A 69967-nucleotide genomic window follows, 5' to 3' on the forward strand; every position below is an offset into this window, starting at 1 on the left:
GTTAGGGACATTCTTGGCTCGGGAATGGTCGGCCTGGCGTGGAAAGGAATGAGATCAAAAGGGATCAGTGTTATTTTCAAGGCCTTGTTTCGTGATGCACCGTTCCAAAGAGGCTTTTGGGCTCCAGGTGAACCTTGCTGAGGAGGGTGGAATGGGTTGTTTTTGTTGATGGAGCACAACGGGACAAGAACAGCCTTAAAAAAAAGAATTGTGGTGCATTGTGGCTCTTTATTCCCCGCACATTGTTTTGTTTTCCTCGAGACAGAAGAGCCAAGGGATGGACAGGAATGCATCCTGCTTTTCCAGGCAGGTGCTGGCAGGAATATTGCCAAAAAACATTGTGAGTGCCTGCCTCACAGGAGAGGGGGATTTTTCAGATGGTGCACAGGAATTTGGGATAAAGCTCTGGGAACATGCAAGGATGTGTTTGAAAGCGTGTTGAGGGTGGCAGCCAGAAAAGCAGTTTATAGAATTCAATTGCATGGATGAAAGGAAATGTTCTTGATGGAGCCTTGGAGCCCAGAGCAGCCTTGGTACAATGAAGGGGGTTTGCTTTTGAGACAGCGATGAAGAGCAGTGCTGGGAGCCACCGGCCAGTCCTGCCAGGAGAGCTCCAGTGTCTCCATCGCTTTGTGACAAAAGGAGCAAGGAGAAGCAATCTCCATCCCCTCAGAGTTGTTCCCACAGTGATTTCCTCTCCCAAGGCTGCATCCAGAGGGGCACGGGGAGCGATCTGGGTGAGAAATCGGCGTGCAGTTTGGTGCTGGGGTTTGCAGCGCGTGCATGTTAGTGATGAGGGAGGAATGTGAGACTTTTTCTTGGCCTAATCAGAGAAAAATCTCCCTGAAATCCCCACGGGTGCAGGAACACGCTCCTGTCGAACAGATGAATTCCTCCAGTGGCCCTGACAGTACAGGAGGCAGATAAGCACCAGAGCATCTATTGAGGAGAGGAGATTACGCAGAGCTAATGCTCTAAAAGCGGCTGCAAACAGCAGCAAACTGGAGAATACAGACAGAGCATTCAGCAGCATTTGTGCAGTAAACAAATCACCAGAGCTCTTGGCCATCGGAGGGAGGGGAGCTCAGCCCTGCTCGCTGTGCCAGCACTTGTGTCCTGCACCCTGTGCCAGCCAGGCTCCGAGAGGACGAGCTCCTGACCTGCCAGCCTGACCTCATGTAACCCCAGCTCACCTCCCGTGGTTCTTCCACCCCATCCTGTACTGCGAGACACCCAGAAATGGCATCACTTATCACAGAGCCCCAGAGTGGTTTGGGTTGGAAGGGATCTAAAAGATGATCTCGCCCCAAAATCCCTGCCGTGGGCAGGGACACCCTCCACTAGCCCAGGGAAGTAGAACTCTGATCTTTCTAGTGGGAGTCCAGTGGATTTCTCCAAGGGCTCACAGCTGCCCTCGGGGTGCTGCGCACGTCCCAGCCTCACAGCAATCGAGTGAAGCTATTAAATATCAATCACTTCCCATGAAGCTGACGTTTTTAATCCCCACGCTGCCTTCTCTTTTCACACACCGGTGCCTGGGGCCTTTCCCCACTGTGAGGGCTTTTCCCCCCTCGCCTTATCGCTCCCTCCCACTCGCAGCCGAGAATTAAAAGACATAATAAAGAGCCCTTGAAGCGGGTTCCTTGCTGGAGCCAGGGATTCATCTGCCTCTCCCCGTGGAGACGAAGAGGCCCTTTCACCCCAGCAACCAGGAGGCTGAAGCTGGATATGCGCTCAGCAGCACGGCCGGGGCTGGGAGCTGCCAGGCCGGGCCGTGACGGCGGTGACATTTCTACCTCGAGATTAGAGGGCACGCTGCAAAAACGCATTACAGTTGCTGGGGAGACCGGCCCTTCATCAGGCTGCAGGCTTGGGAGCGAGCTGGGGTAGCTATGAAACGAGGCCCAGCGTGGCTCCTCTCGGCGCATGAAGGTTAATGAGAGCTGCCCAGGCCGCCGTGCCCACCGCGCTGTCCCAGACCGGCCCAGCGCCCCCGCTTTGTTCCGCGCTGCTGCCCGGCGATTTTCATTACAAATATCCTCTTCTGGTGCGCTCACGGAGGGAGAGGGAGGCGGGAGAGGGCCCACACAAAGAGAAAGAAAAGGCTGCTGGCTGGAAAACCAGTAATTACAGGGCTGGGGCTTTCCTGGAGGAGGATTCATAGGGATTCGACATGGTAGCGGTTCACACGTCCGGACCCTCCGGGGGCGAGCTCCTGGTTTGATTTCATTATCAGCAAGCTGGGATGCCCCGAGACTTGTGGCCTGAAATGAGTTCCCAAAAAGGGAAAGGCGCACTGCTTTTATTAGTGGCTTTGAAAGCAGTTTCGCTGCTGCCCGTGGAAGCCTCTGCATTTGCTTGGGCACGGGGTGGGAGAGCACAAGTGCCACGAGTAGGCCTGGCAGCGCCAGTTAGTGTGGGAGAATGTTGCATGTAGGTAAAGCTTTATAGACTAAGGGCCTTGTTGCCCTTAAAAAAAATTTAAAAATAAAAAAAAATTACCCTTGTAAAATCATGGCTCAAGCCTGTCACTTTGGCTAAGTAGAAGAAGACTATGGGAAAGTGATTCAGCTGAATAGGAGGTAGAAAAACAAATTTCATAACCATTACCTGTTCATGTCGTGGGGTACGGTGGTTGGTTGGATTATGTTTGTTATGATGTAAATCTGTGTCACTGATAATGGGCTAACTGCTTAAAAAGGCCTGGTTTGTGCAATAAAGTGTCTCTCCTTTGCACCTGCCTGGGGACTCGGCAGCTCTATGGACCCTCAGCCACAGGAACACTTCTTACAGAGCCCCAGAATGGCTCGGCTTGGAAGGGACCTCAAAGCCCATCCAGTTCCAGCCCCTGCCATGGAACACCTGGAACACCTTCCACTATCCCAGGGTGCTCCAAGCCCTGCCCAGCCTGGCCTTGAACTTCCAGGGATGGGGATCCACATCTCCCTGGTCTATTATTTATATGTGGTCACCATCTATTTTAGCAAAAGCTGGTGGAGTCAACCCTTCAAACATCTCCTAAGCCCAGACACGTAGAGACTCTGCTCTCACAGAGAAGCCAAATCTCTGTCCTTTTACAAGGGAGGTAAAACAGGATCCAGGTGTAAATGGATGCAGGTGAAGTCTCCCAGTTTTGACCTTTATGTGCTCACTTGTCACAGGTATTGTGTGTGATTTCCCCAGCAGCTCAGCACCCGGAGCGTGGCAGTGTTGGGATGTTTGCACAGCTCTGGGTTGGGTAAAAACCCCCATTTTACACCTGGGTGAAACGATGGCACAGATTAACCAGGCCAGGTCATGCAGGAGCTCTGAGAGAACCCAGCCTGTCTGCTCCCTGCTCAGAAAGCGTGTCAGATACCTCTCCCTCCCTAAGGCCTCTCATATACTGGACACAAACGTGAAATGGGGCCTGTTTGGGGTCCCTTTACACCATTTCTCTGGAAAATGCACCTTAGGACCAGATTTTCTCCTTGCTTGGTGCTTTGCCAATAACTTTGGGACTCTTGTAGGACACTGAGCAGTGGCAGGGCTGATGACGAGGCAGAAACCTCGAGGGAAGGTGTTTCTGCCTTTAGAACACACTTTTAGGCAATTTACATCGATGCTTTGTGGTTTTATGAGGTGCACAAGACAAGGAGCAGCTCGTCAATCCACTCTGCATTCCCAGAGGTGAGTTCACTCATTTGATGACAAGCAGTAAGAGACCTGCTGTCATCTGAGAGCCCTCGGGAGCAGAAGTCACTTCATTCCCTGTAAGCTCACAAACAGCATCTACCTCTGTGCTTGTGGGTGTCTGAATCCATTATTCTTGGAACAAATGCAAGCTGAAGTCTGGGTTTTGGGCAGTGCAATCTTCTACTAAAAAAAATATAAATCGCAGAATGGTTTGGGTTGGGAGGAACATTAAAGCTCATCTTGTTCCACCCCCTGCCATGGGCAGAGACACCTCCCACTGTCCCAGGTTGCTCCAAGCCCTGTCCAGCCTGGCCTTGGACACTGCCAGGGATCCAGGGGCAGCCACAGCTTCCCTGGGCACCTTGTGCCAGGGCCTCAGCACCCTCCCAGGGGAGAATTTCCTCCCAATATTTAATCTAATGCTATCCTTCAGCTCAAGGCCATCCCCCCTTATCCTATCCTTACATGTCCTTGTGAAAAGCCCTTCTCCAGCGTTCCTGGAAGCTCCCTTAGGTACTGGGAGGTGAGTTCTGGAAATGAGCCCCAGGTGAATGGTCTGGCCCCTCATGAAGACAGGCTGACTCACAAACTCACACCCCAGCCCCGCATTTGGTTTCCAAACACGCCCAGGGTTGCTTTGGTTCTCTCTCTTAATTCCCGTCGTCTTTTCTTTCTCTCTTTATTTACTTCTTTATTTCCATGGGTCTTAATTTCCTGCACCCCGAGCCCCGCTGAGCCCAGGCAGTGCCTACATGGGATTGCACTCCACAGCCTTTCCCTGCTCAGGGAAAGGTCAGGGATGGAGGTTAGTGTGGCGAGAAGAAAGGCAGCAGCAGACAGACAGAGAGCTCTCATAAAGGTCTGGCTGTGAGCTGCTCTGAGAAAATGTCAGCTCGGGGAGGCTGTAACAGCTTTAATCTGCACTACAAGAGGATTAAAAGACTCGTTCTCACAGGACAAAGGGGAATGGAGGGAGCGGAAGGAGCGGAACAAGGGGAGAATGAAGCCCGCAAGGGGAGGAAGGGAGAAAGTTAAAGAGCTCAACTCTAAAGAGCATCAGGGCTTAAAGAGCTCCGGCTTGGAGTGTAATAAATGTGAAGTAGCCCGCACAGAAAAGGGGCTTTGGCCAATGGCGTGGCTTTGCTTTTTCACACTAAGCACACACACTTGAGGCTGCTTCAGGCACGGCAACTTGTTATGTTTGGCTTTGTTGATTTTCAGGGGCAAAGGAGTAGGAGGGGGAAGCAGAAGGTTAATGAGGCTCTGCCAGATGCGACACTCCAGAGGAGCAGTGGGCACTCTGTGTTTTAAACGGTGGGTTTGGGGCTTTGATCCTCACCCCTGCTGTCCCTCAAACCCTCCTTGTCCTCGAGGGCCGGGGTAGAGTGGAGGGGCCTGGGAACAGGAAGGAAGTTCGTGGAATTGCGGGACGCTGTCCTCAAGTACTGCTTGAGCAACCTTTTCACCCGCTCAGCAAGGCTGGGAGAGGAAGAGCAAGGAAAGAAGGAGACTTTAAATACCTTTAAAAAAAGAGAAAAACCAACTCAATGCGTCGGTTGCAGGAGATGTAAAGGCCAAGGAGCCACCAACACGGACAGGGAGCTGTGCTCCAGCAGGGAAACCAGGAATTCCAAACCAAGGTACTGCAGGAAACGAGGCGCCCACATTTCCTGCAGTATCTGCTCTGCCTCAACAGCAAGGTGCGGACACGGCAAAGATTCTTGAAGGCAGCAGGACTTTTCCCCCATCAAGGACATATTTTAGTCTCCCCAGATCTTTGGAGAAATGACAGGAGAGGAAGGTAGTGCTGAGTTTCTCCCACGAACACTCAGCAGCCTCAGGGACTGGCAGAGGAGAAAAGCAGGTTTCCAGCAGTCACTGTATTAAACAGGGCTCTAACAAGTCCTCTCATCCTCCACGCTGCCCACCTTCCCAGCTCTTACAAACCAGGAGAGATGTGCCAGGAGAGCACCAGGCACAATCAAACGTCTAAGGCAGCTTTTCCCTGTTTTAGCAGCTCAGCACAGTGCAGGGGCCTGGCTGGTGCTCTGTGCACAAATTCTACTGAGAGGGGGAAAAAAAAAAAAAAAAAATCAACCTTGTAACATAATAAGCAAGTTCCAGACAGGAATTAAAGAGTATAACATATCCAGCAGAGACAGGGCCTGCAGTGGCATTAAGGTAGGAAGAATATAATTACCTGACGTGGACTGTGGCCAGGATAATGGCATTCATTTATTTCAACAAAGCTAGAAGTGCCAAAACCTGGATTTTCCATTTAAACCCAGAAGATGGCAAACCGCAGCACCTTGATGGAATTCTTCCAACTTTTGGCTGGACGGGACAGTCCTTCCTGATAAGGGTGAAAAATGAACACCCACCTCACGTGGCAGTGGTGGGAGAGCTCACCCTCAGCTTCACTGGGGAAGCCTGATGGCATCCCAGAGCCATTCCAGGATCCTTGAGGCAATTCCTGCATCTTTCAGAACATCCTCCCGCTGCCCAGGACCGGGCTGCAGGCGGTGAAACCACGCTCAGGCACAAATTCAGCTCCAAGCACAGCCCCGAGTTCGATCTGGTATTAATTATCCTGTTCTGCAGAGATAAATGCTTAATCCTCTGGCTGTTGACACTGGAAATGGCCCAATCTACCCCGGGGTGGATATTATCCCAGGGAACTTGGCTTCAGCCACGATCCCACATCATGTGCTGTACAAATGTTCGCTGGCTTGCAGGGAATGGATTTCATAGGATGCACGGGCTCCTTCCGTGGCACAGCTAATCCAGAAAAACACATGACCCAAGCATTCATTGTATCAGGTTTTTCGTCTTTCCTCCCATTTTTTTTTTCCTTTGACATAATATTACATATTTTATGTGAAATTCCTCATTTTCAGCCATTCCCTATTTCCTTACAGCTTATCAGCTTTCCTGCTCCAGCACTGATAGCAAGGAAATATTGCTGCCCAAGGGAAGTGGAGATGGGTCTGCACAATCCCTGCTTCTAGGGGAGTCTTGCCAGAAGAAAGGCAGATGATCCACATTGCTTCCCTGGCTTTAGACTCCCTGGAGAGCCTAAATCAAGGAGTTTGTGTCGGGGAGAAAGCAGCAATGCTGATGGGGTGGGAAATTGCTCTGACTCCTGGCCAAGCTTTAAGGACTTTGTGCTTTCTCATGTCTGAGCAGTCCCACTTGTGCCAGGAGGGAAAACCTGTCCCACTCCCACCCAGCCTCTTCCCCACTCGTTCCTCTCTTCCCCTTCGAGACCAAAGGCAAATTTTAAACTCTGACAGAGAAGCAGGTTTGAGATAAAGTGTTATTGCACACAAGCACATGGGAATGAAGGTTTGCTCTCCAGTTAACAGTGAAACCGGTTTTCCAGACAGCACAGTTCCACACGGACTCCAACAGCACCACGAAGAGCTGATACAGAGGGTTGAGCACAGGAAACAGAACAGGGAGTCAGTGCATGGTGGGATTTTTTCCCCTAAAAACACAGTTAAACAGTTATTTAGCTTAGAGCGGTGCCCTGCAGCTCTACACCACTGCGCTCACACACAGCAGCAATCCCTGCTTCCAGGAAGCTTCCAGTCAGCTGTGGGAAGGGAAACACTTGACAAAATCAGCGAGTGCTGGGCTGGAGGCAGATCACACCCAGCCAGAAGCACCTGGAGAGGGAGAGCTGAGCACCCACCCGAGGCAGGCACTGCCCTTTACCTGACGTGACACAAGGCTGCAGCTCTTTACTGAGATCAAAGCTGGCTGCTCTCACCTCCCGCCCTTTAGAGAGGTGGCTGGAGCCTTCTGCAAATTCCTTCTACAAATTCCTGCAGGAAAAAAAAAAGGAGTTTGCTGGGAATATGACACACTGAGCGAGCTGGAGTTTTTTTGTCGGCTTTGTTTGTTTTACCAAAGCAGTTTTTCTAGTCTTAGTCCAACGGAAATAAACTTTCAGCCCACCTGAATGGAGACGTTTGTATCTGCCACCATTGTGCTCGATTTAATCCCAAGATCACAGTGAGGAGAGGAACTCACAGTAGAAGAAAAGCTGAGCTTTTTATTGGATTTGTTTTACTCCTTAACAACACGATGCAGAGAGGGGCTGTTTGCTCCTGGGCACTTCACCTCAGCTCCAAGGCTGATCTCCCAAGAAGAGAGTGGGAATTTGAAGCCCAGCCAGTGAGAGCATGAGAAAGGGCTCAAACCCCTCATATCTGAGACCAGAAAGGGGCTTCTGGAGTCAAAACAACCATTTCACAATTCAAACGCCTTAGGTCTGTTCCCAACTCCCACACTGCCTTGAGAGGGCACAAAAGTAAATCTCCTTTCGCTCTCTCTGTCCCTGATCTCTGTATCTTAACACACAGGGGGGCAATGCTGCTGGGACAAGCCCAAATCACTGCTGCACCAGCCCAGCAAAGCACCAGCTCCCAAACTGGCAGAAATCACTAGTTATTTCCAGCTGGAGGACTGAGTGTTCAGTCATTTGCACAATTTCAGAGATGGGGGTTAAAAGCAGGGAGAATTTGGGCTTTCTGGCGAAGGAGAAGTGTCAGCTCATCCTTCCAGTGTGTGTAGAGACTGTCTTAGACTGTCTTAGAGTTCTGCCCTAACCTGGAGCTGGCAGTGGATAATTTGCACTCCATCATCCTCTTCAGCCTTCTTAATATTATCCCTAATCAATGACAGACCACAGTCCTGCAGCTCCAAAGCCTCACAATTAATCAGGAAGCAGCAGCAAACGAGAACAGCAGGAACATCTGGGAAGCCACCAAGCACAACGGGGCTGTGCTGCATCACCTCTGGCTGATGGCGCCGTGTCCCCCTCCTGCCAGCTGGGGTGGTAGGAGCAGGAGGAAAAAGGAGGGAAACAGGAGCCTGGCCCTGAAAGACAAGGTGAAGGAGCTGCTACAAGCAGATATTTAAGGATGTAGCGGAGTCCTGCTTTCCAAACTGCTGCTTGGCCATTTGGGATTATCCCAAAGCATTCTCCACCTCATCTCCTCTTAAACCACAGAACACAAACCTCCCTTCCTCTCCAAGCAGGTGGCCAATGCACCACCTCCAAAGCCTCTCTGCTGAGAACTGGCTCCAACAGTGATGCAGGATTGATTTGCTTCATGACATTGGATTCTGCCCAGTCTTGGGATGTCTTTAGAGCTCCCTAAAAATCTATTTGCTTGCAGCAAAATGACCCCCCCCTGCATTTTCCCACAACAGAAGCACAGAGCAGCTCACACTGTTGTGTACCCACTACGAAGCAGCTCCTTTGGGAGGAGCAGAATGAGCCTGTTGGAGTTACACTGCCTTCTCTCCAAACACGCCATGGAGCATCCTGCTCCAAGAAACTGCAGGCATTCTCTTCCAGCCTGGTATTCCAGAGTTCTGCGAGATGAAACCATCTCCCATCTGGTAACACAGTTCAGACACTGCAGGTGATCCTGCATGTGTGGAGGCTCCTTTGAGCTGCAGGAACACCTTCAGCAGCCAAGCCCAGCACCGGTCAGTCTCTATTCCTGTATTCTGTATTTCTCCCAGAAAATACACCAAAGCAGGTCACCAAACTGTCTCTTGGTGCATGTTCTGGGTCCTTTGTACTCCCAGGAACCTGATTGCTGAGCAACACTGAACACTCACAAAACCACTCAAGTCTTGAACAAGCTGGAGAAGCAGCTCCAAAACCATGTTCCATGACCTGAGCAGTTTTTCCAGAGCTCTGCACAGAGCTGCAGCAGCAGCAGGCACAGCAAAGCAAAGCCCAGTGACACAGCCATGCACAGCAGAGCTCAGGCAGTGCAGACAGGCCCTTTGCTGGGCTCTCACCCACTGGCTGTCCATGACACACATCCAGGATTCCCCTGGGCTCAAGGTACTCACTCCTCTTCCAGAGCTTCCCGTGACAGCCACGTTTGTGTGGGAGCTGATTTACTCGCTGTGTCCCATGTGGCTCAGCTCCTTTTGTCCTGTGACTGTCCCAGGGACTAAAAGGTGACTCAGAAAGCAGAATATAAGCAAATCCTAAAGTCCAGCCAAGCTACCACTCCTCCCCAGCCTGAGGGGAGTCTCTTTCCCAGGATCACAGCCTGCACCCTGCTGTGTGATGGAGAACCAGAGCAGTGGCAGGGAGTAGCAGCTGATCTTTGTCCCTGACGCAGGGCAGCACCTTGGACCCCTGCTCTCCCCTCCCAGGTATTTGGGCACCTGGATGCTGAACTGCAGGACATCTCCACACTCCATCCTTTCCCCATCTTCCTTCTGGTGACCCAGATGGGGCAGAGCGGGCACAGGGCAGGCTGCTCAGCCAGCAGGGGCACCTCCCTTCACCTGTCCTGCACAAATATCAGCAGCATCCCATCACACCAACTCTCCCAGTGCAGTGCCAGGGGCACCCTGAAGCCACAAAAGGAAATCTCCTGCGTTCTCTGCCTGCGGATGTTGGAGATGTTCAGAAGGGTGAGGCAAGACCACGGGGTTTGTGGTTCCTTCTCCAGCTGGTGAGGCTGGTCCATTCCAGGCTCCCCACCAGGTCAGCAGTGGAACAGATGCTGCACAGCACCTTCAGCCCCTCACACTGGGTTTGATCCATCACCCAGCTGGGACAGAGAAGCCTGGAAGCAGCTCCATTTAGCGCTGGCTGGAGAAATTCCTTACAAGAAGCTCCCAGACACATTCAGTAAAGGTTGAAAATCCAATCCCTCCGTGCCTGTGGCTGCTTTTCTCCTCCACTGCTGGGGCACCAGCCCTGGTTAATGTGCTGGGACCCCTTTGTCCTGGCCACTGCAGGCACACGGTGTGGCAGCTGCAGCCTCAGGCTCCTTGCTGCAGTCCTTCAGAACCAAGAACTCCAGCAGAATGTCCAGGAGGCAGAACACCAGGTGCCTGGAATGGAGAAAAGACAAAGCTTAGGCTGGTCAGGGCACGGCAGGCAAAGCTCAGCACAAGGAAGGAGTGTTCCAATGCTCCAGGGGAGAGAGGAACAGTATCGGGTCCCCAGGAGAAACGTTTTCAGAGGTGGTTCAGCTTTTTTTCACCTCCCCCAAACCAGTGGGTGTTGAAGCTGCTGAGCAGCACAGAAAACACAAATGCATCTTCTGGAGTGAAACGTGTTTAACAGGATCACAGGATCCTTGAAGACAGACAAGACCTCTGAGATCATTGAGTCCAACCTTGTCAGACTAGAGCACTGAGTGCCACGTCCTGCTGCTCCCTGGGCACCTCAGAAGATGGGGACTCCAACACCACCCTGGGCAGTTCTTTTCAATGTTTAACAACCCTTCCAGTGAGGAAATAGCTCCTGATGTCCAGCCTGACCCTCACTTTTCTGCTGCCCATCACCAAACCCAGCACTGGGAATAAACAGAAACACTCCCTACACAGACCTGCAGCTCCTCCAGAACCAAACTAAACCAGGATTTGTCTTACTTCCCTGACATCCACTAACTAAGCAGGCCAAACCACACCATTAACATGACTGGCTCAATAATCTGCAGCCACACTGAGGTCCTGGATGTGCAGATGCCTCCTGATATTGCAAGTCTGGAATAAAAAGCTGGATGTGCTCGGTGCCAAGCAGCAGTGGCAGAAGCCTGGGCACAGCTCTCAGGCCCCAGCAGAGCCCACCATCACATACCTGTTGATCACAGGCTGGCTCAGCGACTCCAGCACCAGGCTCCAGCTCATCTGACACTTACTGGTCCCAAGGATTCCTTGGATCATATCTGTAAGTGTTGGAGACAAAGCTTGAGGAACTTCACGTTTCCACAGGTCAGTCTTCTCCTGGTGGGTGCTGAATCAAAGCTTATGAGGTGCTCTGAGGCTAGGACAGGAGGGGATGCCAGGGAAACTCTCCTGGCGAGGAGGGCACATCCCAGCACTGCTTTTCCATTCCCAAAGGACAGTGAAGGCCCTTTACACTACATCAAGGAGTTAAAAGTTCAGACTGTACTCATATGGATTAGGCAGCAGCTGCTTTAATGCCAAAGGTCCCTGTGTCAAACTTCAAGAGGGAAATCCAGTGCAGCTGGGCTAGGGATTTCAGTCCAGTGGAAAAGCCATGGTGACTTTCCTCACCATGGGACCCTCTGGCAGCAGGTGGGAGCAGAGCTGTCCTGAGCCCTGCCTTGGTGATGCAGCTCAGCAGAACTGTGAGCACTGAATCATGGCCTGGCTGCACACAGGAATTGCCCAGACACACATCCCTTCCCTCCGAGCTGGGCTGCTTCCCAAATCCTTACACAAACTATCCAGAACTGGAAAACTCCGGGTTTCGCTTGCAGGAAACCATCAAACCTCAAGGGTCACGAAGGTTTCCCAGTGCCTTGGCACGAGCAGCCTCCATCTCTGCATTTAACCACATTTCCAGAGACTCCATGCACTGGAGCGTTCCCCAGCCACTTTCCTCTCCCAAGGGCAGCTGACAAATCTTTGGGACACACTTACTGGGCAAGATCCCCATCAGGCTCTGCAGGGCCTGCTCTGCTGTTGCCTTCTTCTGCTCCTCTGTCCTGGGGGGCTTAGGCACTGCTGGTAAAACTCCTCCAGGCCAGATGGATTCCTGGAGCAACTGGAGGTACTGGACCCAACGCTGGGTACAGGTCAGGGTAACCACCTGCACTTCCAGCCACCTGCAGGGACACGGAGAAAGGTCAGGGAAAGCCCAGCTTGGGACCAAGTTGGGATATTTTCACCCATCAAGAGCCCTGGAGGGGTAAATCAGCTTCCCTGGGTTTGTTAACGTGCAGTTTTCATGTCTGTACACGCAAGATTTTCACAAGTGTTAATTAGCTGAGTTTTCCATGCACCAAAAGTGGGATGTGTTCCCTGTGTTATAGACAAATGGGAAAAGGAAAGGACATAAAGAGCCCCCTCACCCTGCTACTCACGAACCCAAGTGAATCACTGGCCACTAAAGGAAGCCCAGCTCAGGGACACAACTGGCCTGAAGCTCCTGAGTTATCTCCAAGCACAATCTGAGACAGAGCTGGAGGAACTGGTGCTAAACTACAAACAACCCCCAGGAAGGACTGCAAGGACGTGAGCCCTGTTCTGGCAGCCTCTGCTCCTCCCACCAGTCCCTCTGCTACCAAGACAGCCAAGAATGTCTCTCCTGGAGACCGAACACACTCCAAGGATCACAAGCCATGAACATCCTGATGCTTCACCCCCCTCTCATCCTGCTGTCCATGCTGCCCTGCTGTCCAGCCCTGCTCCATCCACTGATGGCAAGCAATGAAATAACAGAATCCCCAAAGAGTTCGATTTTGGGACCTTAAAGCTCATCTCATTCCACCCTGGACAGGGACACCTTTTACCAGACCAAGCTGCTCCAAGCCTCATCCAACCTGGCTTTGGATGCTTACAGGGATGGGGCAGCCACAGTTTCTCCAGACACCCTGTGCCAGGGTCTCCCCAATCCTCACAGCCAAGAATTTTCTTGTTCCCATCCAAAATCGAACAGAGCTGCTGAAGGTCCCTCCCGCTGGGGCAGGACTGTGCCCTTTCTCCAGTAACCACCTGCAAATCCCCAAATCCCTGCTCCATAAAGGGCTCAGAGGCGTTTGCAGCTGCACTGGGATGATGTGTCCCCACCACCCAAGGGCTGGCCAGGAACAGTTTCTAAACCTCTTGCCCAGATGTGAAATCACTTCCCACGTCCCAGCACGAGCCACAGCCATCAGCCAGAGCTGGCACTGCCTAAAATCTGTCCCGTCAGAATGAGGAGAGGCCATGGATGAATCCCCCAGGCTGGGTCCCTGATTTAGCAGGACTCAGGGCGCAGCACTGACGGCTCTGTCGGCCTCGCCGGCGGGAGGCTCCGGAGCGAAGCCGGGAGCGTCGGCACGGCGCTGGGGAAAGGAAAAGGCTTGTGATTCCGCCAGTTCTTCAAGATTCCCAGAGGACAGGAGTCAGCCAGCAGGGCCAGGAGACCCGTTCCTCTTGGCAGCTGGTGTTCGTGCTTGCAATTCCGTCACCACTACGCCCCGGCAGCTCCGAGTACATCCAAGAGCCCTGCCAAGGCAAACTTTATTTAACCTGCACTCTGCCAGACTGTCTGCATTCTTCCTGGGCGAGGCATTTGGGCCAAGGGTGTCCTTCCCCACACAGCTGGGGACTGGGGAACAGCAACACCCCAAGGTAACAGGGCACAGGAAGCAGCTTGGCATCGTGTGAGGCAGGGCTGCGGTGTGAGGATCCCTTTGGCAGCAGGAAATGAGGCGCAAGCAGCAATTCGTGAGGGATGCACACCTAGGAAATGCCAGCTGGGAAGCAAAGGACATTTAAAACTTGAAAAGGAGTCTTGGTGCAGTGCTGAGGCCTGGAGTGTCTCAGGGCAAGGGACACAGGTGATGTTCCCGGTGCTCCCAGGAGATGGAAATGGAAAGCACATCCTCCGTGCTCAGCATCGCCATGGACACGGAGCACGGATGCTGCTACAAGATAACACCAGAGTGCAAACCTTCCACCTGTCCTAGAGGACAAAATGTCACACCCCAGTCCTGCCTGGGAAAAGCCATATTAGAAATAAAATGAAAAGGGTTTTAATCTCCAGCCACCAGCAGATTTTAACACTCTGGATCACAGTACACCCTCCAGCTATTCCCAACCAAATTAAAGTGTTAAACTGTGACTTCTCTAGGGGCAAGAGTTTCCATTAACACCGTTTTTCATTAACGTGGTTTTTCATTAAAGTGTTTTCTTACACAACCTGCTCTCCTAGCTGAGAAAACATCTGACAAGCAACAGAAGTTCAGAGATTTGGGGACAGAGCTGCAGAGTCAACCCTGCACCAAGGGGGATCAGAATGAACATTGACTCCAAACTCATTACAGCAACAGCTACTTTCCAGCCTTTAAAAGGTGGCAGAAAGCAAAATACAAGCCTTTTTTTTTTTTTTTTTTTCCTCTTAGAGACGTTCCTAAAATAGCAAAAAAACCAAGCAAATAGTGGACAGGGAGAAAGCTGAACCTGCAGAGGACAGCACACGTTTCCAGACAGCTCAAGAGCAAGCTGAGAACTGACAAGTGCTGGAAGGCCCCACACAAACAACATCCTGTTTCCAGCTCATGGATGTCCCTAAACCCCCCAATTAACACCTCTAAATGTGATCACACGTGCACATACTGTGAGCAGGAGAGTGCTTACAGGTCTTGATCCTCACAGCTTGGAAACACCATTGATGGATTTTCTTCCTTGGGCTGGCAGATTTGGGAAGCAGAGGGCAGCACCTGGGCATGGCTCCATGCACAGCTCCTGAGGAGAGGCCAACTCACCCCACCACACGGTGCTCAGACAGCTGGGGAAGGAGCACCCAAAGCCACAAAGTTTACAAGGAAAAGTCAAGGAACGAAACAGGAAATGGGACAAGGAAGGAGGAGAAACCACAGGCAGGTGCAAACGGAACGCAGACTAAAGCACCTCTGCTCTGGGTTCCCTTTTGCCCGTCTGTCAGTGCGTGGGGCCATTCCAAAGGCACTGGGAAGAGGAGAACTGGCAAGACTGGTCCAAGTGGCTCTAAATCCACGCTGGGAGAACAGTTGAGGCTTCAAAAGAAAACCTCAGAACACAGCCACCCGTCGTGAAGGGTTTTCCTCCCTCCTCCCATCCACAGCCAACCACCAACACCCATTTTGGGGAATCACATTCCACCCCAACACACACAGAGGCTGCACCAGCAGCATCTAAACTGCGAGGAGCAAAGTAATTCACAGAACCACGGAATACCCTGAATTGGAAGGGACACACAAGGAAAGTCAAGTCCAACTGCTGGCCTTGCACAGGACATCCCAGGAATGTCCCCTCAACTCCCACAGCTGTAGCTGCAATTCAGAGAGAGTCACACCAACTTTATTGAAAATTCCTACCTGAGTAAACCCCAGAAAATGGCAAATTGACCTTTCCATCGTGCAGACTTGTTGCACCAGGATCGGGATTAACACCTCAGGAACTCCAAATATCTGCTGGTTCAAAGCTGACCTTCACCAGCAGGTCACGGATGATTTTTTTGTGCTATTAAAGGCCTAAGCATTTGAGATTCATGTGCCACATTGAAAGCACACACACTCACGCTGCTCCCAGGTAGAAATAAATCCACCAAGAAACATAAATAAACCTCTTTTTTTAAATTATTTTTGGAGTTACTATTTTCATTCTGCTATTTCATGAAGAAATAGCCTTAATAAGAAAGAAAAAAAATAAACCCATCACAGAACCAACTCCTTACACTTCAGCTGAGACCAGAAATAAATCAAGTGACCTCCTGGGCTCAGATTGCTTTGATAGTGCCCAATGCAAAGAGCCAGACTGCAAAGGCTACCGAGGCCTGGATGATAATCTGGAGGGGCATAACTTGCCCATGCTGTAAGGCACCCCTGTCTGAAATAGCTGCTGGTGGAGGAATAAAATGGCTGCTAAAAAAGAGCCAAATTAATGCCACAGTTTGAGCTGGAACTCCAAGGTCAGCTGAAGGGGTCCACTATGATAAGAGCAAGGGCTGGAGGTGCAAACCTTGGCCTTCCTTGGGCTCCTGGAAACAACAAGGGCTGCTAGGAGGGAGGAAAGGCAGGCTGAGAGTCAGGAACAAGTAAACAGGCTTGGTTTTACCTGGCTGGATCCACTCACTTAACTGGACTATCCACAGAGCTCAGCTCAGCAAGCAAAGCCTGGACAGGCGGGGTTTGCTTAGTCTGGACATTAAAGATGCACTAAGAATGAACAGTCTTCAGATTTGGAGCCACCTGCCAGAAGTGGGTAAAGCTCTGCTCTTTTTGTCCATCCAGGTGAGGATAAGAACTGAGATCAGCTAAGGAACAGTCAAGTTAAACATGCTGACTGTAATTGAAACCTGAAGCAACAGCAATCGGGATTTCCTCAAACCCAGGGGTTTTCAGGATTTAGATAGACACAAACTGAAGGCTAGAAGATGACAAAGAGGAGAAAGCCTCTCAGCTTGAGCTGTATAAATACAAACAGCTCTACAATTATACATGACCTAGCACGTCCAGCCCAGCACTGACTGCTGCCCACCCCAGCACACGGCCCCCTTTCCCTAAGGAGTACAGTGTGGATATCCAGAAGCTCAAAAACATCCCGTGGGACCAACGCAGTGAAAAGGATTGAAGGGAAAAAAGCAACATCTGGAAAGCACGAGGCATTCAAGCATGACTCTGAAATTAAGAAAGTCTGGTGTTTGAATCACCAGACCAACCCTGCCTTACCAGCTCTTGTTCCCCAAATTCCTCCTCAGATAATGCACAAGATTATCTTTGACTCAAGGGCTCAAGAGGAACAACATTTCAATGCTTTGACTGCAGAACTTTTCTGAGGAAACCTTGTGAAAATGAAGCAACAGCTGCAGTGGGCACAGCAAGAATTGAAAAACACAAATGGAGAGTTTTTGCCCTGAGGCTCATCTTTCAGCACCTGCTACCTGATAAATCCACCTTCTCCACACGGCAGAAACTCGTGCAGCACGCTCAGCTCAGCACCTTCAAAGCAACCTCACACTTGTCCAGGCCATGGCTAAACCCCGTGCTGAGGAAGGAAACAGGAAAGAAAAGGAAAAAAAACCCCCGAAACTCCATAAATCAAAGAACACCAAGCATCCTGAGGGCTTTTAAACTTCTGCACAAAGTAAATTCTCCTTGAAATGTTCCTCCCCTGGCTGGGGACATCTCAGGCAGAGGGATCTTCCTACCTGCTCGACCCAGGCAGAAACCCTGGGAGATGTGGGTGTGCAGGACATCTTACTGCAGGGCAGAGAGGAAGAAAAAGAAATCATTCTCTTCTGTAGGCAATCATTCATCCCTGCAGGGAGGAAACCACCCCTTGGTGCTGGGATTTCTGTGCCATTTTATGTGCCGCTCCCTCAAAACACGCCTGCTGCAAGAAGAAATCATGGAAACTCACAGGATTCCAATGTCTTCACCCTGCAGTGAATTAACCAAAGTGCTCTGGAGTTTGCTTTTCCCAACCTAGATCCTCCTGTGATGTCTTGGGGCTCGGGGAAGGCGGGGGGGAGAGGAATGTGATTAAAATAATCGTCCCCAAACCTCCTTGGTTTTTCATAAAGCATCCTGGCTTTTGATAACATCTTCTTCAAGAATTTATTGAGCCAATTAAGCTCTCAGTGGTGCCCCAGGGAGAGAGGCCAGGCTGTCTCAGCCAGGCCCTCCTTGGAACAATTGCTTCATTAGCCCACTTCAGGATCAAAATACATAAATCCACTATTAACCCTTCTAAAACCAGGCAAAACTAAAACCAACAAGGAGACACTACTTCCACTCAATCCTCTTCTTCTTTGTTCTGTTTGAAATAGGAAGTTGTTGAGCTTTTTTAAATCCAGGAAGAAAGTTGGCATCTGTAACTGTTGAAACTGAATCAGAGTTAAAATAATGTTGCAATTATTATCAAAGCATGGAGTGCTGGCTTCATTCTAATGGCTGCTTTTGGAAGAATGCTGCTTCTAGAAGAAGGGAAAAAAAAATTTTGTTTGGGACAGAGATTCAAAGCCAGATCCAAAATTTCCAGGTGCTTGGAGACAACTGAATCGAGGCCCATTTCCAAGCTGATTTTATTTACTTTACATATACACACGAAGACACACAGAGTCCTGAAATCGCTTTTACTGACATACCACAGGCTGCAGCTCCTGCTGCTCCTCATGGCTACAACACAAACAGCCAAAGCCAGAAAGGAGGAGTAAGATGCCATGAGGTTGGTTCCCCCAATTCCCGACTCTGGTGCCGCTTTTAGGCTTGTTTTTAGGGACAGGGACTTTGGTGCCACACACCTGGGCCTGCCAGCACAGCCCCACCGTGTGCAGCTGCAAAAGTCCTCATCAAACACACCCAAATCCACTCCCCAGGTAACAAACCAGGAGAATGAGTAGATTTAGATGCCCCAGCTGCATTGATACTGCATTTCTGCCTGGTTGTTTCTGCCAGCAAAACTCAGGGGCACTGCCTGGGGCTGGAGTGGTACCACCAGGGCTGGCAGGACTCCCTGCCCACGGGCACTGTGCTCCCAGCACCCCCAGCCCAGGGTCGCTTGGCTGCTCCAGGTTTACTCAGGGACACTGAAGAGGGTCAGGCACCACTCTTTGCTGGTGGCACTTCACAGTCGAGAGGATCAAGGTGGTTGCCAAGGGTCTTTGTGCCACTTCTTGTTGGCACAGAGATCAAAGAAAACCCAAGAGAAACTCAGAAGAAAACACCCAGCCAGCAGTTCTCTGAAGCTCCAGGCCTCCTTGACTTACAAGTGCCTGTGACACTCAGCCTGACAGCAACAAGAGCCCAGCACCAAGGTGACAGCATGAACTTGCAAGAACCAGTTCTCAAAAGCATGATGGTCACCTGCAATCAGCCTCAAAGCATCCCTGCCTCTCCACCTACAGCTCAGACAGACTGGAATATCACCTCCCCAAATCTTCCAGTTTGGCCAAGGGATGAGGGGACACAAAGCCTGGAGGAGCACGGGAATGACCCAAAGCAAACAGCAAGCCAAGCAGGGCTGAGCTCGTGGGTGAGGCAGGGATGATTTGCATTTATTTTAACTCATGCCCAGTGGAACACGACACCAGCAAAGCTGCCTGAGTAGTTCCACATGCTCCTCTCAGGGACAGGCACTTCCGAGCCTGGCACAGACTCTGTGCCCCAGCCCTGCTCAGGTTCCAGGGCACAGACAGCCGGGCTGTGCTGAGACACCTTCCCCCCCTCAGTGTGGCCATGGCTTTCTGCTGTGCTGCATGGGAAGGAGCCAGGAAAAGCTTCCAGAACCAGGATCTGCCCCCCGAATACTCCCAGGTCCATCCTTGGGATGACAACACCCTGCTGGGAGAGGAAGCAGAAGTGGTGTCTGTCACCCTTGCCCCAGCGCTGTCCCCAGCCCTGCAGGGCACTGGCAGACCCCAGCCCTGTGGCCACCGTGGGGACAACTGAGGGCAGGGTGTGGGGTCACAGCACGGCGTGGTTCGCGCGTTTGCCGCGTATTTTTAACACCTCTTTGACTCACAAGGCTCTAAAAAGCACCCGGATTCTCCAAATGCTTCTCAGCTCTTCCACCGAACACCCAGAATAGCCCCATCTGCTCCCCTCTGCCAACAGGTTCCTGCTGCACCTCCCAGGGGAAGAGGAGACGATCCTTTCCAGCCCGCGGGAGGGAAGCGGAGCCGGACAGAGGCGGGAGCAGCGGGTTTGTTTACAGGCAGGGCCCCAGCACGCAGAGAGGCTGCTGGAAGCGATCCTCGGCCCCAGGGTCATTCCCACTCCCAGCCCCTCCGCCTCTCCTTTCAGCCCCAAAAAAGGATCGCTCCCGGTTACATAATGGGACGAGCGCAGCGCGGATCCCGGCTCGCGCACGCGGCCGCCCTTTACTCAACAATCCCTTTTTCGGTCATGGAGCCTTCCTCTCCCACTGCCACGGAACTGACAGGCGGGGAGACGGATGGTGCCTGGCTCCGGCTGAGGAGAAGGGGGGAAGGAGGAGTGTGGTGGGATGCTCCTTGCAGAGAACAGGGAATGGAGCAGGTCAGGAGGTCCCACAGTCAGGAACAGCGGGGTCACAGCAGTCATCGGATGGCACTGCCAGCCCAAGGGAGAACGCCCTCCAAGAAGAGGGGGACTGGCTCTTGGGAGCGCTGGATGTCGCTCTTGGTGTGAGTTTTGTTGGTTTGTGGTCATTTCTATCAGTCTGCACCGAGTGCCTCACGCCAGAGCAGAATCATCATCTTGCAGCTGCAAGAAGGCAGCAGGAGCAGCACCTACTCTCCAAATACGGGCTGGCAGAGGAGTAACCAGCAGCAGCCCCTCCAAAACGCTGCCAGGACACCTCCTTTTCATCCCCTACCACCTAACCCAACCACTGACAGGAACAGGGAAGGCTCTAATCTCTTGAAGGGATGATGCCCACTCATACTCTGTGACCAGCAATGGTTGAAGACACGACACAAATCCATCTGCTGTCCCAGGTTTGTCTGCCTGTTCTCAGGGGCAGGAGCAACAACTCCTTGAATAGCAGATGCTCCTAGAAGAGTTTCTGGTACTTTCCCCACCTGTAAAGGGTTCCCAGACAGTGACAGCCAGAATGGCAGCGCCAGGTCTGGCCGACCAGTGATCAAGTTGTAAATACTTAAACGGAAGAGAAACATCACCAAATCCACACTGTGTCCCTGGACAGACAGGTCTGAGCTAGAGACATTCTGGTCTGCTCAGGACAGCAGTGCCCACCAGGGACAGGAATGAGTCCAAGTCTCAGGGACAGGGTGAATGGCAAACAGCAGGAAGGTTCCCTATTCCCAATTCTCCTCCACTGAGGAGGTAACTACAGGCAGCAGAAATGGGAGGAAAATGCTCCCTGCAGCAATCCAGGTGCAGCACCATCCTCCTGGAGACAGGCCAGCTCTGTGCAGCTCTCTCCCCTGTTCCCTGGGATTCCCGAGTGCCCCAGAACAAGAGCAGAGCCAGCCTCACCGTGTGGATTTCAGCACGGGCACAGGGGGGTGCTCAAGAAGTTGTACCTGCACCCTGAACTGATGGAGACACCAAGAAGTCCCAGGCCTTCCCCATATCACCTCCTCTGCTCTGCCTGCAGCTCATGTGGGCTCCCTGTGATCTGTTCAAGTGGAGCAGCTACAAACACATTCCTCCTCACTCCAATCCAGCACAACTCAGGGAGCTCCTCCACCTCCCAGGGCCAGGATGTGCTGTGTGTATCCCAGCTTCTCTAGTGGAAAATGCCAATGCCACGTGTGGGTGCTGCAGGCTCCCTGGGTGACCAGGACACAGCTTATTAGGAGGTGATGATGTGCCTGTTGAAGCTCTCATACCTCCGTGCTTACACACACGGATTGGGTTGCAGCTTGTTCCCAAGAGACCAGAGCCCATTCTGGAGGAGTGGGAGCAGCCCCCACCCCCTGCCACTGAAGGAACAGACCAGGAATGAAGGACAGCAGTCTCTGACCTCAAAGCACTTTGGCAATCTCTGCTGAGGGCAGCTAAAGTTACCAGCTTGGTTATAATGAGCTGCCCTGCACATTCTGACACTGGCTTTGGATGCCTGTGGGAAAAGAAAGGGCACAGGATTGGGAAAAGCACTGCTCCAAGACTCTCCCAAGCCCTTCAGGGAAGGCTTTCCTTGTACTCTAAAAAACCACATCCTCAGCCAGCGACAGTCACCAACCTACACCAAAAAACAGGAATTCTGTTTGTGTGTCTTGGCCTTGAGCCTTACCACCCAGAGGCACTGGCCCCAGGAACGCTTGGCAAGTCCATCCCAGCTGGAAAGGAAGCCTGTCCCTACTCCATGTGTGGGTCCCTGCCCCAGGCACAGGCAGAGCAGAGGGCTGCAGCAGTGAGCAGAGACCACACTCCGTGCTGTCACTGACAAGCCTCTGTTCCCTGGGCCTGTTTATTCTACTTTTGCAGAAGGAACGAGCTGAAGGCCTGGGCAGCAAGAGACCAGGAGGCCAATCCTCCCTGGAGAGCCATGGAGCTGGGCACTGCTGCCCTTGCATGAGCCAAGACTCCCACTCCCAGGGCTGGATCCTCCCTTTCCCTGATATCAAGGGACAGGAGGCTGCCCATTAGAGCTGTACCACTGCTCACAGAGAAAGCAGCTCCTAGTGCAGGTCTCCAAGGTGTTCACTCCACATCCATGGAGCACCTGGTTTACAGGACCCTGCTGGTGGATGCACACACAGAATTTATCTGCATTCAGGCACGAGCTCCACTCTCACCTGTGTCTCCAAAGGGATCCCTCTCTCAGAGCAGCCAGGTTGGTCACTCTGGCCTTACCTTTGAACGAGGGTCCCAAAGAGCAGGTTGAAGATCCTCTGGATGTTCTCTGTGCACAGCCAGCTCCAGTGATCCACCAGCACCAGACGAAGCACGTCTAGCGCCAGGTCAGCCAAAGCTGTCTCCGAGTCTGCCAGGAGGAAGAGGAGGGGCAGATGAAGAAACCACTTCAGGGCAAATCTGATGAAAAGCATCACCCCCTACTCATTCTTTTCTCCCCTTCCTGCACACAGATGACCTGCTGCAGCCCAGGCAGCCTGGGACCCTGCCTTGCCCACTCCTTGACTTCCACCTCCTGCAGACAGCCCCAGTGTCCCACCCAGGGCTGCACCAAAGGCTCGGTTCCTTCTCTGTTAACAGCAGGATTATCAAATCCCAGTCCATGCACAGGATGGCCATGTGCCCAAAGCAGGTACTGACTGTAGCCAGGAAGAGGTGCACTGCTGAGGACTATTATCCTGGTCTTCCCCATTCCTTCCCCTTCTCCCAGCAGTTTTCCAGGCACGAGGCTCTGTTGGTGGCTGCGGGCTGCCATCGTGTGGCGGATCCCAGTCTCGGCAGGAAGGGGGATGAACCACGTCTGGATAAACCAGATTTATCAGTTAAAACACAAACCCACACACCTACCCAAATGTCTCTGCTGTCACAGACCTGGGACACCAAACCTCCCTCTGATCCTCAGTAGGGTGTCAGATTCTTCAGCAAAACCAGCTTCTACTTGCTATGGAATTACTTTCATGCTGTTTGGCCCTGAGGTGTCGTGCTGAACACGCTCATTGATGTGCCACAAAGCTGCCCCCAGACAGCCGCTCCCAGGCCACCACCCCGACCAGAGGCTGCTGCCTGGGCTCCGCTGTCCAGGTGAGATCCTGTGCAGCAGCTTTCCCTAATTTGGCTCCCCTCATGCCTTATCTTCCAACCTCTCTGTCTACAGAGACAATTTACATTCACAGTTCACTGCTGGAAATAAAGGGAAGAGGGATTCTGGACCCCACACCTCTCCTTCCCTCCTCTTCCTAATTAGCTGGACTAACTAATTCCAGGATTAGTTAGTTAGTGTACTTGGAAAGGACAGGGCACTTGGCGCCCCTTGCTCTGGGCCGTGTATAAGTTACTCCCTGCTTGCTTTGCCCCGAGACTTGACTTCCCAGTGCAGTCTGGAGCAGGCTGTTCAGGCTCCCCATAACCTCACACAGGGAGCATCCTCAGCAAACTGTTTATTCCCACAGCATCCAAACCCTCTTCCTCACAGAGCTGCTGGCCAAGCACTTCCCAGAAGTGACTCCACAAGCAGATAGGGACATGGGTTTGCCTTTTTATCCAGACGTTTGTTCCCCTCACCCTGCCAGCCCAGCCTGAAGCATCCCAGACCAGCAAGCATTTGAGACACTGACATTCCATCTCCCTCAGAGTTCAGCTAATTTGGCCTGCTCTGTACAAAACCCTGGCCTCCACCTCCAGTCCTGCTTCCCCAAAACCACGGGCATGCGTTCCAAGATTACAGGCAAAGCTGGTAGCACAGGCTGGGTTTCAGAACACCAGGCCTATCCTGTCACAAACACGTGCTTTCAGTCAGAGCTCGCCAAACTTGAACCACTGGAGAGAAATTTTTGGGAAGTTCCAGCTGATACAGCCCAGCTATTCCAAGAAAAAGATCGGAGAACATATTTTTGCATGTGTTCAGGATAATCTTCTAACTGTTCTGGGGCAGCCGTGTGCTTCAGAGGAGGGTTCTAGAAACAGATAGGGAACATCACTCCTTGAACTGACATTATATTTGTGCTACTCCCATCAAATCTATCTGAACTGAATCTCAAAAGGTCCTTTTGTAGCGTATGGCTAACTGAAAACTACCAGGAAACTGTAATTTGACCAACTTTTAGTCTGTAAGAGCTTGATTTTAGAACACTGCCAGTTTAAGCAGCGTGTCCTTAAGAAACTTTTTTGTGCAGTGACCATGCCGAGCACACCAAGGTGAAAATCTACAACTGAGCCAGAACCCAATTCCCTCCCACCAGCAACAATGCTCAGAGCAATCACCAAGCAGCACTGGAAAACCTTATCTGCTTTCCCTTCAGTCAAGGTGCAACAGGCAGGAGAGCAGGTCATGAAGACATTTCAAGCTGAACCTGCAGATGCTGGAGCTGCTGTGGTACGGTGGGAGAGAAATTCAAGCACTCACCAGATTCCGGATGTGCTCCCTGCTCCGGTGAGCTCAGCCCATCCATTTCTTCCTGCACAGAGATCTCCTTGTCTTCTCTGCCTCCCTGGCCTTCAGGAGCTTTGCTGGGGAATGCTTCCAGCAGCTTCTCCTGCTTCTGGATGAAGGATTCCATAGCAGCCAGTGACAGGCTGCCAGAGACCTGCAAAAGCGTGTTAGTGCCACAGAGCCTGGGGTCAGCAGTGCCCACACAACCTCCCACCTCCTGGTTTGCACCCAGGTTTGCAAAACCAGGGCTGCTTACTGTCCTTCTGCCAAGAGCTGGCACGTGGCAACAAGGCTGCAGCAGCCACGAGCCTGGTGGATGTTGATAATTCCCAAACAAGGCAGTAATTGGGGTTGTGATAGGATTACAAGAAGATCTGAACTTACAGCACTGCTCTCCCTGATGGAGTACACGATCCGGTCGTGAGCTTCACTCACACTCAGCACTGGAGTGATTTTACTGGATGAGAACCTCAGCCTGGACCTGAAAAGCAGAGCCATGGTACAGTCAGTTTTCTCTGCAAGCTGAGTTTGAGGCATGAGTTTGAGGCATGAGTTTTCCAGCCTCAGCCAAGCCCCACGACCTGTTACTACTGCCCACATCCAAGCTAAGAAATCTGTTTAGACCTGAAGTGGTTCAAAACAAACATCTGCCTCCAGGATAACCAGGAGTGAAAACCACACAAGAAAAGCATTAAAACATTTTTCCTCATGTACACTTGAGCAGAGCCAAGGTCTTCAGGCGTTCCACAGGGAGGTGTTAGACAGAAGCTGATAGGGAGATGCAGGCAGGTGTCAGCAAGGTGTGAGCACTGCAGCACACACTGGGAAGGATTCAGAGAAGCCTCTGAGATGAAACACACTCAGCAGGATTGTGAAATCCAATTATAAACACTCACAAAAAGGAGGATACGAAAGGACACTGGGATTTTGGGACAAGTTGTAAAATAGCCTGTTTATCATTAAGGAATGTTCTTTTCAGCCAAGATGGTTCCAAACTTGTACTTTTTGAGTTTGTCTTTTTGTCCAAAGCAGCTTTTTCCAGCAGAACATCACTTTTTGGAAAGCAAAAGCCACACTTGTGCAGAAATCTTCCCTTCCTTGGTGAGGGAAGAATCACTGACGAGACAACCACAATGAGACTGGGCACTTTCACCAACATTTGGTGAGGAACACGCATGAAACAATCTTAAATATTACTCATAAACAGCTATTTAAATGTTTTCTGGGCAAGGCCACTGTGTGGAATGGAACACATGGGAGAGGCAGGAGGAAACCTTTAGGCAGATAATTTACAGCTGTATATTGCAATCACTCCCTGCATACATAAGAAATGCACAGTTTAAGGTTAAAAAGCAATTCCCCAGGAGCACTGGTGTCCCTGCTGGCAAATGGCAGCACCTCAGAGCTCCCTCAGGAGGAACCCACCTTCTGTGGAAACCAGAGCATTCCTGGGAAACCCTTTAGATAAACTGGAGCTCAAATGGTTGTGTTCAGCAAGGGAAGGAGAAAGTAATTCAGCTAAAGTATGACAGAACTTACTACCCAACACATAAAGCACCAAGGGAGTTCTTCCCCACCATGGGCTCAGTTTATGCATTAATTCCTTGCTCTGCAAAGCTGAGGGAGCCCTTACTTGGTGGCTTTCTTCCCGTCTGTCTGGGGTTTCCCATCCACCTCCGATTCGCTCAGATCCTCCGTGGGGCTCTGGGGCTCTGACCTGGGGAACGCCGTCTTCAAGGTGTCCACAATGGCATTGACAACGATCTGCAAAGCCAGCACTGCCTTAAATTACTGGGTCCACCCTTGTTATTTAAATAGATTAGGAATTTTGAGACTTGCACTGGATTTTCTATTAAATAGGTTCTTTAACACGAGCTCTGTAGCTTTAGGTGTTTCTGGGCAAGCTGAGCCCAGCTACAAAGAAAGGGTTTTGGCTCCTAGGATACACTGAAGCCCAGGAGCATCTCTGGGGGAGCTGGAAGGGGCTCAGGTAAGCAGCTCCCTGTTTTTCCCACCTTGTCTATCCTGGAGACAACGAAGGGCTTCTTGACAAAGGCGATCCTGGCGTCGGTGTTGAGGGCCAGGAATTCCTGCACCTCCTCGCTGTTTGCAATCTCAGGGACTGCACAGAGTTGCTGCAAGGACAGATGGAGATTTAGATCATTTTGGAGTCAAGCTCCCAACCTGATCATGGAATGTGGAAGAGACATGGTGTGAGCTGTCCTGAGCTCTGCTTTGAGCTCGCAGGGGCACACAAGCATCTCACCTTCAGGAAAGATTCCAGCAGACTTTTCCTGGCTTCCACTTTATCGCTGTCCATGTTTCCAAATGGCAGATCAGGGAACAGTTTCTTTGGGCCTTTGATGTCTACAAAGGAAACAAACCCACTGGTAAGCTTGAGAGAACTGCAAAATTACAGCAACCTTAATTTAAAAGACATTTTAGATCTTAAAATCTAAAATCTTCCAAGATTAATAATTAAAACTTTAAAATCTTAAAATCTAAATACAGATTTTAGTCCTTATTAAAACCTTAATGCTGTAGTAACTAAGGCTGTCCCCACACACTGCCTGGCATCAGCCCAAGGTAATACACACACACCAATGTTTCTATCCACTGCTGTGGTGCAAAACTACAAAGCCAACTGTCGTGGAATGGGAATAAGGAACGTTTTGGAGCAGTGGAATTTGCTTCCAGAAGAGATAAATCATTCCTCCAGCCAGCTCTGCACAGAACAATGGGGGATGTGGGCAGGAGACGCAGCCCAGCATCCAGAGCTGCACAAGCAGGGCAGGAAACCCCCGGAGCAGAGAACAGGGAATGGGACAAGAAGGATTTTCTCGAGAGCTACTGCAGGCACTGACTTTTCAGGAACTTGCGGAGCTCCGGCTTCTCCTCCAGCCTGGTCTGGAGGTTGAGGAACTCGCGGTAGCGGCGGTTCACGGTGTGGTAAGCCACCTGCTGCAGGCTGCCCGTGGCCTCGCCCTCCAGGGCTGTCTCATACTGAGGAAGAAGGAAAAGGCATCATCCTGACACATCCCAAAACAATCCCGCTTCCCTGCTGGCCTCTCAATCCCCAGGCCCCACCCACAACTCCTCACTTCAACCCTTCCCCGACGATGAAGGAACCAATGGAACAAAAGCAGGAAAAGATTCAACCAGCCCCACAGGACCCTACAGGAATCCCTTTGCCACACCCAAATAGCCACGGTGCCCGGTATTTCCCCTCTACCAGACAAAATTTCCTGTGGGGACACACAGAGAGCAAGTCCTCAGCTCCAAACACCGGCCCAGGTGGCATCAAACTCCAAACACTGGCCCAGGTGGCATCAGGGATGTGGGAGGGGGTGACTGCCCGGGGAGCCCTTACCTTGACGGTGTACAGGGTGTAGGGGTGGAAGCCGGTCCCGCTGTGCTCCCGGGCAGTGATGGTGCCGGTTATCCGCAGGTTCTGGATGACCACGGGCCCGTCGGGGCTGCTCAGGGGCTCGAAGCTGAACGTGCTCGTGGGAGCTGTCGGGGAGGATGACAGCAGGGGCAGGCTCTGCCCGGGCTCTGGGGGAAACGGCGCCGGGCCCTCTGCTGCCCCCAGATCTCTCCCCAGGCTGGAGGGTCTTTGTGAGGAGAACCTCCTGGAGACAGCTGGGCTTTCCTCCTCCTTCTCAACCGCTGGCTCGATCTGGATGTCAGGGCAGGAGCTCAAAGCAGGGGTAGGAAGCAGTCCAGCATCCGAGCTGTGGCCAGGGCCCTGGTCCATGTCCCCTGTGCCATCCTCTGAGGCAGGTGCTCCCTCTGGCACAGAGGGGTCCTGGGGGTGCTCCTCAAGGAGCTCTCCAGCAGGGGAAGGAGCCAGCAGCTCCACGTCCTGCCCAACGTCAGGCGCGGGGGATTCCAGCTCCAAAACCTCACAGGGGAAGAGGGATCCCAGGGCTTGGGGGCGCAGGAAGGGTTCCTCTGCATGACAGGACCTGCTCACCTCCTCTCCCTCCTCTCCAGCAGCCCCTGCCTCTCTCCTGAGCCCCTCAGCAGCCCTCGGGGACGGGGGTAACCTGGCGGGAACTGTGTCCGTCTGCACCGGGAAAGGCAAGGAATCCGGCACTGGGGCTGCAGGCTGGGGCTTCCCAGCCCGGGGCTTCTTGGAAAACGCCCCGATGAGCAGCAGGTTGATCCAGTCGGGATCGGACATCTTCCTGATGGCCGGCAGCAGCACGTTGCAGGCCACCAGCTCCACCACGACAAAACGTCCCGTCCGCGTCTCCAGGTGCGGCCAGGGCACCAGCGCTCGCAGCAGCGCGTCCACCGCGGCCCGGGCACAGCCCACCTCGGCCGCGGAGCTCAGCAGAGCGGGGTGCGGCCCTGCCAGCCGGCTGTACTCCCTCCACAGCGTCCGGCCGCCCTCGGGGTCGGCGCTCAGGGCATCCCGCGCCCGCAGGAAGCTCTGGAGGTGCTGCCCGCACAGCAGGAGCAGGCGGCGGGCCAGGGCTCGCCGGTCCACCCGCCTCATCCGCCGCCTCAGCTCCTCGGCCAGCCCCAGCATGGCCCTCTCCACCTCGGCCTCGAAGGCCGGCTCTCGGCTCACCGTGCGGTACCAGGAGGCCACGAAATCGCGCACCACTTTACGGACGGTGCTGGCGATCTCCTCCTCCAGCCGGCCCTCGTCCGCAGGGCCGCCGGCCGGGGCCCGCAGGGAGCTCACGAAGCGCTCCAGCCGCAGCCGGCGGCCGCGGGGGCTCAGGGCCGGGGGGCCCAGCCAGGCCCCCAGCACGGCCAGCGCCCCGCACAGCAGCCCCAGCGCCCGCAGGTCCAGCAGCAGCTGCAGGGCCAGCAGCCAGCCCAGGGCCACCAGCAGGGCCAGCAGCGGCCGGCGGGACCTCGAGGGGCCCTGTGCCGGCATGGCGGGGTGGGCACGGGGAGCTGTCACGGGGTGGGTGGCTGCAAAGCTCGAACCCCACCAGGCTCGTCAGGGCCTCTCAGACTGGGCTGCTTTAGCGAGGATCCGGGACTCAACCACCGCTCACAGAACCCGGTGGATCCGAATCCCTCACTGGGTACCGGGGCTCCTCAGCGGGTACTGGGGTGGGTCAGAACCCCCAGACCGGGACCCTCCCCGGACAGCGGGGCTCACACAGCCCAGCACACCGGGACCCCTGAGTGGGTTCCGGGGCACAGCCTCCCGGGTCCCCCTCCTGGGCTCGTTAAAGACCTCCAATCCGGGCTCCCCATCAGATGCTGAGTCCGACCAGAGCTCCCAGACCGGGCCCTCGCCGAGCGCTGGGGCTTGGCACAGCTCAGCCCCTTACCGGGGCGAACCGACCGTGCTCCCCACCGGTCACCGGGGAGAGGCGCGGATCCCGCAAAGCCAGCGGGAACCTCAGAGGGCCCCAGGACTCGACTGAACGAACCCTACACCGGGCACTGGGGTACCTCAAGCCCCCACCGCCCAGACCCCTTCACCGAGCACCGACACGCAGCCCGCAGGTGCGGGGAGAGCGGGGCCGGAGCCGCCACAGCGGGACCCACGGGCCCGACTCACCGCCCGTGCTGTCCGCCGGCACCGCCGCCACTTCCGCTTCCGGTGCTGCCTCCCACAGCGCCCCCCAGCGGGCCGGAGGTCTCACCGGCGTTCTAACACATTTTAAACTATAGCAATAATAATTGTTACTACATGAATAATTTAAAAACAAATAATAATTTTTATTTTAAAATCTTTATTAATAGTAGTTTTAATACTACTAATAAGGTATTCTTTATAATTTATATTAAATTTATAACGTGTATAAATATAATAATTTTATAACATATGTGTTATGTATCTATTAACAGATTGTTATCATTAACAATAATAATAAAAAATAAAATTAATAAATTTCTCAGCCACTCAGAACAAGCTTTCACCTCGCCCCACTTTTATTTCACGTGCAAGAGGAAAAGCATGAAAGCAGAATGTTATATTCATAGATTTTTTTAAAAATTGAATTTATTTATGCAAGTATTAAAACTAGGGGGAAAAAATAAATCGCGTCTCTGCTATTTAAAGTAACGAAGAGTTCGTGCTGCTGATGCAAGTATGCAACTCTGAGCCCCTGGAAAACACCTGAGCCACGTTACCTCATCAAGGAACAATGAGAAGAAGAGTTGTGATTGGACAAATCGGAGTGAGGACGGTTATATTCCGTTGGTAATTAATTAATTAGGGTGATGCTGCTCGGCTGTGAAGGGCTTGGGGGGAGCGGCTGCTTTTTGTGGGTTCTCTGTGGATGTGGGAGCTCCTGGACACAATGCTGGGGTTCTTCCCGAAGGAATTTGGACTTAAATGTTCTGTGGATGTTCCAAAATACACCTGGCTTCTTCTCCTGGTGTGGCTAAGCATGTGTGGAGACCCCCAAATTCTCTCTAGAAGAGGCTCCCCAAGGTTCTTGCGGGGCTGTGGGGGGTGCGCCACGAAGGAGACAACGCAGGATGGCAGCAGGAATGAGACATCACTGCGAAAACGTAAGAGAAATTTTAAAAAACTCATTTAAAACCATTTTGGGAAACAGAGGACTTGAGGGGGGAGGTCTCTACTGCCGCCAGAGTCTTGGTTGCATCCAGGTGTTGGAAGAGTTTTGGGAAAGTGTTGCTGCAAGATTTGTTTGTTCTTAAAGATATTTGTGTTTGGTGCTGAAAAACTTCTAAGCTACAACCTCCAAAACTTGCCTGGGGCTTTCTGCTGCTTCCCCATGTGTGGTTGTGGTTCTTGGGTTGGTGTTAAGTGCAAAAAATTAACTAAAAGTGGGACTAGAGGTTACTCCTGCCTGTGTTGGGCGGGATTTGGGTGCTGCAGGTGGCTGGGACGGGAATCCTGAAGTGGAATTGTTCGTTTTTAGCGAAGGCTTTTGTAGAAGTCACCCCAACTATGTCAATTTTGAGAGTGCCTTTTAGCTGTGTGTGACTACCCTGGGGAAGATAAGGCACCAAAGAAAACTGGCTTTAATCAAAACCTCACTTTTGAAGCAATATCTTTCTGCTCAAATATGAGCTTTCAGTTTGGTGGGGTTTTTTTGTTGGTTGTTGGTTGGTTGGTTGGTTTTTTGGGGTTTTTTTTTGGTTTTTTTTTGACTTTTAATTGGGCTCTTTGCAGCCTCCATCCTGTATGAAGCAGAGGGATGATGCATTCCTGCACATCCAGGGGTGTTTGTGAGTTCTGGAGCTGCCTGTGCTGTGCCCCTCGTGGTTTGGGTGCTCCCACTCCTCTTTTTAGTGTTATGCTGTAAATTTCTACATTGAGCAAGCTCCTGCGTCAGGTGGGTGTCAATAAACGCTGGAGCAGCTCTGATTATTTTCACAAGGGGAGTGTAGCTTGGAGCTGCTGCTGGTGCCCCAAAACACACAAAGTTAAGGGACAGCTCGAGTTTTTGGGGTTAACAAAGCTGATCCTGGCTTGTCCTGCTCCAGCATTAATCCTCCAAGGTCTTTACAGCCCCTTCTCCTGCTGGATCTCACCACGCTGCAGTTAAAACCTCGTGCCTCAGTTTGCCCTTTACCTCCAGCCCTTCCCAGCTGTTCCCTTCCCTTCTCCGAGGGAGATTTGGGGCTGCTGTGAGTTTTTGATGAGCTGAGCAGCCTTGCCTGTGTATCAGCACACCAGAGCTGGAGGATGCTGAGCTGCCAGAGCGATGCCAGCGCTTTTTAATGACGGTTCTGGAGGTGACAAACGTACCTGTCCCCCCACTGGCTTTTTTATTGCGGGTGGGAGAGGTCTTTGGGCAGGTTCTAACTCTTCCCGTGGTGTGAAGGACCCCTTGGGAGCTGCTGTTGCTGACTTGGGCTGGGGAGCGAGGCCAGTTAAGGGTTTAATTTATAACAGGTGCAAGCCAGGACTCTGACAGCTCGTTATGAATGGAGAAACGCAGAGCACAAGGAGCAGCGAGCTTCCTGAGCTCAGGTGTTCTGAGCAAAGCAGCTCCTGGTAACCCTCCAGCGTGGGAGGTGCTGATTTTGGAGCTAAAAACACCTGTCTGAGGTGCTTTGCCTTTCCCAAGCACCTGGATCCATCCAGGTCACAAGCACAGGGTGGGGACAGGGAGGAATTTGGGGGTCATTTGAATGTTTATGCTCAGTTTAGTTGAATTGTGCTTTGTTCACCAGGCTGCTCTTGGGAAGGGCTGCAAAGCTGCTTTGGGGCAGTTTTAATGGGATGGATAAAAACTTTGCTGGAAACAATGAACGGGTCTGAGTGTGCCGTCACCTGGAGCTCCTCCCGGGAGGAGAAATACCTGCAATTCCTTGTTTTGACAACAGTTTTCGATGTGGGAAGTGACTTAGAGTACAATTCCTCTTCTTGCAGTTTGGGTGGTTGTGCCAAGGTGCTGCTTCATCCCAGGACTCCTCTCCACCCTTTTTCCCTTGCCACAGAAAAAGCTTTTTTTGCTTTTTTTTTTTTTTTTTTTTTTTCACAAAACTTTGACTCACCACTAAACATTGGCCCAGTCTGGACTCTATCGGAATTTGTAGTCTCTATATAACATGCTTTGGACGCTCATGCTAAATGCTACTGCCATTCAGCTCTTGCTTTTTCCCCAAGAGACACAAAGTCAGGGAGACATGAGGTATTTCATGCAGCTTAATTAGATGTCTGGGGAAAATGAGGCAATATAAATCCTTTCCCTGATCATTTTCTGTAGTGAAATTTGGGGTTGCTGCCCGTGTTGCTGTGCTGTTTGGAGGATGAGTCTCTCCTGAAGACCTGCGAATAAGTGGGCAGGTTATTTAAAATGAGGGGTTGAATATGGAAGACCGACGCCAGAATTTTCTGTGGAATTAAGAGGAGTATGTGAAGTTTTGGGGTGATTTTCTCAGCTTGGGCTCCACAGCAATCCCAGCACAGCGCTGGAGAGTTGTTTATGAAGTCCTTTAGGTGCCTACATCAAAAATAACTTATTGCAGAGCTGTCCTCTAGTTACAGCCCTCCTTGCCTAGCTGTTAAAGCAGACTGGCTCCTTGCGTTTGATATTGTGGGTGTTTTCCTTGTTTTGTGCCTCCTTGGGAAGCAGAGCTGTTAACCTGGAGACAGCCTGTGCAGTGTCTGGAACAAAAAGGCTGTGATGGGACCCCAGTTGCTATGAAAATGTTGTAATTTGGTAGGTTCTCTGCCTCTTAAGCGAGCCTTTAAGTGAACAAGCAGCTGTGTTGTTGCTTTTTTTGCCACGCTCTTGCAGCTTTGTGCTTTCTGCCCTGTGATGTGGATTTTGAAGGAGCTCTTGGGCTTTGGAAGCTGTTCTTTCCATAATATCCCGACTCTGGGAATATTTTCTGCAAGAGTTGATAGCTCTGATCGCACATTGATTTGATAGTGGAGCTCTGCCTGCCAGGGGACGGGGGAACAGGAGTTGTGGTAAGGTGGGGACTGCTCTCTTCTCCCAGGGAATGAGTCAGGACTACAGGAAACGGCCTTGAGTTGTGCCAGGGAGGTTGAGGTTGGATATTAGGGAGAATTTATTCACTGGAAGGATTGGAACAGGGTGCCCAGGGCAGTGGTGGTGTCACCATCCTGATGCCTTAGGATTTCAGCTTTTCTCTTTTCCATCTGTTTGTAACCCTGCAGTTCTTTAGTGCAGCACTCCAAACCCCACACACAGTGGGAGCTGCTGCTTCCCCATTTTGCTCACACACAATTCCTCTCCAGGCCTGGCCGTCAAGGACACCTCACTGCCTCAGGCCTGAGAGATGGAAACAAAAGTGAGCTGGGGGCAGCAAACTTGGGGTCAATGACTTCATTAGCTGAAGCTGTAATTGGGAGATGAACCCCAATGTGCAAATGGCCCAAAGTGATCAAAGTGTGCAAACCCGTGACCATTGTCCATTTTGGGTGCAGCCCCTGGGGGGCTTTGTCTGCCCTAAATGTCCCTGAAGTCCCTTCAATAAATAGAACTGCTTTTTATTCCATTAATTGTGTATGGCCTCTGTTTTTAGGTAGCCCAGACAGCATCAATCCCTGGAGTGGTTTAAAAGCTGTGCAGGTGTGGCACTTGGGAACATGGATTAGTGGTGGCCCTGGCAGTGCTGGGTTTAAGGATTGGACAGGATGATATTAAAGGGTTTTTCCAACCTAAATGATTCCAGGAGTTTGCTGTGGTACTCCATTAGAGCAAGGAGTGGAGTCTCTTCGTAGCCAGTCCTGACTCTGGCAGGATGCTGTGTCATAATCAAGTGTTTGGGATCAATCCTCTGATTGATCCCAAACAGGAAAAGGAAATCCTTCCCCTTTTCCTCTGGGAAAGGGGAAGGATGAGCTGTCCTTGCACTTTCCAGCTTTATGTGCTCCACCTGGAGGATTCCTGGTGTCCCATGATTTGAACATGGATAATTGCTGCATCCAAGCTTGTCAGCTGCCCCAAGGCTTGGTTGGGATCCTTGCAGACATGGTCCACAGAGGGATCACGCTTCATCACATCCTACATCCCATGTCCCTTAAACCCTCTCCACAGGGATCACGCTTCATCACACGTCCCTTCAACCCTCCACACGGTCTGTGCCCTTCTGGGATGCAGCATCAACTTGTGTTGATTAACGTACTCCAGACTCATAAATCGAAGGAAGTGGATTTGGGGAAGAACTTTCCTGCCTCCAGTAAAACTTGCCTTTAAATTATTTAATGAGCTGCTTAAGCGACTCAGCCGTTTTGCATGGAATTTGTCAAGGCTCCACCGGCTCAACCCGGAGCGATGTGACAGCCATACTTTTATTACGAGCAGCGTATTAATCTTGGAATAGCGCTATTTGTTTTCCTCTCTTGCTTTTATGGTGCTTAAAAGCATGTATCTTCTCCTGAAAATCAATAACTAAAGCTATGAATAATAAAAAACACTGCAGCGAACGGCTCGTAGAGATCCTACGGATGGAAGTTGCAGCAGTAATGACTCTGTTTGCTATCCATTAAGTATGTGAACTCAGAAGAATTATGCAGATTATAATAGCTGTATCAACATAAGTATGTTTTGCTGATAGACTTTCCTGATTGGATCCACGGGATGTAAGCCTGCTAATCCCTTGTGCGGAGGACCTGATTATATTAGAGTGCTCTGCAGATCTGCAGATAGGAAGTTAAGGAACAATTTTAAAAAAATCGTTGGCTGTTGCGTGGGGTTTCTCAAAGACACCGTGTTTGGGTTTATCTGTGGAGCAGACGTGGGTTTTTCCACATCTTTGGTGGAAGCCAAAAGCCCAGCTCCAAGCTCTGGTGTGAATGTAGATGTTTTATGTGCGATGAGTGTGAGTTACCCCGTACTGAGCGTTAAATGCCACAGCAGTGTGGCACAGAGAGACTTGAGCAGTGATTTGGGGCTGGGAGGGGACCTTGAGTGCCCACGTGGTTGTGCTCAGCCAGGTGAAGAGCTCCTAACTGGATTTGGGGTGCTGCCATGGACCCTTCCTGGCCTTCATCTTTTCAGGGATATGGCTGAAGCTCCTAATGAAACAGCAGCGGGGAAAGGAAAAAAAAAAAATTCCCACCCTGTAATTAAAATAATCAGCTTGCTGCGCACTTGGCACAAGGTTAAACGTCACTGCAGTTCCGTGGGTGAAATTCTGCTTATTAATATCACCTTGTCAGTACAATGTGTCACCTCAGGAGGTGACGGTGCGCTCTCGTAAACGACAACACGCTCCACAAAACCTGCTTCCTCCTTCTTTTTACAATGTTCCAGCTCCCCTAAAGCTGGGCGAGCTGATGGATCCTCCTTGCCTGGCTGGGGTTTCACTGGGGAGGTGCCTGCAGCGCCGTGTCCAGGTCTGGCCCCTCACTGGAACAAAGACATTGTGGGATGGGGATGGAAGGTTTGGGAGAGTCAGTTCTGTGAGGAAAGGCTGGGGGGGCTCAGCCTGCAGAAATGGGGCTCAGGGGGCACCTTCTCATTCTCTACAACTCCCCGACAGGAGGGGGCAGCCAGGGGGGGACCAGGGAACAAGAGACAGCACAAGGAGAATCCCCTCGGGTTGCAGCAGAAGTTCAGGTTGGATATTAGGAGGAATTTCTTCATGGAAAGGGTTGTTAGACATTAGAAGGGAGGTTTGGAGTCCCCATCCCTGGAGGTGTCTAAGGAACACCTGGATGTGGCACTCGGTGCTCTGGGCTGGTGACAGGCTGGGCTCAGTCTTGGAGGTCTTTTCCAGGCTCAGTGACTCTGAAGATGCCTGGCTTTGGTGCAGTAGCTGCAGCAGCTGAGCCATTCCCTGAGGGATGCACAGCCACGTGGAAGGTGTTCCAATCCCCCACTGCACCCGCTGGCTCTCCTTGGCCCTGTCCTTCCCTGTGGCTCTGGAGCTCCTGGTGCCTGACAGACACCTTGGCTCCTCTCTGCCCCTTGCATCAGTGTCTGGAGAGACCATGGCAGCTGCAGGAAGGAGTGGAAAGGACTAGGCAGAAAAAGATACCCCAGTCAGCAGAGACAAATACAAAACTGAAATGTGGGGTTTTTTTCTTTTTCTTTCTTTTTTTTTTTTTTTTTTTTTTGGTCATGAAAGCACCTCTCCACCAGAATATCTTCTCCAGCATCTCTGCTCCGTGCCGAGGGAGGGAGAGGGGAGCAGCATCACAGCTTGTCAGAGTTTTGGGGATTGCAGTGGGAACTTCTGCTCTGTGAACTGGATGAGTCTGTGACAGCGTTTGCTGCAAAACTCCTTTGTTTTCCGGGAGAAATCAGCCCTGAGATGAGTGTCCTCGGCTGTCTTTCGGTGTGGGGGAGGTTTGCAGCTGGCACTGCTACCTGGAGTGGACCTTTTGTCCTCGTGGCTGTCTCTTGGCCCCCACTCAGCTCAAATTTTGCCTCAAGCATGGCCAAAACAAGGAAATTTATAGCTGGATGGTACTTAAGGATCCACAGGACAATCATTTATAGCTTGAATTCCATCTGGGACATGAATGCACTTGATTTTGATGGGGTAACTCCAAGGAGGGAGCTGTGTCTGTGCAACAACATCAGCTCTAGGGTTGCCCTCATCTTCTCCGTTCAGAGTGGAAGAGCAATGCTACGGATTTGGCTCGATGAGGAATTTGTATTTAATACTGGTAATTTAGTGGCTAGGGAACCCATTTTGCTTCGTGCCACGGCGGCGTTTCCTCATGCAGCAGCCTACCCTACCCCAACGAGCATCTCATTAGCAAATAAAATTGTTATTTTCGGGCTAATGCTGTGAGTTAATGTGATGTGAGCATCACGAAACCCCAAACGTGCCGCACGCAGAGCGGGGCGAGTTGCAGTGATGAATGTCATGCAAAACTCAGAGGCACTAATTGAAGGTGGTTTCAACAGAATATTCAATTAATGCTCTCTGCGTCGCAGACAGTCTGGAAAAGGCGCTGTTTTCTCCCGAGGATCTGTGTTACTGTGCAACAAACAGATGAAAATGAACCGTTTTACGGCCTTCTAATTGAAAGTCGATGCACCGGTTTTATTAAAATTTTCATGGTGGGGGGAACTGGATGCCCCAAGGGCCCAGTAACGGGATGAATAAGCTCCCTCTCCTCTGCTGCCTCGCATCCAGCCTTGGGCTGAAGCGACTGAAAATAAATTCCCGAGAAATCCCTGGTGGGATCTGTGGCCTCGGCATCTCCTGCATGCATGGATCCATTTTCTGCGTCCTCTGCAGGATCCTGGGAAACATTGCTTTGTGGGGACTGGTGGGTAAGGAGAAGGAAACAGCTTTGCCTATCTTTTTTTTTTTTGAGGTAAAAAACTAGGTTTCTTACAGCTTTGAGTCTTTTCCCCTATTTCTTGGCGCCACATATTGAGGAGTTGAAGCTTATTAGTAGGAGAATGGAGCAGAAGGAGCTTCTCTGCTCTTCCCTATCACCTCTCCAGGGCTGACTGTCCTTTAGGGTGGGAAATGAAATCATTTATTGGGGAATAAAATAATTAAAGGAATTAATTAAATTTTTCTTTTCTTTTTTTTTTTTTTTTCTTTTTCCTCTTGTCACCCTGCTCCTCTGCGTTTTCCAGCCAGTGTTTGGCTGCCTGGGTATCTGCAACTCTTCCCAGCCTGCCTGAGGAGCCGTGGATGCTCTTGAGGACATTGGGAGGGATTTGTTTCCTCCCTCTATCATTTTAACGGCTCCACTCTTGCCCGATCTATCAATTTCCAAAAGTTATTGGCAGGGATTTGTGATGTATTTTAAGCAAAATGCCTGGATCTGTGTGGTTGCAACTTCTGGGTGCTGGGAAGCAGCAAAAGGAAGACGTTTTCCATGCAGCTTCTGAAAATCCCTGTGCTTGATGAATGGGAGCTGTAATCTGAGCCATTCCGTGGGGCTTCATGTGACTATTAATTTATATTCTTGCCCCCCAATGATGATTTAGCTATTTTAAAGCCTTATTTATGACGAGTTCCTATCCCCATTTTGTCACGGTGATGTTGTTGTGACAATGGGAATTTACAGTTCTCCCTGACAGGAGCCTGCAAGCCAACGGGCTGGGTATTTTTTGTATTCCTGCAGGCCCAATTTGTAACATGAAGCACTTAATAATTGTTATTAATGAACCTGCTGTGGTCGGTCTATGGACCCAGCTGGAAATCACATCTGCCATCAGATTTGCAGCAAACTCTTGGAGTTGAGGGAGATGTGAGCAGCCAGTGTGGTGCCCGAGGATCAGCGGGAGCTGTGCTTGGCCTTTGTTTTTTTGGGGGGGAGAATCATGGAAATTTTAAAATCTGAGCGGCTGCTGCGTGAGGTAGCAGGATCATAATGACGAGGATTAAAACCCCAGCTGCTGGTTTCTTAGGGACAGGGTTGCTGGGACAATTAAATCCGTGCTGCTAAACAATTGCTGGGGACTTTAGTAAACATCCTTAGGGATTTTCAGAGCCATCCCTCATTTGAACGAAAAGCAGCCCAGATTTTTGCAGCCAGTCAGGGATTTCTGACCAGTTCCAGTCTTGGCTATCCAACCTGGGATGGAAAGATAACAGATGCTTCTCATTTATCCCCATCCCTCCCGCTTGGTTGTGTGTGACCTTGAGAAAGGTGTTTAATCTTCATTCCTGGCTGGAATAAGGAGATGCTGCATTCCTTTGGGTCGTGGCCAAAATGGTGTAAAGGTACAGGCAGCACAAGCTTTACTGGTACTACCTTCGATTAAACCTTGCAAATCTCATTCCTGGTATTCCCTCCTGCCTCAGGATACCCACCGGCTGGGGATAACGGGCTCGGCTCTGAGTGGAAGCATCTTCATTACAAACAGCAAATTAAAACGTTGTTTGGAAGAGCACAGATGCTTTCCAGCGATGATGTCAGTAATTAGATGACTTGAGAGGGTTTAATCATCTGAGCACCCCCCAGCCAAGCCCTCCTTTCCCAACCCACATCCCCACGCCTCGACCGCAGTGTTGGAAACGAGGCAATCCTTGCGAGCATCACGAGCGGATCTTCTCGAGGAGGATATTTTGCATAATTGGTTTCTGACAAGGCCTAAAAGACTATCTAGAGTTAGGCGGCTGAGCGTTAATTTATGCGCGCTCTCCTCAGCGTAACTTTGTTACATGAAGTGTTATTTACGAGGCAGGCTCAGATCTATTGTGTGTTGGCGAGAGCGCCGGGATAATGGAGACGTATCGCTCGTTGTGGCAAGAAGCTATAAAAGAAATGGGTAGATGCTTCTCTGCAGTTATGGACTTAATTTTTTAATGTGAGCTATGGTAGCGATTGAGAGTGATGTGATCTGGTAGTCAATGGGAAGCAGGATGGCAGAGGGCTTTGATTCTTTTTTTCTTTAGTTTTTTGGGGTTTTTTTTGTTTTTTGTGTTGGAGTAACTTTCTTCTTGGAGGTGTTTTTTGAGCCTTCTCATGTCTACCAGCATTTGAAGTGATTTGAAATCGGAATAGCAGGTATTGACACGTTCGCTGCTTTGTTTCTCTTTAATTAAATGTGAGGCTCGTACTTAAGCTTAAATCATATGAAAATTTAATCCCGTATATTTGATATGATACAACAGCCTAGAAGAGGTGAATAAATGGTGTTTTGCTGTCATCAATTTGATGCTTCTTGACTACTTCAAGCACTTCCACTTGATGGAAAGGGTGACTCTATCTTCATCCAATTCTGAAATACATTTGAAATACATTTTTTATGCCCTTCCACCAGAGAAATTCTGTCTTCGGCCGTGAGTTTTGGTGGTGGTGGCTTTGATTTGAATGGGAGTGAAAAGCTGTGTTTCCTGACTCCTTTAAACATTGCAGGCAGGAACATATCTCGGGTTTGCATTACCTTATTTACGTCGTGGTTGCAAAAACACAAAAGGGAAACAACTGAGGGAAAACAAGACTGAGGTTAAAGTTGTTTTGAAACAATGCAAATACCGGATTTGAGCAGTATCAAAGCAGGATGATTCAAAGTTGTTAGATGTGATTTTTTTCCTCCTTCTTCTGTGAAATGAAATTTCTGCAGGAAAAGACCTGACTCCGCAAAACGCTTCTCTTCCTACAAATCTCATTTCTCTGACGGAAAGTGGTTCCATCCCAGCTTTTTCCAGTCAAACTTGCAACTTACCCTTTCCTGGGCCAGATTTATTCCTTTGCTCAACACGCTTCCTTGTAATCGAGACATCCCCAAAGCTCTGGGAAAGGAATCAAAACAGCTCCGGGTACTTCAAAGGGTGGAAGCCGCTGTGTCAGATGTCCTGCCACAACTAATCCGGCGTGTGATGTGACCCCTTTCCAGGTGTCCCTGCCTCTCTCAAAGACCTTGAAAAGAGCCCAGACAGACTGAACTCAACTCCTGCTTAAATCCCCTGCCTGTGCTTCTGTCCCTGTGAAAATGCCGTGGTCTGGGGGATATGAAAGGCGCACGAGGCAGATGAAATGAGAGACAAGGGGAAAGCAGGAAGCGCGCACGGGCGGGGAAGGTGTGAGCGAGAGGGAGAGAGTAAAGGCTTTACTGCAAACGGTAAAAGCCAGCGTGAAACAATCAGGCTGGACGTAAAGCCAACAATTTACCGAGAGTCCTGCCGCAGTAAATCATGGCTGAGCTCCTGCCGGTGCGAGCAGAGGGAGCTCAGGATGGGGAGCAAAGAGCTTTGCGTGAGCAGGGGTGTGTAGAGGGAGGATGTGTGGGCTGGGTATGTGAAAAGCACATTTCTCAAGACCCTATCTGGGTCTGCAGCTTCCCCCTGAGGGGCAGCTGCCGTCTCTGCCCTCTGTCAGCCGGGACAGGAGCAGAGGGAATCGTTTGAGCTGTGCCTGGGAAAGTTTTGTTGGATGTCAGGACAGGGTTCTGGGCACAGTCCTGAGGCTGCCAGAGCTCAGCAGAGCTTGAACAATGCTCCCAGGGATGCCCAGGGTGGGATTGTTGGGGTGTCCGTGCAGGGCCAGGAGTTGGAAACTCAATCCTTGCAGGTCCCTTCCCATTCAGGATATTCTATAATTCCATGAAAACTATGGGTCATCCTGGCTCGGTTCATAAAGGGCAGATGATCAGCTTCATGGGACAGCCTGGAGAATGCAGAGAAACTGCTCGTTCTTGGCTTCTCCGTGGGCTTTCCTGCAAACCCATAATTTCCTGGGAGCTACTTAAGGGAGTAAAACCCCACCTGTGTTTCAGTTCATTGAGGCTTAGCGTAACACCCACCAGAACTGGAAGGAATCTATTGTTTAGTCCTGAAATGTCATCCCAAAATGATGCAGAGGATCCTTGTTAATATTCTCTTGGAAGGCTGTTTGTGATGATTCTTCACTTTTCACTTTGCATTTAAAAGTTTTTCTTTAAGGGCTATCACTTAAAAATATTCTTTGCAATTATGGTTGTTAAGAAAAAAAAAAAAAAAACCACCACAACTTAAAATCCCCAAGGTCAAAGCAGTCTCTTCTTTATATGGCTCTCAATAAATTACTTGAAGTCTATTCATAGTATAGGGAAGACCTTTTTATGTAGAAAGGATCATTATAAAGTTGCCAGGTCGTTAATTACATTGGGTTCTTCTACTTGCTATGTGAGTCATTTCCTTGAAGCAGCGAAGATCCTGGTGAGAGATAATGCAGTAAAAAGTGCATTAAAATGCCTCAAATGTCCTTTTGCTCATATCTGTACATCAGTCAGAACGACAACTGGTTCCAAAAGGGCACCGCCAATTTAAATCAATAAATTTTTACCGGCTTGGCTGTGACCCGTATAGATACTGGGAGTCGAGGCAGGGGGCTGGTTGTTGTCGATGCTCAGAAGTATTAAAGTTTAATAGACTCTCCAGTCCTATCCTGGCTGTCACATTGGTGCAAATCCAATGAGAAATCCATCGCTGCCAGTGGAGAAATGCAGGTGCAGGAGCAGAATCCAGCCCCCGGTGCCTTGTTTACCGGTCCGACCACCTGCTTGAGGAGATAAAGCAGCTGCTATCTCTGCAGCTTTAAATGTGACATTCAGCCACTTCGATGCCTGGTCCCCTCACCGCTTGAGATGCTTGTTGATTTTTCTTAAATGTCAGAAGAGTTTTCAAACGCGGTTTGAATTCGGCTGCCAGGCTTGGGTGGCACTGCTGTCACCTCCCGCGTGGCTCTCTCACGAGGTCCTGTCAGTGTGGGAGTGTTGATTAAAATGTTAAAGTGAGGGGAAATTATCCCCCTTTTTTACTCGCAGGAAGTTAATTTTTTGCTGTGTTTTACCCCCCATCCCTTTCCACAGGCACTGGTGTGGGGTTGGGCTGATCCCACCCTGTTTTTTTTCCATCCTGCGGTGGTCAGAGACAGGACCAGTAAATAAGTGCAGTCTGGCTTTTCCTAAGGTGTGGTTTTTTGGCGGTTTTGGGGTTTTTTTTTGTTTTTTTTTTTTAATGGTGCCCCAAAAGAAACATTTTGCAAGGGAAAGCTCAGTCCTTTTTCTCTAAGTTTTTCTCCTCCAACGCATTCCCCTGATCCTCTTCATTTCCTTGGGAATAATGGCATCACTTGGTGCTGCTGGCATCAGGAGGAAGAGGAGGTTTTATCTTTCAGTCTTGCTTTCCAGAGGGATCCCTCATATCTATGGGGGAAAAGAGCTGAGGGAAAGCCCTTGGAAGGTGTCAGCTCTGGCTCTGCCTGCTCTCTGTTCATGTGAGGTGTCCTTTTGAGCCTGTGCAGGAACAAACTGTGGGGAGACTAATTCTGGTTGGAATTATAAGCAAATACCAGCTCGTCCAAGCAGATCCGAGAGTCAGACCATGAAGCTGTGAGGTGAATCCATTCTGGATTTGGTTCCCATGGTTTTTTTGCTGTGTAAGGTGGCTCCAGGTAAAGCCAGGCAGGATTCCTCCTGCCTCCATCGGCTCTGAACAAGGTGAGTTGTGGCTGGGAAGACAATCCATGCTCTCCCAAGGTCTCCAAGCCCCAGTGGCTTGTCAAGCCCTCAGCAGGTCCTTGAACCTAGAGGAGAAGCATCCTCTGCATTGGAAGGACCACTGCCAGCCTCACTGTGGCTCTTTAGGACAATTGACACTTTAGATTATTGAGGTCTTCAAAGCATGGAGCTGATCAGCTGCTTTAAATCAGCTTTGTCAGCTGGAGATCGCCCCAAAGCTGGAAAATGCTGTTTTTTCAAAAGCCGTGGAGACAGAAGTGTTCAAGGCCAGGCAGGACAGGGCCTGGAGCAGTTTGTTCTAGTGGAAGGTGTCACAGCCATGGCAAAGGGTTGCAATGAGATGTTCTTTGGGGTCACTCCCGGCCCAGATCCTTCTGGGCTTCTAGGATGTGTGTTCTAGGAAGAGGAGGAGGAGGTGTGCAGCCACAGAACCCTGGGCACTGCTTTGCTCAAGAGGCATTTTCAGCACTCTGAGAGTCTGACAGGAGAATTGCTCTCCCCTTTTGAAGGGGCCAGGGTGGCCGTGGGGCAGGACAAACGTGCTGTGCCTCATCACGAGCTCGAAGCCTTCGCTATCAACCCTTGAGCCTTTCACAGCCTAATTACAAATCGCCCGGCGCATCGGTTACGACGAGCAATGAAGATATAATCACTGCTGTTATTTGTCCTTCCTGGCTCCAGCTGTTAAAACAATTCCTCCTTCATAGCCCAGACAATTTCATGGCTTTAACGTGTCCCAGTCCTGCGTGTGAGGAGCCACGCACCGGAATCTCCATGAAAGCAGCCGATTTCCTGCGTGAAGCCCGTGAAATTGGGGAAGATAATATTTTCAGAGCTGCTGGTGCCCTGATTGCATGTTTGTTTGAAATGACAGTTTATGTTGTCTCTCTCTTTCATTAGGGAGGTTCAGCGATCGCGATGTTATTAACTAACAACAGCACTCACTGCATATAAACATGATTCTGCAGAGACACTCCAAGGAGCACTTGAAGGCAGAGGGGAGGGAGATGGAGGAGGAAGAGAGATGTGATGTTTCTTGCTCCTTTTCATTTTTTTTTTTTTTTCTTCCTTTCCAGAGGAGGGAAGGTTTGGAAGAGATTTTTAACTAGATTAGAAGCTCGGGAGAGTTTCATTTTGTACTGAAAGCGCTGACAGCGAAGGGGAAGAGTAGCACTGACTCCAGGATGGGATGTCTGGCATTCCTGCAGTGCCAGGCTCTTCCAGGGCTTCAGACAGAACACTGGGAAGCTCCTTTCTGTTCAGTCTTAAAGATGGGTCTGATACAAAATTTTCCATCTTTTTCACCTTGCATCCTTGGCTGCTCATATCACACATCAATCCATACACTGAAATTACATCAGCAGTTGTGTCATGTGATAACGACACATTAACAATCTGCATTACAGCAAATGATAGGAAATCAGTTTGGGGTATTTCCCCAGTCTTGGATGTGTTGGAAAATTCAGTGGTTTGCTCTGGAAAGACCTTCTAAAAGTTTTGGGGAAAAAAAAGATTAATCTGCCTCCAGACACTCTAACATAGTGGATAGCCCACTTTATCATGATTTTTTCTTTTTCTTTTCACAACAGAAAGTAGCAAAATTTGTATTATGTGGCACTTTCTTTTTTTTTTTTTTTTTTTTTTTTTTTTTCCCTCTTCCCCTTGTGTGATCAGTTTGGACAGGCTCAGGTGTCATCCTCCACCAGGGTGGGACATGAGGGTCTGGCGTTGCCTGGGCAGATCCTTTGAGCTGTACCTGGTGAGATGCAACGTTCCGTGCTGCGGCTGTATCCACCCCCCAGCGACTGCAGCGTCTCCTGGAGCGGATCCTTCCTCCACTCCCAGCTCCAGCTCTGCGTCAGGAAAATGCTGTCACTTCATTACCAGCCTGTGACTCCATCCCAGCAGTCCCTGTCCGAGGGCTCATCGCTGTCCTGACAGCTCCTGTGACAATTCCAGTGACAGGGCTGCTCTGCCTGGCGCCTGCCAGGGGAGCCGGGGCTGCAGGATTGTCTTGATGCAATTCAGAGCTGGGAATCAGTGTGGGCTAATGAAACTGGTGCTGGGGGGAGGGAAAGGTAGCAGGGCCTTTCAGATTTTATAAGGATGTCATTGGATGGTGAGTTGCTGGAGTTTTAATGGGAAGAGGCTTCTGCAGCTAAAATATCCCACTCAAAATTCCAGCAGCGCCTCAAAACATCCCTGCTCAAGTCTTGGTGTGCGACTTAGGGTGACTGGACTGTAAAAACAGCATTTTCCCCAGGGTCTCCTGGGCTCCATGTGGAAAACCAGCAGTGTCTGGGGGCTGACAGTGAGGATGAAACAGTTCAGCTGTGGCATTTGCCCTTGGAAACGCCAGAAAGGCAGCTCTGGCTGTGGGGCCGAGCAGTTCGATCTGTGGTTGTTCCATCCCTTGCTGGGATTGCTGGGAGAAGAGAAACTGGTTGTCCTATCCGGACTGGGGCTCATTTGGGGCTTTGCCCCTAAATCTGTGCTGTCTGTGCCATGGAGGAGGAAGATAAATTGGTTTTGTGTGTGCACCAGCACCGGACCTGCGCAGTGGATGTGCTGCTGATTTCCCATGCAGCCGGTGCTGCCTCTTATTAAACATAAATAGCTGTGAAATGGACTTCGGGAGAGGAGGGGAGGGGGGAGATCTATCCTGAGGTACAAACTTGCTTCAAATGAAGCCAGTCAAGTTGTTTATAGCCAAGACTGCCCATTATAGGATCCTGTTTGCAGCGAGTTAACTCTCTGCCAAGCGGTAATTGTTCAGGCTAAAAATTTCCATGCTCTAAGTCTGCCTGGGGCTATGTGAAATTGGGGGAGAGGGGGTGGGTTTTGTCTGGTTTAAGGAGGGAGGGGAAAAAAAAAAGTGACTTAACGAAGCTGAAGAGATGCAGTCTCTCCATGAGATGGAGGCAGAGACTTGGAGTTTGGCAGGGGGATGTGGAGGCTGTGCAGGAGCCAGGGTTGAACAGGAGTGAAGTGATGGGTCTAGAGAGAGATAAGTGTCTGTTTTCATCTCTACCCCCTGGTAAACAGGAGACTTTGTGTCTGTAATCGCTGTTGTGTTCAGCCCTGGATGGGCCGGTTGGTTAATGCAGCTCTCCTGGCTAGACACAGAAAAGGTTCAGAGAGATTGTTAAAGGGGTTTGATGAAAGGTATAACAATTTAGGAAATGGCAGAAGGCTCCTTTCAAGCCTTAATTTGGCCATTTGCATGGGTTTGTTCACTGTGATTGCTCGAAATGATGTAATTGGGTGTTATTTTCTCTATGGGAGAGCTTTGTCTCCTGCCTGGAAGTGCGAGCTCCAGTGCAAACACAGCTCCTGGCTTCTGGTGTGAGTCCATCCTGCCTGCAGGAATAACCACGGACAACAAAAGGACAACAGAGCCTGGAGGTGTCCTCGGACGCTGGTTTCCAGCAGCCTGTGGTTAGGGAATTTCTGAGCTGGATGTGTGAGACTGCTCTTGCTCCAAATCCCTTGATTTCTTACAGGTTTTTCCCACACTCGTGCCTATCACGGCACTCTGGCGCAACGAGTTTTGAGTTAAATAATGAATTAATGTGCGTGTGCACAGACAAAACTCTTTGGTTTTGATCTCGAAGCCTGAACTTCAGAGCTGCTCGTTGTCCACGATGCCGCTGGAGGAAGCCAGGGAGCTGCATCCTCTCCCTCTCCCTGGGAGGGATGCTGGGCTGGGGTGGTACCCAAACCTCCTCTGAGGGCTGGGCTGGCACTGCTGGGCCGTGTGGATCCCTCCCTGCGTGTGCCAGCTGATTAGAAAGCAGAAGAATGGCAAGAGAAAATGAAAATGGGAAGGAGCTTGACAGCCCATGGAGAGGTATTTCAGCTGCAACACAAAACATTTGGTGGTAATTATAGAATAACCTTCATTTAAATGCAAATAAGCCTGTAATTAAGATAAGGGCTCTGTCATTTGCCAGCATTCCTCCTTCCTTCCTGTGCCAGCCATGGCTTTGGAGATGTTCCCCATCTCGCTCTGGCGCTGCCTGTTTGTTCGGGGGCTGCTGGGATGAGGGATAAAGGATAAAGAAATCCAGTTCTGCCGCCCTTGGAGCCCATCCCAGCCGAGCAGAGGGCTCTGGGATGGGGTTGTGTCTCTCTTAGACCCTGTGGTTGACAGTTTCTGCTAAAACCCTCACTCCAAACCCATCTCAGCTCTCTGGAATCGAAAGCTGGGTTTGGGCTGTGCTTTGTTGTTGAGGTGAAGATCTCCACTGGCCGTGCTGAGGATGCAGTGTCCTGCTGCATCCAGCTTGGGGCTCACTTTGGAGCTCAGTTCACTCAAAGTCAGGGCGCTGCACAGCTCCCACTGCCAGGGTGGGGTGTAAGGAGGGGTGTGGAGGGTACTCAAGATACAGTTCTGCGTGAGGCCAGCGTGTTGTCAGCCCACAAAGGTGTCTCCAGCTCTGAGGGGGACCAACAACCTCCCAGAAATGAATAATTAGTGAGATGGCTGATCGGAGGTGTTTTGAAAAAGCAAAAAGGTTTTAATTAAAGAGAAAATAACGAACTATACAGAACAAAGGAGTAAAAGCTGTGCACAGTGCAGGGAGGTCCCCTGCACCTGCTAAGACACCCTGAGAATCTCTGTGCCCTCTTTTAAGTTTTTAATGATCTAGGAGGGGTTTTTGGCTGCTGCCCAATAGAAAACAGCCACATTCCTTGAGGAACAGCTCAGGGGTCCAACAGGTGCCTTTGTCCTGGTACTCGGCCAATTATGGTAAGAAGAGCACAGAAGGTTCTGGTTCTTCTTCCTTAAAAGTTCAGGGGTGAGGCTTAAACCCTTCTCCTAATATGGAAACACCTGCTCAGGTGTGGGGGTGCTCTGTGGCACGCTGACACCTCCTTGAAGTGAGGACTGGCCTTCAGTGGCAGAGATGGACGCCACCTTGGTGTGACCCAGCAGGAACCTGGTGAAGCCAAGGCAGCAGCAGGCCACATGGGCTGCGATGGCAGAGTAACGACGCTCTCCGTTCTGTTTTGGAAACACCAGCGTCACAGAGCCAAAAAAACGCAGGTGATGGCTTGGAAATAGCAGGTGTGGGCAGGCAGCAGGGCTGCCATCGCTCCTGGAAGTGCTGGGACAAGCAGGAGCTGGGCTTGCACCGGTTCTCCTCGCCGGGGAGGGAAACCGGAGCGCTGGAAACAGCCGCTGCTGGAAAGGTTAACCAGCAACCTTTGCTTAAACTGTCTCAATCTGTATGAAATGTTATCTCTCTGCCTGACTAAAGATATGTGAGCCGAGGGAACCGAGATGCTCCCAGATTGTATTTATCTAGCCCTTTGAAAGGGCGTTTGAGGAATTAACTCGGCGGCTTAGGAGAACTTAAATGTTCCGATAAGTGGTTGGGGCCGTCTCCACCTGTCGTGGTGTGAAACCTGCGCTGGAGCAGCTCCACGGCCTGATTAGGAGGAGGAAAAAACTTCATCCCAGCTGTAGAGAAGCTGCCAGGAGTGCTGGTGCCACTGCCTTCCTGTCTGGACCCATCCCTCGGGTGTGAGCCGCGGTGCTGGGGCTGCCCTGGCTTCTCCAAGTCCACCTGCCTTGCTCATTCCTGTGGAAGTGATGCCTGGTGCATTCACTTCTTCCCTTTTTCTTGTCCATCCTTCCTGGGAGGCTTCTGCAAGTGTCAGAGAGGAGGAAACAGGTCAGACCCTGTTGTGTTGGAAGTGGAGGTGACTCCAGCCTGCTCCAGGAGTCTTGGGGTGCTTTTCTGGGATGATTTGGGACTTGGAGCTGAGGGTTTTCCATTCGTGGCTCCTGGGGATGGAGGAGAAAGGCATCCAAACCAGTTGGAACGGGTGCTGGTGTCGATGATTTCCTCTGGATTTCTCCCGGGCAGCACAGGACATCCCGTGATCTCTAAGGTGTAAAATAAAGAGGTCACATTTCTCTCAAATACTGGCAGCAGGATTTACTCTTTGGCTGCTGAGCAGGGCAGGTGGGAGAAGCTGGACTGAAGATTTTATTTTCCTTGCTGGAGAAGACCAGAAATTTACAGCCTGCTGGCCACAGGTGATTTCTGTGCTTCCAGAAAGTTCCAACTGGAGAGTGTGTGGGAGTGTAAAGATGCAATTAAACAGCGAGATACAGCAGCAAGCCCTCAGGCTGCTCAGGAAAGACTCCAAAGGAGCAGAGAGGAAAAAAAAGGAAAGGGAAATTTGCCAGTAAAGGTGTTGAATATACAAAGAATACGTCGATACAACTCTGCTTTTAATATTTGAATAACATTGACTGTTATTATGGATAATAATTCATAATAACAGCCAATAATATTAAAATATTTGATTATTGATTGATTTAATATTTGAATATTGATAGAAGATTGGCAATATTGGTTTAATATTTGAATATTGATAGAAGATTGGCAATATTGATTTAATATTTGATACTGGCCTATGAATAATTCCCCTCAATGTACAGGCAGCTCAGTGACCTATGGAGTGATGCTGGGGGAGCGGGGGACGCCTGGACGCGGGATAAACGCTCGATAAGCACAAAGGGGAGGAAGAAGCCCTGCGGGAAGAGTCTTCCACTGCCCACGAGATGGCAGGCGGTGCCCATGCAGCACCTGAGCGCGTCCCGCTGGGCTGGGGGTAAAACCGCGCCTCGGTCTAAACTGCCGGGTTAGCCAAATCCTCCGCATGGGGGGCTCTTCTAGCGCGTCCAAAGCCAGGATGCTGTGGCATCCTGCAAGGTGGGAGAGGATGGAGAGTCCTGGGATGGTTTGGGATGGGTTAGGAGGGACATTTAAAGCTCATCTCGTTGTCCCCTACCAGGGGCACGGACTCCTTCCACTACAGTGGCTTGCTCCAAGCCCATCCATCTCCTAACCCTAATCCAACCCAGCCTGGGCTTGGACACTCCCAGGGATGGAGAGACAAGAGAGAACCTTGCACCGCTCTGTTTTCTCTAGGATGGAGCTGATCCTCCTTCCCTCCGGCAGCCTGGAATTCGGACCTCAGGAATTCGGACCTGGGATGGGAGCATTCCCCTGGGAAAGCTCTGTGTGCTGCGTTAATCCCTCATCAGCTGCCTCATTGCTGCCCCAGCTCGGTGTCAGGCTCCTGGTGCTTTGTTGGTCGCCGCCACTTGGAACTCTTCGTTTCCTTCGCTTCCTCCCAGTCCAAGCAGCTGTTGGGTCTTCTCCTCTCTCCTCCCTGCCTCTTTGAAACCAATTTGAAGGTTTCCTGGGTGTAAATCTGCTTTTAAGTTGAAAAAAAACCCCAAAAACCAAGGAATCCAGCCCTTTACCTGCCTGCCAAGGGGGCGTGGGGGGTCCAGAGCTGCCTCACCTGGCTCGGGAAGGGGGAGAGTGGGGTTTGCATGGGGTCAGAGCTCCCCGAGGACGCGTTTGGGATGCGATCCCATCTCCATCGATGGCCCATCCCAAAGGCAGCAAAGGAGACCCCATCAGCGCAGCAGAGGGCAGCAGGGCCCTGCTGAGCCAGTCCGTCCTGCTCTGCGCTCCTTGCCCCGATTGCTGCAATAGCTCATGTGCTACAAACAGCCCCAATTACGGTATCGATCTCCTACACGCTGGGAGCTGATGGTAGGTCCCTCCCCAGCTGGCCTGGTAAACAGAGCTCTCCATCAGCAGGCACTCCATGAATGTCACAGAGCAGCTTCCTCCTCATCCACAGCCCAGGGAGGAAAGGATGAGCCATTTTGGGGGGAGTGGGAAGAATTTGGGCCACCCCCTGCGCACCACTGGGCACTTTTTTGCGATCCTAAAGCTGGATTTCTTCACCACGAGTACCCTGGGGAGGCTGCAAGTGGTAGGCTGGTGGTCCTGTCCTGTTTTTGCTGTGGGCTGGTGATCAGCTGGTGGTGCTTTATGGAGCTTCCCATTTTCCATGGGTTACTTAAACATGCTCCTGAGAAGAGCGATTTCTTCCCACCAGAGAGGCGGGAGAATCACAGAATTATTTTGTTTGGTTTAAGAAATTGAGTAGAACCACTAACCCACGTCCCCAAGTGACACATCCACATGGCTTTTAAATCCTTCCAGGAATGGGGACTCCCCACTCCCCTGTGCCAGAACTCACCAGCCCTTTGGGAGCTCCTTGCTCTGGTTTAGGAGGGAAATGGGATGTGATCCGTGGTCCAAGCTAGGGGATCCATCTTTTGGGGTTATTTTTGCATTGCATCACATACCTGAAAGCCAAATTCCTTGCTCTACCCTCGTGGGATTTCATAACGAATGAGAAAGTTGGTTTGGTTTGGTTTGGTTTGCTCCAGCCTTTGTAGCTTTCATGGCTGAGCCAAAATAATCCATCACTTGCAAAGCCCTGGCTGCAGGGTCCTTGAGGACAGGGAGCAGAATATCCTTCCTGGAATATTTGAGGTTCAGCTAGACGTGACCAGACACGTGTGATGGATAACGGCGAGTCATGAGTGGATGAGATCTGCATTTTTTTCTGGCTGGCAATGCAGTGTGAGGCATGGAATGTTTTACTCTGCAGAAGCCAGCAGTGTGTGGGGCATATTAATTTGCCAAACCTTTAACTGGAGCTCTCCGTGCTCTTGGGAGCTGGATCACAGCTCAGGAGGGTGCTGCTGTCTCTGCAAGTTCAGGGATTTTTAAATTTTTTTTCTCCCTTCACTTTACTCATCTGGTCACCCTGTACTGCTGATATGGGTGAAAATTAGCAGAGTGCAGTGTTTGCTTTAGAGCTGATTCCTGGTGCTGTGGGAAAGCTGCTGCCCTGCTCTGTCCCCATGCAGGGGACACTGAGATGAATGAGTGGGGGGTTCCAGACTCTGGTGGAGCTGCTGACATTACATTCACCGTCCATCCCAGCCAAGGACAGCAGTGTCTGCTCAGAAATGGCCTCCACAGCAGTGTTTTCACTGTCTCCAGCTAAATATTGTGGCAGGACCCTGGGATATGCATCTCTCCTTGGGGTGAGATGCTTGAGGAGCAGAGAGGAGAACCAGCTTCCTTGGCAGTACCTGCTGCAGCTCCCTGGCTTCCTCCAGCAGCAGCCTGAGCAATGAGCAGCTCTGAAGTTCAGGCACTGGGGTTTTGCAGGCTTCAAGATCAAAACCAAAGAGTTTTGTCTGTGCACACGCACATTAACTCATTAATTAACTCCAACTCGTTGTACCAGAGTGCCATGAAAGGCACGGCTGTGGGAAAAATCTGTAAGAAATCAAATTCAGGGAGAAAAGGGATTTGGAGCAAGAGCCGTCTCACATATCATGGAATCGTGTCCCTGGGCTGTGCAAATCCGTTATCTGAGTGTGCACAAAGGGACAAGGACAAAGGGGGAAAGGGAAGCCCTTGGTTTGGGCTCCTAGCTGTGCTTTTGAACAAAGTGATCCCGGGCTTGGCTGTGCACTCCTGCTGGAGCATCCATCCTCATCTGGAAAGGGTTGAATTGGCTTTAGCCTGACTCCTGCTGTGTGCCTGCCTTAAATTATTCCTTAGCAGCTGTGGGGAAAAGTGTCCCAGCAGGGCTGAGATGCAGAGGGTGATGTTGCATGTTAATGTCTGCTCGGTGACGGGTCCTGCTCGTGACCCTTCGGGGCTGGGAGTGTGCTGGGAGTCTGGAATGAAGCCATTCCCCACCTCCCCTGGGGTTCTCCACGAGGAACCTCCATCCCATCAAACCAACAGAGCAGCTCTTGCACTGTGGGGGGATTTACCAGAGAGGCTGGCAAGAGAGAAGGATTTAAAACTCAATTTGTATTCGTCCACTGTTGAGATTTACGGCCAAACTGGGAGAGTTGGGCGCTGAGAGAAATCTGTAGTTGCCATAACGACCAACAAACTATAATTAGTCAAAGAGTTGAGGAGAGGGGTCCAAAGAACGGATGGAAAAAGGATTTGCTCTTTGAGGGGTGCTGATAAAGATCAGAAAGCCCGGTCACGAGCGTGTTACGGGAGAACTAATCTCTCTAGAAGCTGTTCTGACTTTAGGCCCCAAGTAGAGTTGTTTGAAGTCATTTAAACTCTGGGTTTTCTGATGTTTCCACTTCTAGAGGATTAGAAACACCCCATGCGTTGAGGCTGTCGCTCTTGGTGCGTGGCAGGGCTCCACTGGTGGAGCTGTGTGGGTTGGTTAAAGGGGCTGCAGAGTTTTTCCTCGACCTGGAGAGTTGGGGTGTGAGGAAGAGCAGAGCTTGGGGAAGCAGGTTGAGCTGCAGGAAGGACTCCTTCTGCTTGGCAGAGAGATGAAGAGTGGAGTTTTGGCGCTGCCGAGTGACCAAAATGTGCGTTCTCGATGGGTGATGGGGGAACCCCCTTTTACTGGTTTGTTTTACTGGGCTCAGGATCCCGGTTTAGGCAGATATGGGTGTGATAGATGGGGATTCCTGGGCTCTGCTCTGCACCACCAGCCTCCCAAGGGCTTGTGCCCTTGGCTTTCCTAAAAAACACGTTTTCCCTTTCTGTTTTGCTCATCTGAACTTTGCTGTTCTTAGGACTGAAATCTGCCAGTGAAGTGAATTCCCTAAAGAGGTGAATTTTAGCAGGAGAAAATGCAGTGGCCGTTTAGATCAGGATTAGTGGGAAAGTCCTTTCATGGACCCTGGGACCAAAACCTTATTTTGCCTTTATTTATTTATTTATTTTTTAAAAAATTTGGCCCTAGTTGCATCCTGAGGAGGCACAGACCACTCTGCTGTTCCCTGTCCCAGTTCTGCAAAGGGAATGGTGGCAACAAATCCCGTGGAATGTGGGGAAAGATTAATTCCGTTGTGTCCCTGAACAGTGCTTTCCGGCTCCTGCCCTCTTACCCCTTCTCGTGCTCATTTCTGAGGATGCTGCTCCCCTGTGCACAGGGGCAAGAGCAAGGCGTGGAAAAAGTCATGGTAGCACGGGGAAAAAAAAAAAAAAATGCCACGGAACTCCTCACAGACAATATAGAACAAAAAATAAAACAAAACCAAAAAAATACCCTCCCTTATAATATGTCTGGAATACAATAGAAGCAAAATCTCCTGGCAGCAAACATTCATACACTTGACTGCCAAGAAAAAAGGACTTTACAGAAGGCGAGACATGAAAGGGATCCCTGCACAAAAACTAAAAGTCAGAACACAATAGTGTGTATTTCAGGCATATGAAAAGGAAGTGCGACAGTAATACTGAGGAGACAAGATACTCCAACAGAGCCAGGAGGTGAGGAGGGAACAAACTCAATCAACAGTGACATGGGAGGCCTGGAGAAAGCAGCTCTTTGGATGGATCAGAGTCCCTGTAAAAAAAAAAAAATAAAAAAAAAAAAAAAGAAGAAAAGCAGCAATCCTGCTTGTTTATTTTATTATTATTTTTTTTTTTTTCCCTCGGGAATTAATCTCTCTCCACTTTTCTCAGCTGGTGCAGGAACAAATGAGTGCATGGATAATAAACACACTGCTAAGACCAAAAAGATACCAGGGCTGTGTGCACTCGTGGTGTCAATAAAATATTCCGTGAGCAAGGGAGGGTGCTGCTGGATTTTATCTGTGGAAGGGGTGTGCGGAGCCGGAGATGAGGAGTGGCTGTTTCTTGGGATGGGCTGGGAACACGTGGAGAGGGAGTGGAGCAGTGAGGGGCTGTGCAGGAGCTCATTCCTCCCTCTCAAAAATCACAGGATCCCAGAATGGTTTGGGTTGGAAAAGACCTTAAAACTCATCCCAGTCCAAGTCCTGTCCAGCCTGGCCTGGAACACTCCTGGGGATGTTCCACAGCTTCTCTGAGCAGTAAAAAATCAGCTTTTCCTCTGGAAGTAAAGATTCGCAGCAGCTCTTAGGGCAGTCCCGAGGATTTGGGATCTGTGTGGGATCTGCAGGAGCCTTTTCAAATGCAGAAGGGGCTGGGGGTGCTGCGAGGGAGGGAGGCAGAGAGAGAAATCCCTGAGCTCCCTCCTCGCTGTCATCCCTGTGACAAGAAGGGAATTCCCAGCTGGGCGCCTTGTACATCTCTCCTCTGTCAAACCTGAGTAAGAATTTCAGCCTTAGAAGGTTTTTTTTTTTGGTGTGTGTGTGTATATTTAACAAAAGAGATTATTTCTGTTCCACTGGAGTGACTGGGGCTGGTGCTTCAAGGGGAAGATACTATCACTGAGCTAAAACTGCAGGAGCTGCCAGGGCCTCAGCTCTCCTGGTCGAACGAGTTGGTGAAAAGCAGTACAAGAGCTGACTTTTAAAAAAAATTAAATATTCAAATACAGTTGAAGGGCTTAAACCTAGAGTTTTGCTGTCCTTGAAAAGTACAAGAGCCCAGAGGCAGAGAGCAGGGCTTTCCAAGGGTTTGATAGCTCTACATGAGAACTAAATTCCTTTTTAATAGGTTGTTCTCTCTTCCCAAGATCAGAGAACTCTCCTTTCCCCTCGCTCATCCCTGGCACGGCCCTGCCGACTGCAGTTCAAACACATACATTATTTTTAATGATGTCCTGTAACAAGAAGCCTCCTGCAATCATCCCGTTTAGATCTGGAACCTCTAAAGGATGGCTCGGAAAATCTGAAGGGCTGAAGCACCTTGGGAAGAAATTAAAAAAAAAACCAGCCAGGTGTTTCCATGCTATGGCTGTGCTGGTTCTGAAGCCCTGATGCCGCAGCTGAAGGCTGGAAGGGGGAAACAATTTGATTATCTGTGATTTCTCCAACTGAGCATAATTTTGGGGCTCAGAGGGCAGCCAGGGAGGTTTTTGGTCTGATGCTGTTTGCTCTAAAACAGATATTTGTCTCCATTCTTGGAGGCTGGCTGATCTCAGGAACCAAGTCCTTGACTCAGGGTGGGCTTTTATTCTTCTTTATTGGTTTTGGGGGTTTTTTTTGCCTGTTTTATGACAAGTGAGTTTTCGGAAAAGCAACCCAAACAAACCTGGTGCCAGTTTAGTCAAATTTACCCCTGAGGGCAGAAAGGGGGTCGGTAAGGATGAAAGCATCCCCTTCCCAGAGTGCAGAGATAATCCCAGAGCAGCTGTGGGGGCTGCACCCCTGGGGGTGTGCAGGACCCTTTTAGACAGGATTGGAGCTGGTCTAGTGGAAGGTGTCCCTGCCCATTTTGGGGTGTAGAACGAAACTGTCTTTAAGTTCCTTCCAACCCAAACCTTTCCAGGATTCGAAATTCACCGTGTCTCTCACCAGGGGCTGCCTGGGAGTTTAATCTGAATAATACAGTGGATAAGTGTGCAAGGAATGTGAGGGGCTGGCAGAGGTGAGCACAGCTGCTAGGGACACAGGATCCCGCTGCTTTCCCTGGCTGTTCCCGTGTTTACCTGTCCTAATGCTTTTTATGGGGTTGCCATAAAAAAAACCCCACTCATTAGTGTTGATTTTCATTAATGTTGATGCACCAAAAAGCTGAATCAATCTTCTGTGACCAGCAACCCCCTCCCCATTCCCAAGAGGGAACAAAGCTGTTGAACAAATTAGCCTTACAGATTGGAGGCAGAGCTTGCAGATGCGACAGCCTGGGTACCAAAGCCCGGGGATTCCTGAAGAATGCCAAAAATGACACTCAGATGCCTTTCCTCCACGTTTTTTCTCAATTTACACTGGGCTAAATCACGCTGGCAGGGCAGCTCAGCCCTTGTCTCACCATCCCTGGTTGGAGCAGTGTTGTACGGGGGGTTGGAACGAGGAGGAAAGTTGTTCACGGAGTGGGATAAACGTTGTTCCCTGCTTGCCACCAGGTCTGTGGGGGCCGTGAAGTCCCTCATCTCTTGCTGCTGTTGGTTCCTTGTCCTTGATGAACTCAGAGCTTTTCCACCTCCCGGGGTGTTGAGAGGGTGTGAGCACACCGGCTGGAGAAGGGTGGGTTTTGCAGTGTGAGGCTGTTAAAAACAGCCGGCATCAAAGCGCGTCCTTCATCTCTGCAGGACCGAAGCGTTGCTGCGCCCTTGCTGGGAGAGGAGCGCAAATATTCCAGTGTTTTCCATAAACAGGAGGGAATATCCTCAGGCTGCAGCCAGGGCGGGGGGCAAGAAGCCTCTCGACAACTTTGCCACACCAAACTGCCGCTGTTCCGAGGGGCTAGAACCCGCTCCTCGCTCTCCTCGCGGTTTGCAGCCCCACCGACCCCCGCTGCTGCCCGGCCATCGGGTTGGTAATGACTTTTCCTTCTCCCTCCCGGGCTGGACGTGAATGGCTGGGCTGGAGGTGAAAGGCCCCCGTTCCCATTACCGATCCAATTTCCTGGACTTTTACCGGGTAGATAGGAATTGCCGGAGCGGAACAGCCTGATGGGCCATCGAGCCCGGTGTCTCCTCTCTGACAGCAGCTTGTGTTTGGCGTGTAATTAAAAGCCTTTGTAGTATTTGACTTGTAATTTAATATCGCGCTGCCACATCCATGTCTCACTCAGGAAAGAATGAGCCCTGACATTTGCAAAGACAGAGACGAGCCCTCACCCACGCTGAGCATCGCTCGGGGTGCTCGGCCAGGGACTCTGTGCCCCGGGCATCTGCTTCCTGTAAGGTTCAGCACGGCACCAGGGATGCTTCCCTCTGGAACAGGGGAAAAACCTGGGAAGAGCAGCATTTGCAGGGAGCATCTCTGCGGCTGCTGCTGGTGATTTATTGGGCTCTGCTGCAAACGCTGAGATTAAGGAAAGTGCCATTAACGGTCCTTAAGAGCTGGATTTGGGAGCAGAGATGAACCTGTTTGATTACACCCTGCCTGCCTCAGCCCGGCCTTCCCCGAGCCCCAGCAGTGCCTGGCTTGGGGCTGGGGCAGATAAGGAGAGGGCAGAGCCCCGTCCATCGGTGCTGCCACGGGGCAGGATGGGCAGCAGGAGCAGGGCAGCGTCACACCATGCTCACAGGGTTTGCTGGCAGCCAGCACTGTGCCTGTTCCCTGTTCCCAGCAGAGGGGCTCTCTGCTCTGCTCTGCCCTGCCCTGGGGATGTGGCCATCTGCTCTTCCTTGTCCATGCTGCTCCATGTGGATGGTGCTTTCCCTGTGATTTGCTCTTTGCTGGCCACCTCCAGGGAGGGTCTGTCCCGAACAGGAGTGGCACGTCTGGAACCAAGGGACCCCTTGAGTCCGGCTGATTTGATCCATGGACAGCTGGAGTCCAGCCCTGCTGGGAAGGAATTGGGGGTGCAGGTGGATGGAAGGCTGGATGAGGCCATGCGATGGGCACTGGCAGCCCAGAAATCCAGCTGTGTCCTGGGCTGATCCCCAGCGTGGGCAGCAGGGGAGGGGGGATTCTGCCCCTCTGCCCCGCTCAGGTGAGACCCCACCTGCAGAGCTGCCTCCAGCTCGGGGGTCCCAGCGCAGGAAGGAGCTGGAGCTGCTGGAGCCAGTCCAGAGGAGGCACCAGAGATGCCCTGAGGGCTGGAGCCCCTCTCCTCTGAAGCCGGGCTGAGAGAGCTGGGGGTGCTCACCTGGAGAGGGGAAGGCTCCAGGGAGAGCTCAGAGCCCCTGCCAGGGCCTGAAGGGGCTCCAGGAGAGCTGGAGAGGGACTGGGGACAAGGGCTGGAGGGACAGGACACAGGGAATGGCTTCCAGTGCCAGAGGGCAGGGATGGATGGGAGATTGGGCAGGAATTGTTCCCTGTGAGGATGGGCAGGCCCTGGCACAGGGTGCCCAGAGCAGCTGTGGCTGCCCCTGGATCCCTGGCAGTGCCCAAGGCCAGGTGGACTTGGTGAAGGGACTAGGGACAGGGAATGAGATGAGCTTTAAGGTCTCTTCCCAACCCAAACCATCCTGGGATTCTGAGCTCAGACAAGCTGGGCTCACAGAGGCTGAATGCGAAGCCTTGCGGGTTGCAATCACTCTGTTTGCGATGGGAAACAGAGCAAAGTTTTGAACGCTGTGTTTCTTGGGGAGGAGGAGGAGGTGCTGAACACCTTTTGCTGACTGTTTTGTGAGGAGAATTCTCACCTCAGAGGGGTTTTGCTTTGGCACCGGGGCTCGCCAAGCCCCTCTCCATGGGCGGGCTCTACTTAAGACTGATTAATTTACCCACCTGAGTGCTTCTCCTTCTAATTGACTGAACCTACAACAGAACAACCCTGGGCTGATCAATAGAGAAATAATTTGGCAAATTGTGGCCATAAATCATTCCTGATCGACGTGTTAATGAATAAACCAAACTAAATCAATTTTCTTTATTAAAACACATTTCTTTCATCCAGTATTACTTTGGGCAGGTGGTGGGAAGAGGGGGGATGGGGTTGCTTGCCTCCCACAGGCTGCTTGTGCTGAGGTGTGCTCGGGGAACTGCTGGGCCTGGGGTGTGATCCCAGACAGGCACGTGGAGTGAGGAACATCTTCTGGGAAGTTCCGTGTCCAGCCAGCCAGGTTGTGGTGTTAATTAGCCTCATTACTGCAGCGTTTCTATCTGCAAAGAGGAGATAAAGGCTCCAGGGGCTGTGTTGGTGTCTTGGCACTGCTGTTGTCACCCACTGCTCACCCTCCCGGGGTGATCTTCCACCTTTGATGCTTCTGGTCTTCCAGCTCTGATGTTTTGGGTGGTTGTCCCACTGCTCCCTTTCCCTCTGGGAGATCTCCCTCCTTGCTCTGTGTGTTTTGTTGCTGCTGGAGCTGAAATTGATGCCTTGCCCTATCCTCAGACCTTTCCCATGGCCAAACATCGGTGATTTTTCCTCTCAGATCCAGGCACGCAGGGGCTCTGCTTTTTACGAACATCCAAACCGCTCCCCTACGCTGAGCTAAAAAGCAATTTGCTATTCCCTCACCAAGATGGCCAGGGCCGCTTTGTGCCCTGATTTACAGCCCCCCCTGGCCAGGAGAAGAGCTGCTCGGGGTCATCTCCCTCTTGCTGTGTGTGATGAGCGCCTTGGAGAGCCGTGTGGGTGCTCCAAGTGCCTGTGCAGGGACCCCCATCTCCGTATTGATTTTTGAGTAGTGCAAATGAACAAATAAAAAAGGGGGGGATAAATACCCTGGTGCTTTGCACGCTGAGCTGCACCTGGCCGAGTGAAACGTGACACAGACGTGCTCGGAGAAGGTCAAGTTTTTAAATCTAAGCTGGAGTTAAGTAAAATATTGGCTAACTAACTGGATTCCAAAGCTCATAAAATGTTGATAGTGCTGAATGTCAGCTGGAATATATCTCCTCATCTTTTAGACAGAGAGCCGGTGCTTCCCTTGATCTTCCTTTCCTGGGGAAATGTTCCTCTGGAGCAGAAGGGAGCCTGTCAAGTGGCTTGTTTTCCTCTGTGCTGGCAGGGCAGAGCTGGAAAGGTTGCCGGGGTTAAGAGCAGCAGCGAAAGCTAAGCTGGAAGCAGCGCCTCAAGTCGCCGTGCTCTGGTTTCCAAAGCTGAGCAGCGGGCTGGAATGGTTGTGGAGGACGCTTGGGAGAGGAGCCCAGGGCTCAGACCCTGCCTAGGCATTTCCTGCTGCTGTCGAGTGTAAGGAGGGAGGGCTTGGTGTCTCCAGTGTCTGCTTAGCCCGGAGCCCGTGTGCTGCAGTGCAGGACAGTGCCATGGGAGTTCTGCTCTTGGAGTTTGTCTGGCAGGGACACCACTGGCGGGGTGGATGTTGTTCCATGTGAGATTTCCCACTGGATCTGCCACAGCTTAATCCCAGACAGGTTTGGGTTAGGAGGGACATTAAAGCCCATCTCGTTCCACCTCTGCCATGGGCAGGGACCTTTTCCTATTCCAGGCCGCTCCAAACCCTGTCCATCCTGGCCTTGGGCACTGCCAGGGATCCAGGGGCAGCCACAGCTGCTCTGGGCACCCTGTGCCACAGCATCAGCACCCTCACACGGAGGAGTTTCTTCCCAATCTCCCATCCATCCCTGCCCTCTGGCACTGGAAGCCATTCCCTGTGTCCTGTCCCTCCAGCCCTTGTCCAAAGTTTCTCTCCAGCTCTCTTGAAGCCCCTTTAGGTATGGTGAAGGTACTATAACATAATGAATAAACTCGAGGGTTCGGCTGGAGGAAGAAACAGTTTGAACTGCCCCATTCCCACCCTGGCATTGCCCAGCAGCTCCCAGGGCAGGGCAGGGTGGCACCCAGGGGCCCTCCTGCTGCAAACCCCAAACCACAGAGCCCGCGAAGCTTCGGGCTGGGGCCTGAACCGAGCTGCTCCTGCAGCACAGAAAACAGCAGCGCTGCCACAAAGGGCTGTCGGGAAGACGAGTCAGTCAACGTTGGTGCCACGCTTTGAAACGGGGAGGCTTTTGAAGCGGGGATTTGGTTTTTTGCTTTCCTCTCCTCTTTGTTCCCTTCAGTGCTCGGCGAGGGGAGGGAGAGAAACCTCTCCCAGGGTTTGATGGCCTCCTGCTCCCTGGGAGAATTGCCTTCCCTCTCGATGGCTCCACTTCAAGGCAGCGTGTCCAATTGGTATTCTCTGTCTGGCGTTTGCTCTTGTACGTAGCGCGTTTTTATCCAAATAACGGTATTGAGCGCGGGGAAAAAAGTAATGGGGAAAATAAATGGAAACAAATAAACACTGAAGATTTGTACCAAACTTCTCCAAGGGCTGGCTCTGAAAGTCGAGGAAGCGCCTGTAGGGTGATGCAGGTCCTACCTCCTCTGGTAGCCTGGAGGTGGAAGATGATTATGGCAGTGGGAGGGGTTTAAATATGCAAATGGTTCTTCCCTGAGAGGGGAGGTCCAGCCCTGGCACGGGCTGCCCAGAGGAGCTGTGGCTGTCCCATCCCTGGAAGCATCCAAGGCCAGGCTGAACGGGGCTTGGAGCACTCTGGGATAGTGGAAGGTGGGATAGGGATGTTCTTTAAGGCCCTTTCCAGCCCAAACCACCCTGGGATTCTGGTGCTGGGCTGGCACCTACTTGTAGATACCGATCACCACCACCTCCTGTGGAGATAACTGGCAAATATGCCTGGAAATTTGTGTATTGCACCAGCTCAGCTCGTGGAAAGGCTGTGGAAGGCTGCATTACTCCTTCTTCCCTAGAAAAGGACATTTCACTGCTATTTTTGCTCCTTGGAGAGTTTTGTGGTGGGGACAGAATCTTCTTTTTTATTAGAGATATTTTCAGGCTTTGTGATCGATGTGAAGGCAGAGGGCATTGCCTAATGCCATTAGAAGGACTTTAATTTCCAGCTTGCTTGTGGTTTTGATCTTTTATTGCTTTGGTTTTATTCTAAACTAGCCTGACAGAGGGAGAGTGTTTAATGATGAGTTTTGATGCAGTTCTGTACCCTCACACTCGGAGGACAGGAATTCCTTTCTCATTCTTCTCCCCACCTTCGGGAACCGTCCTCTCCCGGATCAGATGTGGCCTTCAGGTGGTCCAGGTGGGCATTTTACCTCGAGTGGCTCCTGCAGGGATTTGGGAGTGATAGAGTGTGCTGTGGGAGCTGGCTGGTTCCAGCTGACAAGATAATGAACTACTAAATAAAGCATGGGAGAAAGGGAAATCCGTGATAAATCCACCTCTCGTGCTGCAGAGGAGACGGATAAACTCCCTCTCCTCTCCTGACAGAGGGATTTGTCTCTCCTGGGGCTGTTGCTGGAGATGTGGTGAGGATGCTGCTCCATCCCTGCCCTCCTCCACCGCCGCTGGGCAGACAGACAGACAGACAGACAGAGGGGGGAGGCACGGTGTCCTCCTGGAGGGCTGGGCACAGCTGGGGACGTGTCCCCATGCCCCTTGGTGGGGCTGTGTCTCTGAACGCTGGTAAATGACTGCTCACAGTAAGGATTAATTCTGGGGACGTCGGGTCTCGTCCCTCTCCTCTGGGATGGGAGGGTTCTTCCCTCTCTCCCCTCACTGCATCCCAGCTCAACTCCACAAACTCCAATCCCAATTCCCAAATCCAGACCCTTCTTCCTGCCTCTTCCAGCGCTCCCTTGGTGAGGGTGTGGTGTAGCCTTAGATCTCTCTGAAATCAGTGCTGGGTTGGAGGAGCGTTGGAGGGGGAGAGCTGGGGGCTTTGAGGTGCAAATCGTTCACCGCTCCGGCAGTGCTTTAATGGAGGGGCAGGGAAGGAGTTGGGGTGTGTCAGAAAAGCACTTTGATGTGCGGGTCACGGGCTGGAATGACGGGGAGGTGACAGGTCAGCGTTGGGATGTGTCACCGCAGCCAGGCAGCCCCAGCAAAGTGCCATTAGGGATGTTCTCCAGAGCGTGACGGAGCCGGGCTGGGGTCAGGCTGGCTCTCAGCCTTGCCCAGCAGCTCGGAAGAAGTTGGCTCCTTCTCTCCAGTGCACTCCCTCTCCCAACTCTTTTTTCCCCATGTTTGATTAATAAATCATGCAGTTTGCCCAAGACTCCCTCTGTCCCCACCCAAATACAAACATTCCCCGTCACCACCACCTTGTGACTGGCAAAGCTGCTCCCTCTGACAATCAATTACCCTCCGGAGATGAAATTATTGTTTAATGGCTTTTGGAACAGGCTCCTGCTCTGACATTCATCACAATCAATAATGCATCAGCGGGGACAAAAGAAATTACCTGCCTCCTGCTAAGTGAAAGAGTCCATTTGTATTCCACGCGGCCCCTTCACGCCCACTGAGCCGGCAACCGCAGGTGGATCGTGCTGGCACAGAGGGCAGCTGGCTCCACCTGAACTCCGCAAAAGTTGGCTGCAACTTCGTCCTGGGTGCTGCTTTGGGCAGGGCTGCGTGTGAGAGGCGGGATTAGGGGTGGAGGTTGGCCAGGGATGGGGTGTGCGGGTGAGGTTTGCAGGGTTTCCTTAGGGTGAGGTTAGGATTCGGGTTGTGGGATGGGAATCCTGGCTGCTGGAGGGCGTCAGGGGCGTGGAGTTAATGTGTTGAGGCTGGGAGGGTGGTTGGGATCATGAGGAGGGACCTAGGGATGAGGCAGGTATCCCTGGGCAGCGATGATCCCTTGCAGGGATCCCTGCTCTCCCTGGCTGTCCTTTGGTCCTCATCTCCAGCACGACAGGGAGCTGCTTCGGTCTTTACCCACGGCCCAGAGGGCAGATCCTCCTCTGGGGCTGGCTCTGATCCATCATCCCACTGCTCTCTGGGCTGGGGTGTGCCACCAGCCTGTCCCTGAGCAGGGGATCCACGCGGGGTGTGTCCCTCAGTGTCTCTGCAGCCCGGCTTCCCAGTTATTCCCGGCAGGAACCTGGGTGTGGCGTGGGAAGCTGCAGCGTTGGGGAGCAGGGCTGCGTCCCAGCAATCCCAAAGAAACCAGCTGCTGCAGCAAGCAGGGAAGGCTTTGTGTTTTCTGCCTTTAAATAATCGGTTGAAAAGCCCAAATATTCACTAGGCAGAGGAAGATCCTGGCGCTGCTTCCTTTAAGGTGACTTTTAAGTCATCATCTCCCAGAGGATGCCATGGCTGTGCCTGGGAGGATCTCAAGGTGATTAGGCAGCATTATTTTATTTTAAACATCCGTCCCAATTAGCGATGAACTGAGGAGCCTCATCAGCTCAGTGCCTGAGCTCCTCTTGCCTTAGAGCCCCGTTGTTTTCCCACCTCAGCTGCTGCTTTCTCCTCAGTGTAATTGTGGGAGTCAGGATCAAGGTGGTGATGGATCAGCTGGGATCAAGTGCTCTGAGCAGGCGGGTCCTTGTTTCTGCAGGGCTCTGAGCAAGGTGAGTCCCTGCTGTAGAATTCTGAGAGGCAGGAAAAAACCCCAAATTCTCTGTTTTGTTCCTTTATTGCTTGAAAAATAACATCTTCGATCGGGAACCCGTTTTCACAAAGACTTTGGGAATTTGGCAGCCCCAGGGCACAATTGGCTCCCCCTGGGGCATGCTATATGACCAAAATCACTCAAGATCTCGATTTGCCCAGTCTGGCTCATCGTGGGGGCTCATTCCTGCTGGTTTCATTGCCTTTGGCACCAGAGGCACGAGCCTTGGAGAGCCTCGTGTGCAGCACTGGGGCTCTGCGGTCCTGAGTGACCCCAGGGCCCTGCCAGGGGAGGGTGGCACAGCAAACTGGGCTAAGGAGGAGCCCCTCTGCAGTGTGGGGGCGTTCAGCCTGGAGAAGAGTTCAGCCAGGGCCTGAAGGGGCTCCAAGAGAGCTGGAGAGGGACTTTGTACAAAGCCAGGAGGGACAGGACACAGGGAATGGCTTCCAGTGCCAGAGGGCAGGGATGGTGGGATATTGGGAAGGAATTGTTCCCTGGCAGGGTGGGCAGGCCCTGGCACAGGGTGCCCAGAGCATCTGTGGCTGCCCCTGGATCCCTGGCAGTGTCCAAGGCCAGGTTGGATGAGGCTTGGAGCAGCCTGGGACAGTGGGAGGTTTCCCTGCCCATGGGAGAGGTTGGAACTGGCCGATCTTTAATGTCCCTTCCAATGCAAACCATTCTACGGATCTGTGGTTTTCCTTTCCTTATTTTGGGACCCCTTATTGGGAACGGGGTCCGACAGCGCTGGGCGTGCGACGGGAGAACGCGGAACGCGCTCTGGCAGGCGTCCTGGGGGCAGCACGGTAATGAATGTCACTGTCACCTGCACCCTGCCAGCAGAAGGGAACGTCCTGTTAGATCCCAGCTCAGCACCCCTGGGAACGCGGCCGTGTCTCCCAGAGCCTCCTCTCCCCATCTCCCACTTCCACTCTTCCTGCAGCGCCTTCCCGCTGCTTCCCGCGGCTTGGGATGCAGCTGCACGGGGCAACAGGACAAATTAATGACAAAAATGAAGTCGGGATAAGCAGAGCGCAGCAGGAGCGATGATATTCGTGTTTGTGTGTGCAGGAATGTGCTGGAGGGACGTAAGGAAAGAGAGGGATCTGGGCGTGTGATAACTGAGGGAGTGAAATCCTTCCCAAAATCCTGGAGGAGAGCCTGTGCTGGGATATTGGGAGATTTCCTTCGTGGAAAAGGTTGGTAAACACTGGAGAAGGCTGCCCAGGGCGGCAGGGGAGTCCCCATTCCTGCAGGGATTTAAAAGCCGCGTGGATGCGGCGCCTGGGGACACGGCTCGGTGGTGGGCTTGGCACTGCCGGGGGAACAGTTGGAGCCGATTTTACCGACTTTAATGATTCTGTGGCGCTCCCCATGTGTAAAACTACGCACCTTAATCCTGCCTTCCCCCAGGCCGGGGCTCCTGCATCTCCCCAAGCCCCATTGATCCCCTGGGTGATGAAGCTGTTGAATCAGCGCTGCCGTATTTGTTGTGTGGAGCTGTCATTTTTCTCCCAAGATCTTAAAAGGATTTTTAACTGTCAGCTCCATCCCGCATCTTTGCTGCTAATAATCAATATTGATTTTCCTGTAACGCCGTCCATCTAGACGCCATGCCTTATTTGCTGTAAGATTAGAATCTCGATGAGCTTATAAAATAGAGCACGGATTTTCCTCGTGTCTCTGTGCACGTGTGCATATGCAGAAAACAGCCCGGGAAGATGATTATCTGCTGGGGGCGGAAAAAAAAAAAAAAAAAAAAAGCTGCAAGAAATATCCATTTTGGTCACTTTGCTCTGCATTGATATGTGGAGAGAAATCCCCTGCAGCTGGGATGCTGCTGTTATTCCTGGATTTTTTTTTTTTTTTTTTTTTTTTTTTTTTTTTTTTTTTTTGTACATTTTATCCTGTCCGGGTAAGATTTTGGCTGCTAGATTTCAAGCTAGGCTTTGTAAGGCTTTTTAAACAGATTTTCTTTGCTCTATGAAGGGATGGAGTTTCCCAATTATCATCCCTGACATTAATTCCTGCTGCAGGTTGGTGTCTCTAAGTGTTTTTTCATTTTTTTTTTTCCAATGGGAAGTGGTGTGTTGTTGTTGGAAACCATGAAAGTGGTTTTACTGGTTGTCTTTAATCCCCCAACGCCTTGGGGTTGGCCAAGAATCCAATTGTTCTGCTGGACAATGAGCACAACAAATAAACTTTACCCTAAATATGTGGCTGATATTTCCAGCGTGGCATCAAGCAATAAATGATATTCCTGTGCTGGGTGTGTTTTTCCAGGAATCTTGTTTATTAGTGTTTTGGGGTCAGAGTTTTGGAGGTTTTGAGTGGAGACAAGCTCCTGTTTCCCAAGCAGGAAAAGATTTTTTATAAGGAGTCTCAGCAGAGATAACATGAAAACAAAAGGTGATTGAATGAGACTGAAAATGGGCCTAAGAAATATAGGGTTTTACCAAAACCGTTGGAAGAAAAAGTCGATTTTCCCATTTTTGACAGAGGCCTGCCAGATAAGATGCTTCAAATCGGCTTATTGAATTATAAACCACCGACATTTTGAAGCAGAACGCTTTGCTTTGAAGTGAAATGCTGAGATTTTTCATTCTGACATTTCCCAATTGATGTTTTTTGGTAACTTTCTGCACACCTGGTAAAAGTGAGATTGCAGGGGGGAGAAGTTCAGGGTATTAAAATACTGAATTGCTGAAGGGGTAAAAAAATACCTTTTTGTAGATAATTCTCATTAAAACCGATGTGTCCAGCTTCTGCTGCATCTGTTCATATTTATGATCCCAAATACCCATTACCTTGGTTTTTTGGTGAGTTTATTTGTATTCAGTGTGGCAAAGATCCCTTTGTGCTTTGCATCCCTGACCCACTGGAGAGAGATTTCTTCAATATGATACTTTGTTCCATTCCACTCCAAACTTCAGGATTATTGAAATGAGCTCCCGAGGAGTGGAGGTTTCATGAGATGGCTCCAATATATATATATATATATTTTTTTGTCAGCTCCTATAAATAAATATTGTCTCCTTCTGGGCTTGCTGAGATGAGGATTTCTAGGAGAAAGCTTGATATATTTATTTTTGATTCCACACAATTCAGTTTGGGTAATAAAGTTGCTGTTCTTGCTGGAAATAGCTGCTGCAGTTGAGACAGGGACAGCTTCCACTAGACCAGGTTGCTCCAAGCCCTTTCCAGCCTGGCTTTGCTTGGATTTTGTCCACGTTGCCTCTGCTGTGAGTTTTTGGCTGTGGGTTGGGGTTTGTCTCCTCACTTTGTGCACCAGGGATGCTTTCCCCAGCATCCTAAAGAGAGGAACGCGCATGGAGAGAAAGCTGGAGGATTATGATATGCACCAAAAAAAAAAAAAAAAAAAAAAAAAAAAAAAAAAAATCTGCCTTATAAAATAAATATAAAAGAATAAATAAAGCTAAGGAGGGAAGGAAAACGCAACATCAAAAGAAGCGAAACGGCAGCAAAAGACAAAGTGAAGCTTTGCTTCTTAAGCACCTTTTGTGGCTCTCCCTGCACATCGCGCTTGGATTTGCTCTTGGTTTGGGGCTGCAGGAGGGGGCAGAAAGCTGTGGCTGAGCAAAGCTGAGCCAAGGATGCTTCATATGGTAATAACCCCCCCTGAGAGTCCCCACATGAAAGCCCTGCCCCTGGCACTGCTGATTAGACAGCTCTAATTGTCTCCCATGCCTGGAATACCGGAGCGGGGAGAAACCCAGATCCTGTTTGCTGAGCTGGCCGAGCTCCTAAAATAATCCCCTGCCGCTTTTGGGAGGGAAGAGCCGGGCACCGAGAGCCACAGGTGCTTCCCAGCGGAGTGGGTGATGGGCTGAGCGCTGCCCCGGGCTGCGGGGATGCTGAGGATCCTCCCAGCGCGGCGCCGGTGGGGAAAGGATTTCTGCTCGGGTTGGTTTTGGGAAAAGCCTCAGCTTTAGCTGTATGTGCTCAATAAAGCTTTTAGTTCAATAGCTCTTAATGCTGAGCCTCACTGTGTTAACTCAGGACTTCCCTGGGATCGGGGCAAAAACATACAGGAACTCTTCCTGCGAGGAAAATCGTGGATGCTTCCATCAGTAGGTGATAAAAGTGGGAGATACCTTATCTTCTGTATATTATCTAGTGAAGCTGCCTCTTTGCTCCAGCTTGTGCCTGGGACCTTTTATGGCCCCCCCAAAAACAGCATCATCCCAGAATGGTTGGGGTTGGGAGGGGCCTTGAAGTTCTCCTTCCAACCCTGGGCAGGGACACCTTCCACTATCCCAGCCCCATCCCGGGGCTCCTCTCTCCCAGAGTCTGTTTGCAGCACTCAGCTCCCCACAGCAAATATTTCAGCCAAGCGTTGCTCTCACGTCGCGCGCATTTGCGAAGGAGCAATTTATCAGAGTGATTTTTGTTCTCATTAAGGCAAATTAAGCCCACAAAGCTGGCAATGGATGGGGAGAGAGGTGGGAAAGAACTGGGG

General features: G+C 51.1%; 1 protein-coding gene and 1 long non-coding RNA gene across 2 annotated transcripts; one reads left to right on the forward strand and one right to left on the reverse strand.

The window, feature by feature from the left end:
• Window positions 1–6974: 6974 nt before the first annotated feature.
• SNX19 (sorting nexin 19) lies at window positions 6975–30220 on the reverse strand. Its single transcript, XM_040085043.1, has 11 exons — window positions 28043–30220; window positions 27537–27675; window positions 26939–27039; window positions 26688–26807; window positions 26306–26436; window positions 25057–25153; window positions 24646–24826; window positions 22464–22593; window positions 12115–12299; window positions 11306–11393; window positions 6975–10554 (listed from the first exon to the last, which is right to left on the reverse strand). Exons 1-11 carry the CDS (start codon window positions 29564–29566, stop codon window positions 10422–10424), a joined length of 2829 nt encoding a protein of 942 aa, XP_039940977.1. The 5' UTR covers window positions 29567–30220; the 3' UTR covers window positions 6975–10421.
• Window positions 30221–30865: 645 nt separating this feature from the next.
• On the forward strand, window positions 30866–52502 carry LOC120762661 (uncharacterized). Its single transcript, XR_005703950.2, has 2 exons — window positions 30866–31164; window positions 50918–52502. It is a non-coding gene; the product is annotated as an uncharacterized LOC120762661 (long non-coding RNA).
• The last annotated feature ends 17465 nt before the right edge of the window (window positions 52503–69967 follow it).

This window comes from Hirundo rustica, chromosome 23 (assembly GCF_015227805.2).
Source record: "Hirundo rustica isolate bHirRus1 chromosome 23, bHirRus1.pri.v3, whole genome shotgun sequence".
Lineage (NCBI taxonomy): Eukaryota > Metazoa > Chordata > Aves > Passeriformes > Hirundinidae > Hirundo > Hirundo rustica.

What these genes read in the sequence shown, in the direction of transcription:
- SNX19 (XM_040085043.1), bottom strand. Translation starts at nt 29,566, where the DNA reads ATGCCGGCACAGGGCCCCTCGAGGTCCCGCCGGCCGCTGCTGGCCCTG. An exon ending in CCATCAGGGAGAGCAGTGCT is followed by an intron (nt 24,827 to 25,056) that starts GTAAGTTCAGAT and finishes ACGCTTTTGCAG; the next exon opens with GTCTCTGGCAGCCTGTCACT. An exon ending in AGCCAGCCTGTGATCAACAG is followed by an intron (nt 10,555 to 11,305) that starts GTATGTGATGGT and finishes TCTCCATTCCAG; the next exon opens with GCACCTGGTGTTCTGCCTCC.